Below are 60,948 nucleotides of genomic sequence, written 5' to 3' on the forward strand. Positions count from 1 at the left end.
ACGTCGAATTGTGATTAGAGACAGGAGCGGTCGCGAGAGAAGCGGGCTGCGAATCAACGGCAGAGTGGCTTTCTGCCCCCAATGATTGGCCCCTGGACAGAGGAGGGTGGACCGGCTGAGGGAGCGTTGGACTTGTGATTTCCGACGTCGCTCCAGCGGCTTTGTCCCGGGTCAGATTGAGCGGGCTCTGGCTGGGAGCTGGGGAACATAAAGCCGTGGACCCGAAAGAAAAGAGCGGGTTTGATTTTGAAGGCAGGGCTGCCGGCTGGGAGACGCTGGCCCCCGGCCCCTGCGCAAGAGACCTTTCGGGGGGAGGAACCTGTCCGTGATTAGCCTGAGCGGACGATTGAGGGGGAAGAGCGGGGGCAATCACGCTGTAATTGGACACAGGCGGGGCAATTAAAACGGGCTGATGAAGCGAGCCGGACACGAGCAGAGAGGCGTAGCCCAGGTTGCTTTGGGAGTCAGCCGGCTCGCCATCACTCACCTTCGGTGGGTTTTCTAGGTTCTCCGAGTGACAAGCGGTCTGGACTCTCTGCGAGGACTGCAGGTCCAGCGGACAGTCCTCCGGCGGCTGGATGACATCGGCACTGGGCTCTCTCAGCGGGGCCAACAATGCGGGGGCCGCGGGAGCGAGGAGGATGCTGGCACCCAGGCTGGCGGGGTCATTCTGAGCCCACAGAGTGGTGGCGGGACTCTCGGAGGGCTGGCTGGCGCCTAAAGCACGAGACGACGGTCGAGAATGAGGATGTACCGCCGGGTGCGTTTGATTTGGTAGTGCCTCTCCGGGAGCAGGCGCTGGAGCTTGCCCCGGCACGCAGATATTTTCCATGTTGTCCGGCGGCTGCTCCAAGTTGCCGGTCGTGGAGTCGGCGCCTCCTTCGGCGACCATTTTGGCCCTGTCAACTTCGACGGGACGCACTCCGACTCCATGCGAGCGCACAGGCTCGAACGAGCTGTTGGCGCTCGCTTGAAAGATACCGGTCGGTTTGGGAGGGCTAGGCGTGGGGTGCCACACGTGCTCCACTGAACCCTGCTGCGTGCCGGCGTCGCCCCCTGGAGACGTATCAATCTGCTCAAAGTAGCCTCTAGCCGCCGCCGCAGCAGCAGAGGAGTTGGGATTATCCCCGAGACGTGGGCTTTCCTGCTGGATAAAGGTGCCCTCGACTCCCTGGTACCGACGGGGGCCGGTCCCACTTCCATGGCTTAAGTTGCTGTAGTTCGACGACACGCTCGCAGACCTAATTGGTCGTGGAATTGAATCTGGAGTTTCGAGGTTGGGTCCTGCTTCAAACTGGTCTACCGGGTTGGGAGCTGCTGCAGCAGCCGCAGTGGCGGCGCTGCTGTTGGGTTCGTTGGGTAAAACTTCCTGGTTTGGAACACACTCCAAATTCTCCACATGGTCCAGGTCGTTATCCGGGGGCTTCTGGGTGTGTCCCTGCGGAGGATGACTGCTTTCGTTCATATAAGGAAGGTGCGAGTGATCCGGCACAGACGCTCCTTGGTAATCCACAGACGGCTCTGACTGCCCACTCTGGGCCGGCAGGTGGCTGTGGGGCTGAAACGATGCAGCGACGCCGTTCAGCGCCTTATTCCTCTCGTCGGCGAGCGTTTCCTCATTCTCCACATCGCCGCCTCTGAAGAACATGGAGACGGTACCGGACCCTGGAGCATACGCATCTGGGGCGGGGAGAGAACTGGGGCCGGGCTGGCTGGCGGGGCCACGGCCCACGCTGCCAGCGTGAGGAGATCCAGCAGAGTCTGCGGGGGGCTGAGGATGGCTTGACCCAGTTCCCATTTGGTGGTAGCCTGAATCCTGCGCGGGTTGGTTGAACCACCCGTCGTGGGGCGCAGAGCTCTGACTGAAATAACTCTGGGTCTGGAAATGGGAATTATGGTGCTGGGGTCCATTTGGGTCAGGCAGGAAAGAGCTAGCAGCTGCTGCGGGGTCCTGGAGAGGAACGGGAGCTTGGCTCTGGGGATGTCCAGGATGGGGTGCAGGGGCGGGGGCGTTGTGATGGGTTGACTGGCTGTGGGCGGGGTACATCTGGGCCTGCGGTGGCATGTTTGAGGGCCGCGCTGGTGGATCAATAGTTGGTTGGAAATAGTTCTGAACTGAGGGAGGGCGGCTGGAGTGATCAGGAGCCCACTGACCAGACGAAGACGTGAGAGGGAGGGGTTGGAAAGGCAGAGGCTGGCCAAGATGCTGTGCTTGAAAATCCTGGTTAAAAAGCGTGTTGCCAGGCGACGGCGCCGTGTGTGACGCCTCAGCGGACATGGCTGCTGCTGCTGCCGGACCTCTTGAGTTAAAATAGTCCTGTTCGCTATTAGCGGACGCGTATCTCGTGGGACTCGGAGATGGGAAAACACCAGGAGACGCTCTGCTGTGAGGGGTGAACAGATTCACCCCTGGCAAGGTGGGGGGCGGGGGACCAGCCGCGCCAGCTGGAACGTTTTCAAACAACTGCGGCTGCGAAGGGGGTCCCGAGCCAAGCTGAGAGTACATGGCGTTAGGTGGAGTTTGCATCTGTGGAGGGCTGCTGTTGGGTATCGTGGGAAGACCACCTGCAGCCATGGGCGGCTGAGCCCTTCCAAAAGCAAAAGGGTCTGTGATGGGCTGGGCAGGAGGGGGCATAGTAGCCGCCGCCGCCGCTGGATGCTTCTGAGGTCTCATCCTGCCTGGCATACCAGGCACAGAAGCCCCGGGCGGTCCAGCCCGAGGATTTGGCTGCATGGCGGCAGAGCAGGTCCAAGGACCAGGTCACCCTGGAAGATGTTACTGAAGAGACTGAAGTCAGGCGTAGCTGTAAGGAGAAAAGCAAAATGGGAGTGGTTAGTGAATGCTGCACGTGTGCCTTTTAAAAGGACTTCGCCACACCTTTATTTGTGTAAAAGGTACAACGTGGCAGCTTCTACATCTCAGTGTTTTAACACCTTATATGTCCCTTTAGCTTAGCTGCAAAATAACATGCCTGTTAAGCAAAAAAATGTATACTTAAAAATGCTGCTATGCATGAAAACTATTGTTTTGAAGGAAAGGGAGCCTTCACCTTATTTCCTTAATTGATAAAAAGTTGAAAAGACTCGTAGAAATAGTTACAAAGCAGACTAATAATATAAGCTATAGTATTGATTTTAAAAAAATCACCTAAGAAAAAATCTGTTAATTCTGCTTCAAGTATAAGTCAATGGCATCACAAGAGTCAAAACAATCAACGGGCATTAGCAAACGCAGCTTTTGACTGATTTAAAATAAAAACAATGGAACAAATGTCTGATGGGACGTCACAGTATATATGTTTTTAGATGAAATCTGAATCTAAACTGAGGATGATTGGTTTAATAGAAAAACCAAAAAGGTCTTGACTAATTAATGCACAGGGCTATTGTTGCAGTATTGTTTTTTTTTTATGTGACTCAATTGCATTTGAATTGAATTTGTAAACACCGGGTATACAAACCGAAAGCGGTCACTTTAACCTCCTGCTTTGCTGAAAAACAAAGTGCCCTCAGATTCCTAACGCTGTACGATCCCATCCATGAAGTCTAAAACTAAAATTTACGCACTTTAAACAACTTCAGCATTGCTCAAAGCCCCATTATTGTGACTGTCGGACAGAAGCTCCGCGTGAATTTGCCACGGATCGACCAGAGCCACGGCTCGGCCGGTCAGGAGGGCGACCCGAGATCTTTAAAGTCATCAGGTTACGCGTTTACCACGAACGACTCTGCAGGCTAGCGACAGCCATGTTGACATGCCCAAGTTCGAGCAAGTCCCCAAAAAAGTTAGCCGACAAACTTGCAGCTTTGTCGTCCATTTCTCGGACGAGCTGTTGCACAACCGAGGCCGGCTCTGTTCGGTCGGACGCGACACGAAAGTTACCATTAGGGCTTTAAGCTGCCTTAAAGGGGAAATGGTCCAGAGAAGGCTTAGGCTAACCGGGACGCTAACTGTAAACTAACACCGTAAAAGCAGCTAATATCGCGCCGAACCCAGCTAGAAGTTGGACGCGAAGTTTCGTCAGGGCGAACCCGTCCGTAACAGGAAGACAATCGGCTACGAGCCCCCTGGACGATCTCTGAGGAGGGGGTGATTTAACAGGTTCACTGCCCGGTCAGCTAGCTTTAGCATCCCCGCTTAGTTAGCACCGCTAGCTAGCTAGCCTGTGCTAACCGTAGGCTAACAGTGCAACTCCTCCTCGGGACGCCCGCGTTATAAAACCTTGATATTGCAGCTTTGTCAGCCGTGTGTACGTGTGTGGCTAACCTCACGCAGTGTCAAATAAAAACACACACAGATCAAAATCCATCCTTACAAGTATGCAGGACTGTGAGTGTCACACAACGCCACCATCTTCCATGAACACATTCTACTAGGCTACGTGTACAAGCTCCGTCACGGCCCAAACAACAGCGACGTCCGGGCGGGGCGGGGCTTGTCAGACTCCTGTGTGGGCAACACATAAAAAAAAATAATAATAAAAAAAACATAAAAAACATAAAAGTGTTACCCATATAGGCTGCAAATTAATCACACAAGGTGATATTTATGACATGCCTTACGGCAGATTCACGTTTTTTCAGAGACGTCTATGATTTCAGTACAGTCGTGGTGTATTAAGAGTTAAAGCCTATAAGATAATGAGGAAGAAGAGACTGCTAACTGGACATTTGTCAAGCAGAGAGTCTGTGACGCACACACACACACAGAAGCAAGGTAAAGCCACACAATAAACAGACTATTCGAGTGGTGTTCAAGTGTATTACTGGAAAGTTGAGTGGAGGGAAGAAGTGTGGTAGAAAAAGGATGCACAAGCAACTGAGATTTAGAAGTTTGTGAACCGTAGCCGGAGTCAGAGCTTAGGGGTCAACACACACATAACCAAGACATGGGCTACACCGGTCATGTTCCTTGTGCTGAACCTATCCTGAAATAGCAAGAATGTCAAACGTGTCTTGCTGAGGCAAAGGAGAAACCTGCTTCTAAGTCATCTTTTCAGGCGAAGGTAAGTTTTGCATTTCATTTTGAAGTCGAAGGCTTAGTGTCTTGAGGAGGAGTGCAGATATACAGCCAGATGTCCAGTGTGAAGTTTCTCCACAGTCAACGGGGATTTTGGGAGCCGTGTCATGAACCATGTTGGTCCACTGTGTTTTTTCTAGACCGCAATTGGTGCAGCCATCTACCATGAAAATTTGGAGCACTTCATCCTTCCCTCTGCTGACAGGCTTAATAGAGATTCGTTTGTGCCTTGGCAGCCTCCCCCGCGGTGAAAAGTGCCAATACCTGCTTTAATGACTGGTATCATTGTTCCTGACTGATAAACAGACTCACCTGACCTAAACCCCAGAGTGAATCTATGAGGAATAGGAAGATTATGGACACAGTTTATGGACACATTTTATGCAGACAAGCTAAAGACCACCATTTAGAACCTTGGATCCTGGATACCTCAGCATTACAACACTCAGATCATATATATATATATATATATATATATATATATATATATATATATATATATATATATATATATATATATATATATATATATATATATATATATATATATATATGCTAAGTCATCAAGAAAAATTAGTAACATATATCACTCTATCGATAATATTTTTTCTATAATTTAATTTTACCTTTTTGAATTGAATTACTAAATTAAATCAACTTTTAAATTACATTCTATATTAGTCTGGTGACCTAGAATGCACGTACGTTCCACCACAATGGAAGCGTGACGTTGTTGTAGACATCCCGTTTGTCCACTAGAGGGCGTAAAAGGGCCGTGTAAGAAACCTGAACAACCCTGAAACTTAAGGCAATAGGCCTATTTACTTTTCTTTTGTATAAGTTATAACCGGTAGACCGGTTGTAAATTACAAGTAATATATATTATGCAATTCACAAAAAAATAAAACGATTAAAAACATCACTGAAGGATTGGAAAGCAAGAGAATTTAAATAATTTTGAGATGAGATTTAAACACTTTGGTAGCTGGAATGCAAAGCCTTGATCTCCTTTGTGTGCCATATTAATTCACGGCAATGTGAATTGTTAGATCACATTGATTTATAGGAACTGGATTGTCTGAAATAAAATATTCATTCATTCATTCATTCAGTCATTTATTCATTCATTCATTCATTCATTCAACAATCACAGGAAGTCAGACAGATACATTGGAGTTTGCTCATTAGGGTCTTGGTCAACCATGAAACAAGCTGGGAGCCAATAAAGAGAAAAAAGTTTAGAGGATGTTTGAAGATTATCAACAGAACAAAAAATGTGGCTAAAAGTAGGCAAATGACATCAATAGAGTCAAAGATGAAGAATGTGATAGTGCCTCTATAGTGATAGAGAAAGAAAGCAAAGAAAAAAATCTAATTATAGGAAATAGTGTTATTTAAAAGTACTCAAATCCTTTAGATTGATGAATATACCAAATTACATAATTTGCGACTGCGGCTCAATGGGTAAAGTCTTGCAATCGGAAAGTTGTGGGTTCCATTCCAGCTTCCCCTTGTCACACATTGACATGCCCCTGGACAAGGCACTTAATCCCAAATTGCATATCTATCTGCGTATTGGTGCATGAATGTGTGTGTGTTACTGAGTGTGATTGGGTGAATAGGGCTGTCGTACAAATTGCTTTGAGTGGTCAGTATCACTGGAAAAATGCTATAGAGGTTCAGTCCATTTACCATAATTCTGGTCCACATTTGTGCAATGTTTTATAAATGAAACATGTCTATTGTAAAAATTTAATCCTCAAAAAAGCAAGCAACACCTCTATCTGTTCTACAGGGTTTCTGAAATTCTCGGTATATAAATTTAACCACAAGTCTTCAAAACCACGCACAGGTGATTTCACAACATCATTTATTAAACATAGGGAAAGCTAATATACATTTACATTACATTTATAAAATAAAAACTAAATTACACATGATACATAAAAAAATCTAATAACCCTAGAATCCTACTTAATATGGACATTGTTTTGATATTAATCAAAAAGTTGTTATATTAATACAATTGTTGATCTTCCACTGATAAGTATTAAAGTTAGTGCAACCACCAGATCATCAGAGCGATGTGCCGTTAAATGGCATACTGAAACTCTAAAAGTCTGTGTGTGTAAACCTTCAGTTTCTAAGAAACTGGAACATGGAGCAAGCAAAATGAATGAGCCAGATCCAATGTTGTCAGTGCAGAACTCAAACCCTCATGGCACAAACACAACTTTGTCTTGTTCACACAACTACTTTCGCTCAGACTTGTTAACCGAAACCTCCCCTCCCACCTGACTGGGTCGGGGAGACTGTAAGCCATGGGGCAGGTTGGGACAGACCTGCCCGTTTACATCTGAACCCCTCTGGCTTGTCCAAATGGTGCTAGAAGAGAGCGTTGAGTAATCAGGAGCTCCACTAGTGTGCCATTTCTGCTGAAACAGTAAAACCTTGTTAAAATAAAGCAGACTGATTTAAAAAATACTGATTCTTGATTCTTACTGTCTAGATGAGACTGCAATATTGAAGATAAATAATTAATGGGAAAAAAAATCTAAGTATGAATCATCATGTTTAGAATTGTGCCATATTACTGAATAAGGTCAGTTAAATTTTACTTTATTGTCCCTTCAATTAGAAATAATCTGAATAACCTTTAAGTGCCCGTGATTGTGTGCCCAATCTAGGAATTTGACTCTGGTTACAGTGATTGCGTGGTACGGACATCAGGTATAAACAGCAGCATGTGCATTAGCACTCCTGCCCTGCAGCAAGGTTGAGTGCCAACCTGGGCTCTTTCTGCAAGCAATTTGCAGAAAGAGTTATCTTTGGGTACTTCAGTTTCGTCCAAGAGTCCAAACAGAGGATTGTTAGAAAGGTAGTCAATGGGTATGAATACTTTTGCAAGCCACAGACTGAATACAATAGCATATTTTCAAAACACTACTGGATTTTTATTTTCCATTCACGAGCAAGCGCAAAAGACCCTGCAAATTTCAAAATGCAATAGCAGCGGAAAATGCTCCGCATGCAATTGATCATGCACAAACATAATCGATGAGATATAAACGAACACCCTGCTCAAAACCATATTTTATTATGCACCGAGAGCTCATGCTGCGCCAAATCTGCAAAGTCTGACCACATAACTCAGGATACAGTGCTGAGTTGCCCATTAGGTTTCACATTACAGCATGTTCTCACTCTGCTTCTCATACACAGCCACCACAGTAAGCAGCATGCGCAGCGCCACTAAAAGCTGCACACCACAACAACCTTGTTTCTCATTTCATGTTTCGTCTTCCCTTTGCTCAACAGCGAACGCGCCACCGACGGCTTCGTTTAGTTTTTCAATCCGATTCCGTTGGTTTTTGTAGCGCCAACTCACACCTCGTGTCATCGCAAGGCACTTTACAGAGTCAGTTCTATCAAATCATGCAGACCGATTGGTTAAACACTTGTCTTTCTAAGGAAACACTGCAGATTGCATCAAGTCATTCACCTCCTGGATGAGCATGGTATAACAGTGGACAGTTGCTGGCATTGTGCCACTGACTTTGCAGCAATCCCTCATAACGAGCATGAATGTACATCACAGGAATAGCTAAAACCCTCAGAAAGTGCTAATTCCTATACAAATGTTGATGGAAATTCAAATGTTAACATTTTGCATGACTACTATTAGGATGGAAACTTATGGAACTATTATCAGCCTTGTGTTATATTTAAAAGGACCATTTGGGTGTTGTTTGAAGACCTCTTCTCTTTATTGCCACAAGCTGAGCAGCATCATATGCAGCCTGCGGGTGCACAGTGATAGTGACAGTTTTTGTCCCCTCAGACTACCCCATCATTAAGGCCATTCCTGCAAGGAAGCACGGCGCCTGGTTATTGTTTGGTTAACCACTCTCTAAACTCCTGAGATGAGCCCAAGCCACGTGGTTTGCTAATGGCACAGAGTCTTGAGATAATGGCACAATAGATAGAGTTTATCCTTGCAGAGGCCCGCATGTTTGTTTTGTGAGATCTCCTGCTTGGCAGGTGTGTGATGGCTGTGATAGAAACCAAGAGGATAAAATAGTTTTGAATAGTCAAAAAAGAGATATATACAAATATGCTGCTCGGTAGACAACGTGAAGTCTGGACCAGGTTCCATCTGAAACGGCTCCAACTTAGGATAACGATTTAAATAAACACAGACATGCATTCTCACAAGTTGTAAGTAATGGGGTGATAGAAAGATTGCTTAGACAGCAGTGGGCCTGGTTTCACAACACAGGATGTGAAGATTGGGATCATAGCGGAAGATTTACTATCAGGCAGTATCTCACATGCCCTCATAATAAACCGTGACGAGCAGCTTAAGAGACCCATGGCGTTGCTTTTAAACTCTCTTTGTTTGCATGCTACCCAAACATTGGCAACCCTTGTAAATATTGTGAAAAGCCTTAAAATAATTACATCATTTATGACAGTCGCCTCAATATTTACCATATATCCCACCCAGTTTATTATGTGGGGTAAAATTCTTTATAAAAATACTTATTTTTAACCCTAATCTAAATGCACCATTGATACAATTATCAAGACTCTATAATCCAGTTGAATACTTTATACTTCATTCTTTCAGGCGGTCAGAATATCTTGCAACTTTTAATTGTGAATCCAGGACTTCCCGTTTCCCTCAGGTGTATAAAACAGGATGTGATACAACCGCCCATTTCTTACCCACTCTTCGAAATAGGAAATTCAATTCAATTTAGTTTCAGTTCTGTTTATTTTTGTGGTGCTGATTCACAACGAATGTCGTCTCAAGGCATTTTGCAAAAGAAAAAAAGGAAATTCTCTCCAATCGTACAGATAGATTGCAAGTCAGTTACATACATTCCAAATTGATCAAGGTTGTCAAAGAAACTAAGACATGAAAACGTGCAATTCAAGTAAGTTATATGTGCTGATTTCCCTATGACAGTAAATGGTTACAGTTGCTCATATGTATAGCGTACCTACTCTCTGCCTGTCCCAATCCAAGAGGTAAATATGAATAAGCAGAATTTGATTTAAGAGTCAAAAGTGATTTTTTTATGCAAAATTTTATTTTTTTCCACCAAATATCACCTGCCATTGCTACATTAATTGATCTAGTTAACCTAGATCAAAAGCCAGCTTTTAACTCTTTGGAGTGCAGATACTTACAGTGCCGCTTGTTCTGATTAGTTTAAAACTACAAAGGCAGCCCAAACAGCAATGTCTCTTAATGTGGCATTATCAAAAACACTATATTTACTTGTAAACTGTTACTAAAAAAGTGGAAACTATGACAAGATGGGAATGCTTTCAAGAAAGAAAGCCTCAAGACCCACAGTTCTGATGTTTGCATATTTGCATACGCGCTTTATTACAGTGCCAGCATACATGTCACAGCTTGAGGTAGATTCTTCCATCATACAAGCTTAAGAAAAAAAACTTCTTGATTTCCTTTAGCTAAACAAAACAAACATTAATATTAAAAACCCAAATATTTCGGCATATTTAGTGGCATATTCCGCAAGCATTATTAGTGTTAAAATGAGGTTCTCTAACTGTAGTGCAAGTACCAGTGGTGGTATGTAGGCTGCCTTAGATGTTACTTTGTGTTGAGAAAGTTTGGTATCAATCAGCTTTGAGGTTAATGAGATCAGACCAGGTGTAGAGCTCACTGTCAAATAGAAGCCACTAGTGCCAAAAAACATAAAATCAGATATACTGTGATGTAGAGCTATAATTGGACTAGATATGACTTGTTGGATTAAAGAAACCACAGGGACAACTGAACAACCATCTGTATTGTCTCAGTAATACTATCCTCTCAATCGCCAGACACTCCATTTAGATCTGCAGAAATGATCAACTTTACAAGAGCAAATCCCTGGATCTTTAGAGTTCTTTTCCACTTTAAAGATCATTGCAAGACAATTCAAAATATCAATAAACAAGTTTTCCAGAACATTTTCAGACCTCTTAAGAGCTGTAAATCTTTTGAAAATCTGATTTTCTAAAATGTAATTTATCAGAGCCTTTTTATGAGTTTATAAATAAGATTTGGATTTGTTTTTTGAATGGGAAACATTTTTGTTAACTTAAGGTTTTCACATAGCCTATGTTGAAATGAGTTTCTTTCATTCACATAGCCTATGTTGAAATGAGTTTCTTTCATTGTAAGTAGGATGACTTTGTTTTGATGTTGTTTTTTGCACTGTATATACCTAGTTGCACATGTTTAAAAAATAATTATTTTCACAATAAAAAAAGGAAAAAACTAATAAAACACATTGGACTTTTCCTCATCAGAAGACAAATGCCACGGAGGAAGATCTGAGAACCCATAGTAGCAAGAAGTGATGTAGGCAACATATGTCTGAACTTTTTGTTCCACAGACCAAATGCGTGAAGTTGAGAGTACAAAAAAAGTTTTTTAGAACCAAACAATATGATTTTTGTAGAAAACTGATCTATAAATCATTGTAGATAAGATGTAACATATGATATATGTGTTGTACAGTTAAAAGAAACGTATGTGGTTTTCCAACATAAAAATGTATTAATTATTTTTTTTGTCTTAAATAGTCGTTTTATTTCACCATGTAACCTTTAGCCACTAGGGGCGCTAGACCTGTAACGTTCAGGTTTAGCGCCTCTGAAAGTGCAAAATTAAACAGTCTCTCTCAGTATATTGGAATCTGATAGCAGACCATTTTGGACAAGCAGATTGAGAAGTCATGAAGTTACTTGGAAAGTACTTCAACTGTAATATGAAATTACCTTCCACTGCACTTTAATTTAAATAGCTTCTGTCCAAACTTTATTTATACATTTTATAGTAATAGCTACCTGTATATCATGCTCACAATTCTGCCTATAGTAATAGCCATCTGTACATATATTCATAGTACATGCAAACTCTGTTATAATAACAATCATCTGTATATTATGCTATTGTACATATCTGTAAAACTCTATTTCATAGTAATATCCACCTGTATATTATATTCGGTGCATATCCAGCTGTAAATTTAGTTCACAATACTAGTTATTATCTATATATTATACTCATAGGACAAATCTATCAGTAAAACTCTGTTTATAATAGTATCCATTTCTATATTTATTCAGCAAAAACCCATGTCCTGTACATATGGACTTGCTGCTATTGCACTTCTGGTTAGACCTAAGCTGCATTTCGTTGCCTTGTACCTGTACCTGTGTAATGACACTAAAGTTTAATCTAATCTAATCTAAAAACAAGCCACATTCACCACTCTAGGTTAAATCCTACATCAGAGAACCAAAAATATGTCTGATCAGTTAAGAGTCATTTTCATTTTGTTTTGTGGGTCATGTGGGCTTACATGACACTGAGCATCCATATGTGCCACGCTGTATATTGACATGAAAACTACTTGATCAAAACTCACACGGTGCTGCTTTATTTAACCGGTCTTAATGAACGTTTGTACCCAAGTCTCCTTTTGACTAAAAGTTATGGTTGATAAAAGACAAATACTTTGTGTTGTACCTAGCACATTTCATTTTAAGAAGCCTTAATTTGTCAGCGAAAAACTCACTCTAAAAACGTTTAAATCAAAACACCTGTGCTGGCAGGCCAATTTTGTACCCTTCTTGAGAGTTGCAGTCAAGGTCTGCACCACATCATTTCAGGGGCTACTAATGGCCCACGTTTTTGGCAAATATACTGTGTTTGAATTTTCCTCTTGATTTGTAATTTGGGTCTGGGAAGAACTTCAAACCAAATTCAGTTCCAATTTCAAAAGGCTTTCAGATCAATGGACAGTCTTCCTACCATGACCAATACAAGTTAAGGACAATTTTCTACATTTTGCATGATCAAAACTGTATCAACATGTTCATTAAAGCACTTTGTATAGTACGGTGAGTATGACTGATTTTATACAAATTGCCAGAAATGAAGGTGCTTTTAACTGCAACTATAAGGCAGATTGGATTTTAAGGTCATGCATGGTCAGTGAGCAATCTGCCTACCTTGAATTTGAATTCACAGGCCATTTCTATAAAGTTTCTGTAATTGTTTTTTTCTAAACATAAAACAAGCTGAAAAGTCCAACTCTGGGTGTGCTATTGCATCTGGTGGTTGTATTTATCAATGTGGTATTTGTTATAAATTGAGAACCACTGGTTTGAAGTGGGTGAGAAGGATTAATGCAGCAGCAAAAACATTTTAGTGTAGGCCACCTTGAAAACACCAGCAGATGGGGACATTTTTGCTCTAGTTGCTGAGCATGTAGGCGAAGAAGGCAGAATCCTCAAGAACAAAGTTGGAAAATTCATAGAGAATAAAAAAAAAACGGGTTGATTTTGGCCAAACCAGATTTAAAATTTTCAGAGAATAAAATCTGACTCTGCAGAAACTGTATCTGAAATGACCTCTATGTGTGCATTTTTGACTGACCGCTGTTGAGTAAAAAAAGAAATGACAGCTTGTGGAGCACTTATTTGATTACAGTAACGGTCCTGTATCAAGTTTAACAAGCAGCCAAGAGCAGATGTAATTTTCGCAGCTCACAATTTGGGATAATCTTGTTTTAGTGCTCATTAAAGGGAGAGTGATTTCAAAGAAACAATTGCAGGGCAGAGCGATGTTTTTACAAGTGGAAGACGGATTGTTTTACAAGCAACAGAGGGAGAGTCTGAAGGTGGGACAGAGCAGAGCAGTGCAGACGTCACATCTGTTCCTGACAATCCCTAGAGGGTTTGGGAGCATGGGAACCTGCACCAGCTCCAAAGGTTGTAACAAGCTTTAAAATGAATCTCTTCATTTGTCAGTTTAAAAAGTAAATAAACCTAGATTGGTGTCTGACTGTAGGAGTGGAAAAAACTAACCCCGATAGATTTACTGAGGAGCTAGCTATGACATAAAAGAAATGCAACGTGGTAATTCTGGATATGACAGGGAGAATAAAAGCATCTCTCATCGGTATTTCATGCATGTGCTGTGGTCAGTGTCTGTCACACATTCGGTAGAAATATCTTCCCAATCTGGGCTTCCTGTCTGTGGCTTGTGGCCTACACCGTGCTCAGTTTGCATAAAAAGGTTTTGAGTTTCCCTTACTGCCATGTCCTGCACCGGCACCCCCCCAGAATGTTGACCACCACACTTAATAATAATCCATTTCGCAGGGGTCAATTCCCCTTTCTCCACGGCGTCAGCTGGGTCGCTCCATTTACCCTCTTCTCCCCTTCCTCAACCAGGCACCCCCGTTGGCATGTGTGCGGCCCAGCGTTGTTTACTGGACGGATAATTTAGCGGGGGTTAGCGTTTCACCGCTGCAGCTGTTGGCACCATGTGCCTGCCTCTCGAGCGGCTGGCCGACGGCACGCACGCCACCGCTTCACACACCCTCTGGCATCCCCCAGAGGACGCTGCCCTCTCTCCTGCTTGGCCTTGGTTGAAACCAGTAGCCTTGACCGGGTATCAAATGCCAGTTTAATGGGGAGACCCGGTTTTAGCTTAAATTGATTGCTCCCTGTTGGTACTCAAAGTTTACAGATGAAGTATCATAAACTTGGAATTGTAAAATCTATAAACAGCCTTTAAACATACTGTATCGGGCGTGTACAGACTACGGTGTGTCCAAAAGCTGGTGTTATGTTTTCATTGGGAGGATTAAGGCCTCCTGTGTTACTGATTTGCCAGGACAACTGTGATCATCGAAATCATATTGTATCAGCTTCTGTTTCTTATTTTCCCTTACAATAGAATGATATTATCTATAGAAATACATTATCTCCTACAAGTACAGACAAGCTCAATGTGACATTCAATCTCTCTGGCTCCAGGTCAATTTGTTCCTTTGCCAATTTTATAATTCTATTTTTGTCCCTACCTACATCCGTTGCATATATATTTACCATTGGACATGTTCATGTTTTAGAAGTTAGATGAGAAACATGTTTCTATCAACAATAATTAAAATGCTAAAATCCAATGCATGAATTGATTTGATCAATCTGAAATAACTCAGAGGGACCTCCCATTGGTAGGAATTAAAAAGCATGTTAATTCCATTTTTTGCACAAAATCACTCTCAGACAATGAGATTTCACCTCCTCAGTTTGACCTATTTGAGTTCCTTTCAGAGTAAGCTGTTTTTAGGGATCTGTCAATTTGATGCAAATAACTTATGGCTGGCCCTTCCCTCCAAACACAATGTTTAGACTCATACTTTACACACCAGAAAATAAACTGATGAACAATTGTGCAACAGTACATCTTTGACCCTGTGTCATACGCAGAAGCTGAAGAATTCGAGCCTCCTGCAAAACCAGCAAAGAGTTTAACAACAATATCTGAATGGTAAGTAGCCTCTTCCTACAGGGCTACCTTAGAGAGAGTTGAAAGTTGAAAGCCACGTTTCAGCTGCCTTTAAACATCTGTTTGTGTTATGTTTTTATAAAGTGTTTTTTTTTTTTGTGTGTAAGATACTTCTAGGAGGTATTTTGGTTGTTTTAGGTCAGAAGAATCTGAGAAAAAGTAAGATGCTAATAGCGCTAGCACCCTATGGGATTTTCAATATAAATTAGTATCATGCTATCTATGTCGTATCAGCTGTAGTTAAGTATATGGGAATTATATGCTTTTTGTTGGTATGTATTAATGCCAATGTTAAGTTGTGTGTGGGATTTATTCCAATAATAATTAGAACTTCAGTGTAGGATGTGAAATAAAAGTCATGTGTTGCCATGTGTCATGTTACAGTTTTACTACACTTATTTTGCTAGGTGAGGGGTAATGCTCACCGATTAAGACATAATAATTGTAGGGCTTGATAAAAATCCACAAAAATCATGTTGGCAACGAATTTCATCAAAGATTTGTTGTGTAGAGTGATTTATGCGTCACTCGCCATGTCATGGAGCTGCTTATCTCACCTGCAGAGCGTCGTCAGGGCTGACTGGCAGCAGCGCAAGTTGAACGAAGCGAAGCAGAGGAAATGCGGCATTTTCAAATTCTACTTTTTTGTAGTAAATTCTGCAAATGACGACACAGAGAACATGGCTAGAACTAAGTCCTCGAAAGATAGGAGCACATTGCGCTTCACAAAACAAAAAAATAAGTAACATGCGAGATTTGACATGGCACGAGACATGGGACCTGAAATGACATGCCGTCACTGATGAGGGTGAAGAGAGCTCAACGGCATTGGAGCTAAAATAGTGACAGCTTGCAGTGATATAAAAGAGATTTGGCATTGTAAAATCAAACATTAAAAAATTAAACATTGAAAAATCACTTGCAACGGCATCGAACAAGAGATTTGGCATTGAAAAATTGGACATTGAAAAGCCAAACATTGAAAAATCAAACATTGAAAAATCAAACATTGAAAAGTCAAACATTGTTAGAAAGTAAAAACTTATGGTATTCTCATTTTATGCTGCAGATACTTTCAGTGTCACTGCAGAGTTCCTTTAGCTACAATGTCACTACAAGCTGGCAGTTTTGCCGTCGGGAGCGGGGCTAAATCGAAGGCCTCTTCACGGGCCTTCGATTTTTTCTGTTACTCCTCGTCAACTACCTGCTGTCACTGGTTTAGCTCCATGTCACTACAATCATTAGCTGTATAAGCTAATATTAATGAAAATAATGCCCTTTCTTGTGGTTGAGCAGCGGTGCTTGAACTGGAGCTTTCCATAAGTTCACTGATGATACAAATATTTCAAAAATAATGAATAGAAAAAATATCTTTGCATAAAATGGGAGCAATTCAACTATCATTTAAACTCATAATCAATGAAAAAGCTTCACTTCAAAGAAAAATCAATAGTTTAGCTATGTTGGTTTAATTATGGGTACAAAATGTAAGATATAAAGTGACTAAATTGGGGTGAATTGACCCAGAGCCAATAAAAGCACAAGTTGACGTCACAACAACAGAAATTCTGGTGTTTTGATATTTTGTGGCAGGAGTTCTCATGATTTCAAAATACAATATTGTGCTATATGCATTATGTAAAAGAATGTTTAGCGCTGAAGTACAGTAAACAATTTAGTCAAAAGACCTAATATTATTTGGGAATAAGATAAAGCCCCTTTTACTAAAAGAAGGCAACATTAATTAAGAGAACAAGTCGTACCATAAGACATGAATTTACAAGGAATGGTACTTATCTCTCTGTCATTTAGTAACCAGTCAGATGTAGCAATCCAATAAGCTACGTAGTTAGTCAGAAAGAAATTTCATACTGACTATGCCCTTTCAGCTTTAATTCAAGGTGACGTGCAAAAGAGGCACCCTTGCCTATAAAAAATAAACACAGCACACTCAAAGAATCATCTTATACCGTATATAAACCTCTCATGTGGAGAATCCTAACCTATCAGTGCAGTCGGGCCATCATCTACCCCGTCATCTCTGCATATCTGCGCCTGGCAGATGGCCGGGTTTTTGGACAGACAGGAGAGATGGTGAATGTTGGTAATCTCTTCACACCCTGCTTTAAAGTCCGGGGAGTCTCTGAGAGCGGTGTAGAGAAGCAAGGTCATGGTGACAGTTGTTCGACCTACATCCATACCATTTGGATGGAAAGTGACACCGCAGACAGCTGAGGCTGCTTCTGACACTCTCAGGGTTAAATTGGAACGTCTTAACATTCACTTTGCAAAGACGGATTTGTAATGAACGTGGACCTGCTGGGGGGTAAGTGGAAATCCCGGCATCTGAGACCGCTTACGTCTCCCCCGTTTTGCTCACACACACACACACACACACACGCACGCTGACAACTATCTTAAGGCCACGGAACAAATTCCTGAGGTTGTCCCGTAACCACAGTCATGCAGTGGCCATAACTCTTTCAATCATAATCACAGAGGCATGCCCTGTCACTTTCCTGCGTGGATCCTACCCTGCCCACACGCCCCCCTGGGCATGGATCATAATTAGGCCCCCATGGTAAATATCTCCGTCTTTCACTACAGCCAGATGGTGTGTGAGGTGTAGTCCAAAAAAAAAGGGAACAGGTCACCTACAAATGGTTTTACACAATATAATTGTCACACTAACCACAGGGAGCATCATGCTAATTTGAAATCATTTGTCAAATTCAGCATACATTGAGACTGCAATGGCTGTTTGGGTCAGGTAAATGTTACCCGTGTGTTTCCAAGAGTTTGAATGGTTTTTCTTCAGTTACTCCCCCTTCCTTTCAGACTCTAAAACATGCATACTAGGTTAGTGGTTGTTTGCTGGCCCTGATAGGCATAATTAAGCAAGTAAATAAAAAAAGAGAGAGATGTTTTTTAAACAAACAAACAATATTATTGGCGGTCCGGTCTGGATATCTTTTTATTATTGTCTTGTTTTGCTTTTTTTTTTTTTTTTTTTTTTTTAGCAGTATTTAGGTAACCTGACAACAGCCAGCTGCATGTATCGCTCCGCCTAGCTCCACTCACATACATCTGGGACACGGCTCATTGAAAGTGATTTCCCCAACCAAATTTTTGGTCTGGCCAATCAGGACGCAGGGCGGGTGTTTCATGGATGTGACGTAGCGGAGAAGCCACCGTGAGATTCCAACAACAATGGCGGCTCGCATCGAGGAAGCAAGCGTTAGCATTGATGCTGCTATTTCCTCCGTGTTGTCCAATCTATCTGATATTGTTTCATTAAAAGAACATCAGAGAACGGCTCTGAAGGCTTTTGTTGGTGGAAACCATGTTTTCGCCCTTCTCCCGACCGGATTTGGCAAGTTTTGTTTTCCGGGGCGCGTCCGCGCCCCGGACCGGTTAGCGGTTACCGCGAACCATATAGGGAGGCCTTTAGTCCTCGATGCGGTCGGCCCGGGATCGACTCCGACCCGCGGCGCTTTGCCGCCTGTCTTCCCCCCTCTTCTTAGCTTCGGTGTGACCACTACAGTGTTTCCCGCAGGAATTTGCTTATGCAAGGCGGCCGCCTCGCGGAGCGGGGGGGTGGGGGGGGGTGGACGACACGTTTTCCGCGGCCCCCTCGCCAAGATAGCGCTGCGGGAAACCCTGCACTACAGCCGCAAACACATAAAAAAAAAAAAAAAAGTTTATTTTTTTCCTGCGTCGCTCTCATCAGCGTCACGGGTTAGCTTCGGTGTGACTGGTTGAAATAGCACGTCGATAAAGATGACAGACAAGTGGCTTATCCAATCATATGCAAGGAGTTTTGATAAGGCCCAGCCTTCAGTAAAGGCAATCCCTATGGAGAGGTCCCAGATGTATGTGAGTGGAGCTAGGCGGAGCGATACATGCAGCTGGCTGTTGTCAGGTTAGTATTCAGGGGCTTCAGTAATATTTTTCATAGGTGGGTGCAGTTCTCTGACTGTTACCGAAGCACATAAAAACTTTAGATGGACATTTTTCTTTTAATAAAATCCAATGACAGAGCGTGAGAGATGGAGAGTTAAGTGACAACTTGATAAATAGCAATAACTGTGTTGCAATGATGTGAATAAATATGAAAACGGTTCTAACCTTCAACAGCAACATGTACATTGTGGCTTAATAGTGCATACATTAAATCACTTATTGTATATCCTGTGATTGTATTGCTCTGACGGTAGCTATATCTAAGTTTGTGTAAGACTGAGAGTCTGCTTTATCAAAATCTTGATGGCGCGTTGTGTTGTCTTTCCCACTTTAAAGAGTAGGGTGACTGTAGCGCGGTGGATGGACTGATTGTCTCGTCATCAGAACGTTGTGGGCCCAATTCCAGCCTCTTCATTTGTTTTTGTACATGCTGAACACAAAACACTTAACCCCAGTTGCAAACTAATCCCAGTATCGTTGTATAAATGGGACCGGGGGAATTTTGGTAACCACAATTTCATATTAAAAGTCGTTTTAAAGTGACTTTTTGTTTTACCTCAAACTTACCAAACAAACTTAGCTTAAAGGTGTAATTTTTCTAGATTTTTGAATGGTATACAATGCTACTTCAAAAGATCATCTTATTTAAAGGCTTTATGCACACGTTTACTAGGGATGAGAGTAAGTGTAGATTGTACCGTAACCGCTGTAAAGACCAGAGGCAAGTTTAAGCTTGATTTGTTTCCTGCATATTAGAGGACTTTGGTTAGATCTTGCTGGCTGTGCTAGCTTTGTCTTTCTGATTATTCATGCATTGATGACATTCCGTATGCCTTCAAAGGTAATCTTATAAGAAAAACATAAGATTAGAGGTGCCTGCAGCTCCATGTGTGAGTGTCCACAACTTAGTATAATTGGTCCCTTCATAGCCTCTGTCCTCCTTTGATAATCTTTCTACCTTACTCCTCCCCATTTAAAAGGTGAGATCCGATGAGTTTCACTTTTTCTCACGTGACCTCTTATTTACATTCCACAGTCCTAAAGCTCTTAATTCCAACTCTAGCACTCCATCTCATCGGTAAACTTACCCACTGAACAAATATCTGATTGAAACTGGGCTTGCGAGTCATCCAGGTCTCTACAGCAGATCTCAGTTATTGATTGCTGGCTGGGAAAATGAGTTTTGGGGGGGATGTCTTTTGATCATTAACACTTGGCTCTCACAAGATGCGCTGTGACGTGCGGGTCACAGAGAGACGTTTGGCGTACAATTGGGAAATAGATATGAAAGGCTGGATATGCAGACAGATGAGTATAAATAGGAGATGCTCTGCCTTTTTGTGGGAACCCCTGAGCAGAGTTTAGACTTCAGGTCTCAGTCTGAACACAGCTATTAGGCTTTGGATCAGTGGGCCTGTAAAGACAAACCGCCTGGCCCGCAGCACTGCTACAGGCTTCTGTCAAGGCAACATCCCTTATTAACAGTTATGAATATGTGCTTAGAGGAACAGTAAAATCTAATTCATACTTAGCGTAGGGATTTGCTTATACAGGTGATTTCTTTACTTAGGCTTACGTGTGTTGGCTCAGGGCGAAGACCTGTTCTGGTTTAAGGCCTGAGGCTGGTGTGGATTCTTTCCCACTGCAGAAGAAATAGTTTTTTTAATCCTTAAAGCTTGATTTTGTTAATGGTTTAACTGATTTTAAGTGATGGTTAAGCCATCTTGTTGTCATTTTGGTCACTGGGCTGTGAAAGTGCCCATTTCCTGCACTGTTCTCACTTTGGGTCGTAAAGGCGGGGGAAGGACCTCACCAAAAAAAACACTTCTGTATGCATTTCTTATCCACATGCAGCCACCGTGCCGGCACCTTCCTGCCACCCATTTCCTTCAGGAGTCGTCGATATAGTATCTTGCTAAAGTGGGAACTTTTACCTCATTATATCACGCTTCAGCTGTAAACATTAGCATATTTCATTGTGGTTTCAAGCAATGCACAATTGGGAAGTGGAGAAAAAAGCTTTTTTACTAGTATAAATCGGGAAAAAAAAAAACATTTGTATTCTGTTTCACTGAGGAATGCAATCAAAGTTAAAGTTTTTCAAGTGATAACTCCTTAAAAACATGGCAGTGATGGATGTAAACAGTTACATGAGATATTCATATTTCAGCTACAGCACTAGCGCACATCATCAGCCATAAGAGGAGAAATCAACATCTTACTGAGGTGTTGGAGGCATTTTTGGGAAATTGTAGTCAGTGATTTTATAGAGGAGCTACGGCGGTGGTCCTTAATTCCAGTCCTCGAGGTCCAGTGTCCTGGAACTTTTAGATTTGTCCCTGGTCCCACACACCTAAATCAAATGGCTGAATTCCCTCCTTAGTATGTTGTCAAGTTCTCCAGAGTCCTGGTTATGACCTGATTATTTAAAAGTTTATTTAAGTATATTTAAAAGTGGGGGTGGGTACAAATTTGTAATTACAATTTGTGCAATTTGATAGTCAATGGAAACACAAATAATATTGTCTTTCTTTTTTCCATTTGCACATCAATGCTAGATTTGTGGAGTGCGTAAGACATTCAACGGATTCTCCCACCGGAGCTGTGGATAAAGGCAGATCCTCAAGAGTTACAATGGACAACATGTCTTTGTTGGTTGAGGTTTGTGAAACACTCTTTCCATTTTTGGATGGTGGATTGAACAGTTGTCTGCTATTCAGACGAACCTCTGAGGCTCTTGTGGAACAGCTGTATTTATACAGAAATTAAATCACACGCGATTCTCTATTTCTGGTGTGTCCCACATCAGTGCACAGCATGTCCAGTATACTTGATGTTTTGGATAATTTTTTTGGATCAGCACACTTAATTAAATCAAATGATGTTTACTACTGGCGTTTGGGGGAGGTAGTTCCACCCTTTCATTTAGCAGGAATGGAGCAGGGACACATCTGACAGCAGCTCTATAGGTGAAATCAGAAGTATCTGAGCTGTTTTTATTTATTAGGGGTATTAAAATCATGGGGCATGGATGCCAATACACCCCAAACTGTTGGGATTTTCTTTTTATTCTAAATAATTTTAAAAATATTGAACATTTAATAATCCAATTCACGTGCATTCAGCATTGTTACTCTGTCTTTAAAACCCATTACGACACTATAATGTTTGTGGGTTCTTTGTGACAAATGTGGACACAACCCAGAGGTCTGAATATTTATTTTTGGACCGGTAAATACAGAATGATGCTGCCAGACAGTTTCAGAAACTCACAACAACTCCCCATGGTGATTTTCAAAGTGCACAGTTGAACAGTATTCATGTGAATATTTCAGATCTGGTAATGATGTGAAGAATACATACTCAATTAAATATTGCATTTTGCGAGTTATAAGTGGGCTACAAATTTGTTGCCACACTGTGAATTGGACAGTTAGCTTGTGCGTTCTTCCCCCCTCACTAATCTGTCCCCGGGGGGGTCAGACATGTGCTTGATCTGTGCCACTCCTCTCCACAACAAGCGTCTGGACATGTTTTACATTAGCGTGGCTATCTACATGTGAGAGACTGGTCTGAAGAGAGACTGCAGAGAAGATCATCAGATGAAGGTGATAATTGGGACACCTGAGGACGCGGCAGAATTTGGGAAAACAAAGAAACAAGAAGAGGCTCCGTGCGATTGGAGGTTGAGGGTTGCTGTCACCTATAATCGTATCGCAAACAAAGGAGTTGTTTTCCCCAAAACAGCAGACCTTCTGTCTTCTGTAAATACTTCAATCAAACAGGGACAGATCAGAAAGGGTTGGGCTGCTTTCAGATGGTGCAGATGTTTTAAGAGCAGCAGTTTTAGGTAAGACATGTGATGTTAATACATATTACATTCAACCCCTAAATTAACTGTGTTTAAATGAGACAGCTCACATATGTGTCGCCTACACACCATTATAAGTTACATTAGATAATACAGTTATACATTATGCTGTGTATAATGTATTAACTTTTGTACTTAAGATCATAAGTAATCTATGTTAAAACTTTGCCAGCATGTTGATGTCTGACTTTTTTTTTATTTAAAACTGAAAGAACTAAATGTCTCAATAATTAATGACAAGGCAATATTTTATTTCAACAGAACAAATCACTTAAAACCTTCAATCCATAATGAATTTAGTATAAAACATTGAAATGCTATTCAAATAAATTTTTTTAAGAAGAATAAATGATTATCTTCTGTTATACCAACAGGGAACAATTCATCTGAAAGAAATTAGATCAGATCCAGATTTGGGGACTATTTTCAAGATTTTTGATTTCATTTTTAATTCTATACTGAGTAAAAAAACTATTTGGCATTGTAAATATCCAACAATTTAAATATTTTTAAATATATTTTTCCTTTGATTTTTTATGACGTCTAACTTATTGCTGATGACTTACAGACAAAAAAAAAGACATGGTGGCACTCTTTGTGTAAAAATGACTTAAGCTAGGGAATAATTATAAAATGCATTGAACTTTTAAGAGGTGCTTTAGATTTATATTGTAAGATCACCTGTAACACATGTAAAAACAGCTAGGACTTTCTTGATATAACTAATAGTTATTTGTATTGTATAAAACCGTACAATTTTGATTACTGTTTTGTTCGATTTTATAGGCTGGAAAGGGGGTCGTTTGTTAAAGTTTAACAAGAACACTGATTTTATCCCATTAATTCTGGGACACCCGTCAACTTTTGTAGCAATAGAACAAAATCCCCACAACATTTGTCTTTTTTTCCCCCATGTCCTTAACCAATTAGGTTTCAGCGCCCAATATTTGACACACCTGTTCTAAGAGATTGCTTAAACCAAGGTTGTGGGGGTGGAGGGTTGGTGCCTAATTCTAGTATTGCATGGGTGTGAGGCGGGTTCATACTGAAAGGGAAATACAAAGACGTACAACCATGCACGCAATGTCACACCTAAGGGCGTATTAACCCACAATGCAATTTTTCAGACAGTGGGAGGACTAGCTGGAAAAAAAAAAACATGCCTGCAGGGACAACATGCAACTTAGACTTAGACTTAGACAGCTTTATTTGTCATTTTGTATGCACAAAGTGCGTACAGAACGAAATTTCGTTTGCATACAGCTTTAAAAATCACACTAAATTGCACTAAATTTCAGGATAAAGATGCAGCGGCGATTTATGTAAACAATTGAAATGTAAACAATGTAAAACAATGTAAACAATGCAGGGGAAATAGACAGTGTGCGATTCACGGTATCCAGGAAAGTACTATTAAAACCGTGTTATATACGAATGTGGTACAGAGTCCATTTTATGGCTTCAGTAGTTCAACAGTCTGAAGCAACAATGTGCAAATGTGTAAATGTGCAGTTATGCGAGTGTGGTGCAACTTACCTGTATTAGAATCTAAAATGTTCTGGTCACACTGGAAACTACGCTGTCAACTGCGCCACTCTGAAGACTGTGACGGATGCACATCGTCATGTTCATACTGCTATACATTCATGGGCCGCGTTTTAGGGAAACCTGTTCAAATACTAAAATAACGAACAGGTCAATCACAAAGCAGCAACTCAATGCATTTAGGCTTGCAGATATGGTGAAGAATAAATGCTAAAGCAAATATAAAAACAAGCATCACAACAAGGAAGAAAGGGCATTTACATGAATCTGAACGTACCATCTCTGAACCCTCAACATGTTAAACCTTGCAGCAGCTGAGCTACAGCAGCAGAAGACCACGCCGGGTGCCACTCCTGTCAGGTAAGAGCAGGAAAGGCTATGATGGTCACAGGCTCTATAAAATTAGAGACTAACAGATTGAAAATAACTTTACTTGTTTTCAGCTACCAGATGGTTGGGGGTCTGAATTGAATCTCAAACTGGTTTCTTGTACACGACATTAACTTCCCTGTAATCCGAAGGCCTCCATAGTCAACACATCTCAGTCCAATAAAGCAGCTGTAGGTTGTGGCGGAACGGGAGATTTGCTTGAAGGATGTGAAGCTGCGTCATGACAACAGGGATCAAAATCACTGAGACATTTTACTGAATCCATGCCATGAAGAACCAAGGTGAGAGGTTGTCTAACTTGGTACCAAGGTATACCTAAAAAAAGTCTCTAGTCCCATTTTGAAGTTGACAACATTGATAATAGGATTGGAGACTGATAATGTTTTTTTTTAATTTATTTATCATTAAAGCCAAAAAAAACCCAACAACTAAATATACAGATTAGTTTTTGGGGGAACGTGATATTAGCCCAAACTAATAAAATGATTCAGAACCTTGATGCTTGAGGAAACTCTCACTGTGCTTTTTTTAGACGGTGTCAGAAATGCTTGGTGGGAAGCGGGAAATGTTATCGGCGTGGACCGATAGCAGGATGACATCATGTTAGGTTAGTCGAAGAAAGCAACTTTCTTATCGTAACCTCTGGCCTCGTGCGGTACCTGCTCCCACAGAAGGAAGGGAGGGATGCTGAGGTGAACCACAACATGCTCCAGGTCAGGAGCTACAGCCATGAGCAGCCAGAGGTCAGGCTGCAGAGGGCACTTTTCACAAAGCTCTAATGAATAACAGTTGTTTTTTTTTTTTGCACTCTGTATTGACCTCTCTCTGCTTGGTTTCTATATTAAGCCTTGATCGAGCCTGTTTTCATAGCTTCGGGTCTTCCCCTTTCCATCCCTGTGAATCAATTTTTATGTGTTTTCTCATGGACTTAAGCTTTACCCCATAAAAAAAAAAACAGAAGTCAATACGGGAGCAAAACGAAGCCCAAACAGAAGCTCAGATCTCATGGCAGATAGGAGAATGAGCTGAAAAATCTCCACTTTCTGACTCGGAGGACTGAACCACACCTTGAGATTTGGGGAGAGCGCGCAGAAGGGCAAGTGTTAACAGTTCGCCATGGGCTGAGCTGAGCGTGTGCCTGTTGGAGCTGACGTTTCCCACGGTGGGTCAGGTGCTTTTCCAGCATGCCTGTGCACATCTCCATTATTTCATCCCCTCCAACAAATTCCCTCAATGGTAGAATTTACTTTGCAGTTGTGCAACCGTTGTGCAGCTAATTACTCAAGTGCCTTCTCTCTCTTTATTTGGGTTCTTCCACTGTTTCCCACACCTCGTGCACCTCCAGAGGTTCGTCTGCCTTTGGCGCTGGTCCATTTTGGCAGGCCCGGCCACAGAGGGACCGTCATGTGCGTGGGCTTCATAATAAAATAATCTCTGCCCTGGGGTGATGAAACTCTGCAGTTACTCCGTGACAGTTTCGCTTGCCCTCAGGGAAGAGAAAAAAAAGGAATAATAGGGACCGGGCTCAGGCATGTACTCCTAACTGTCAAGGCCGTAATATATGTTGTGAGAACAGCGTTAGTGCATTGAAAGATACATGTGGCCTATAATAATAATAATAATACTACTAATAATAGTAATAATAATAATATGAATATGAGTAGTAATAAAATACATTATATTAATACATACAATACATTTTATTTAAAAGCAGCTTTCAGAGCACTCAAGGACACTTTACAGATCAAGCAGCATAATAACAATAATTCATGATAGTAACGACACACATTAAATGTAGAAGCACTACAAGTGGTCAAATTCTTAGTTTAAAAAGAACTAAATGATCTGCGCACTCAGCTATGATGTTGAAACTGAAGCTTCGCAGCTAAATGTGTCCTTATTTTTGGCAAGAACATTTGGTTTTTGACGTCAGACTATCACATGCCAAAGATACATGGATGAAATGCGAAAAACCTCACATCCTTCGTCTTTTCAGGAAGTCTGAGGCTGGAAATTCCCTGAAAGCAATTTAAAACCTTCATCTTTAAAAAAACAAAATCAAGGGATTAGCAGAACAGGAAGGAAGATGTCGGTATAATCTCATTGTAACGTTTCTGGCACTGGGGCTGCTAATTGCAATCAACGCACCTGCGCTGCCTCCACCTCTACCGGCTTATAAGCCCTGCGCCTCGCAGCCTCCAGTGCCAGAACGTCTCGAGCCAACTGGTGAGAACTTCCAGCAATTATTATCAAACTGCCTGCCTGTCTGTTGCCCGACCTGTCTTTGCCTTCATCTCTGAGCCAGCCTAGCCCTCTCCTGGATTCTGTCTGCCCGCCTGAGCCCTGCTGTGTCAGCCTCTGGACCCCGGATTGCCCTCCTGTGTATTTGACCCCGCTAGCCCGTGAGTACTGGAACCTGCCTGTCCCTTAATCAATCTGTGCTCTCTGGAAACTGGATCTTGGAACTGGACTCGGACCCGTCTTTGGATTTCCCCTTGGATTTGTCGCCTGGACGTATTGGCCTTCCCCGTGACCGAACTCAGACTGCCCCTGGACGACGCCCCCCGGATTTCCCTGTCGCTCGGCTTCCGACACGCTGTGGAGCAAGGACTCCTAAAGAAGTCATCTCCCCATCAGGTTAGTGACCAAACCTTCAGCTCATCCTCTCTATCGCCTCCACTGGTCACTAACCCGTCTCTATCCCCCCAGGAGTTGTCGGCCCGTAAGCACGAGCAGCACGTCCCGAAAGCCTCCGCTTCCCTGTTTTTTCAATAAAATCGGCTCAAGAGCCACTGACCTGTCTCGGGTTGTCTTTGGGTCCGCCCTTATTCGTCACACTCATTTATTACGGCAAAATCGGACCAATTTTTGAAAGGACATCTAAACTTCATAATAATTTGTGCACTTACATTAAAATGCGTTACAATGCCTTGCAAAAGTATCAGATTTTTCCACATGTTGTCATGGTATATCCAAAAACTTCCACCTATTTAATTTAGATTTTATGTGTTAAACCAATTCTACTTAATTGCCAAGTCAATTAATACAAGCTTTTTCTATATATATTTTTTTACAAATAAAAATCTGAATGGGGTGGTGTATAGTTGCATTACTCCTTAAATAGGGTAACATTGATGGAGCTAAAAACAGAGCATGCTGGAGGAAAACCTGTATTGGTTAAGATATTCTTGTGTTCGAATGGTCCAGTCAAAGTTCAGCCCTGATTCCACTTGATAATCTGCAGCAATACTGTAAAACTAATGTTTACCAGATGCTCTTCATCAAATCTGACTGAACTATAGCAGTTCAGCAGAGAACAATGGGCAAAGATTCCATTTGTATGCAATGCTGGCAATTGCAGCAAAAGGTGGGTCGGCAAAGTTGGTCTATCACATAAAGTCCAATACAAATAAATGTAGATTTGTGGTTAAAACACGACAAAATGTAAACATGTTTCATGAATACTTCACTTAATAAATTAAACGGGCAGGCTTTTCAAAATGCAATTTTAAATTCACTGGAAGTTTAAGGGTCCAAAATGCCTCCTTTATCCTACAGACTGTAAAATATGTTCATTTATGTTTCATTAAATTGTCACAATAACTTTTTCGTAATTACTCTAGCTCAGAATATCCCGATTTGACCCACATCTGACCCAACTTTTTTCTGCAATTCTTTCCTGCTTTAACTTGCAAGGGTTTAGATATAAAAGCACGACATAACGTACAAAAATGCACAGATTTAGGCTTTAAAGCGCAAATATCAGGGGACATCTAAAACCGATATGAACGCTACATTGATGGCAAGGACACGAGTGCGCAGACATATTCTTTATTATGATCTTTTAAAAGTTTATGCATGAAAGTATCTCAATGAAATTTACAATCCGCTGGATGTGTGAGGGCTGAGGCGTGTGATGATATGAGCAAACTGAATCCAGGGCTGGGTTTGTTGCCTCTTTGCTTGCTCATATTAGGCTGATGCAGAAATCAAACATGAAAGAATTCAAAAACCACAAACATACTGTTTTTAGGTCAGTCAGCTGCTGCCCTCTAAAGTAGATCTGCCTCTTATTTTGCCGCTAAAGCAGTCACACTGGGCTACAGTTCACTGACTACAAATGATGCAGAATGCTAGTAAAATTACTTAATTTCTTTCGGAATATATTTCTTATTGTTATATTTCTAATTTGGTGTTTTTTTTCTTTCTCTCATCATGAGTAACGGTGTGCTTCGATCATGAGGAGTATACATTTTTATGGCTTCAAATCAGAAACAGATATGGTGGGAAAAGCCACTTCCTGTTTTTATTCTTCTCACAATGAGGCAGAGAAATGAAACCGGTCGGAATCAGTGTGACAGTTCGAGAGCTTACGTAATGCATCTGATCCATGTTTGAACTCTGGCAGCGCTGATCTGAGTTACCTGAAGTTATTTTCTGGAAAAGGCAGAGACCAGTCACCTTTGCTGGAGACGAACGCATCCTAAAATACATTTAAGTTTGCCGTTGCAGCTCTTTTGTTGTGCATTACATAATATCTAACATTTCCTGCCTTGATGTGACTGCTGACAACACCTGAGTCTGAAATTCTGAGTCAGCTGTTTTAGTCACGACCTTGAACGCAGCTCTGCAGAAACCGTAATGGGAATATATGAATGATACTTGTAACTCTAACTAACTTTTGCTCTTTAAAGGGTTGGTCTGATAGAGTAACGTCTGGAGACGTGAGATACCGCATTGCAGTTTGAACCTGGAAAAGGCTGCATGTCTAAGTGGACAATGTTTTTAGTTTGCATTTTTAGACTGGTTAACAGAATAAAACTCTAATAAGTATTATCGTAAACCACTGACTTAAGATCACCAGCAAACAGCAAATTCACCGTTAGGATAATCTGTTACACTGCAAAAAGGGAACTAAAAGTAAGTAAAATTTTCTTGAAATCAGTGTATTCTTCCTCGATTTGAGCAGCTAAATAAGACTATTTGCCAATGGAATGAGTATTCTTAACCCTAAAATAAGGTTATTAGCTATTCTGCACTTGAAATAAGGTGGTGGAGATCAATTGTTATTATTTTAAGTGCAAAAATCTTATTACATTGGCAAATAGTCCTATTTAGCTGCTCAAATCAAGGAAAAATACTCGAATTTCAAGAAAATTTTACTTATTTTTAGTTCCTTTTTTGCAGTGTATCAGTCATCAACCGAAGCTATGTGTCATAGAAGGATACAGATAAATTCACTTTTTCATGATACACAGAAACTGTAAGCAAGGGCAAGGATCATTTAAGGTCTCATTTAGGTAGCTCATAAGTGGAAAAAAAATGTTTATTATGTAAAATGTACTATATTTACTTGACTTGACTTGACTTTAACATACAGTTAGCCTGCAGTTACACTTTTGTCGCATTACAACCACAAACCCACATGTTTTATTTTTTTTAATGAGTAAGACCGACACAAAGTAATCCATCATTGTGAGATGGAAGAGAAATGACATCGGTTTGAAAATTTCTCACAAACAAAATTCAGAGTGCTGTATTTGTCTTCAAAAAGCCTTGAGTCAATATTTTGTATGAAGTTTTGCTGCATTCACAGCCCCTAACCCTTTGCCGCATGTCTTTCATCAACTTTGCACATTCTCTTGCCGCACATTCTCAGCGGCGTCACTTTTAACACCTGCATATGCTTTAATTTATAACCATTCTAATGCGGCTCTGTTTGCACGTTTGGTGTTGTTGTCAAAGTCATCTTTATATTGTGAGAGGTTTATTTTCTTTATTTTCTTAACAATTTTGACAAGACACGTCACACAGACCCATATTTTCTTCCACTTCCACAAAATAGACATTTTATTAATAACAATCGCGTTGCAATGTAACAGGAAAGTGTAAAACTTTAGGGTGTAATAGTTTTGAAAGCAACCATATGCCCATTAAAAAAACATATTTTTTCTTTCTGAAATGCTCCAGATTAAAAATAAAGCCCTCCATAAATCCCTCTAAGGGCTTCACAGACAGTTATCATTTTACACAACTTTCTATTATTAACAGTTTGTGTACACTGAGGGGGATGTTTCCTGGAGCATGTGGAGGGGAGGGGGCAGCTCTGATTTGGCCACTGGAGGAGGAGGAGGAGGAGGAGGAGGAGAATGAACCAGGGGGGGAGGAGGAGGAGGAGTAAGATGAACTTGTGGAGTTGCTCGTAGATTTCATTGAGAACTCGAAGAGCAGCTGGTTAACATCTATGATCTGAGCTCTGGTGAAGACTTTTCCACTCTACCTCTGTTGGGATTAACCTATCCGCCACACACTAAGGATATTTATTTTGTCGCATCCCCTGGAGCCCCCAAAAACTGCGGATCTATGCGAACCCAACGCGGGACTCCAGCACGTCTGTGAAGCCGAAGAGGAGGAATGTATCGTTTCTTGGTGAAACTGACATTTCTGATTCCAGCAATCGTCCTCTCACAAGGTAAATTTGGAAAGTAAACGATCTAGCGTGTTTATTCTAGACTCGCGATTCAGATCTCAGCGCAGAGACTCTGAAGAAGTTATACAATGATATGTGTGCTGGATAAGACTTTTTTTGTTTTCTCATATCTAGGATGCAGGCTTTTAGATGTCGTTGGATAATTGCACATCAAACAGTGAGGGGAGGGAAAAAAAAACGTAACTTGTTAAAATAATATTATTGAGCGTGGGAACACTAACTAGAGGGCAAGCCGCTGCTGTCGCCGCTCACTTCCTCCGTGTTCTCCAATGAATCAGAGCACTTAACTCTGCATGCACCGCCAGAACCGGGATCCTTAGAGAGAAGCTGCTTTGTGATATTTCTCCAACGTCAGTTCAGTCCGGTAGCATCTTATTTCAATCTTTTATTTAAATAAAGACTGTCCAGTGCAACGTGAAACTAAAAAAAAACAAACAAAAAAAAAACTCTGTTTAACTGGGTCCAGGGGCTGGTTATAAACCACATGTCTTAGAGGATATAAGTTGGTGCGTGTGCTGGCGTTTAGGGGGGAACGCTAAAAAAAAAGGGGGGGGGCGGGGGGGCAGGAGGAGGGAAGGATGGAGGGATGGAGGGAGGGCACCTTTTGTCTGCAAGTGTGGGAGAGTGTAGTGAGTGCCGGGTGGGAGGGGTCCACTGTTGTCCCGTCTGCTGGTAAACAATGCCGGGGGAGAGTGTTTTATGGCTCGTGCTGGACTCTGATTTCTTTTGTTCCGCATCTGAGCCCCGCAGCTGCCGCGCGCTCTTCCCCCCTCCCGCAACAAAAAAAGAAGGAAAAAAAAAAAAAAAAAAGCGTGCGCTCCCCCAAAGCCACGCACCTCTCACCACGCGCTCCTCTGGCCTCACCGGTGTCCACCCGCAGGCTCCCTTAAAGTATCCTCCCCTCCCCGAGGATCCCTCTTGTGATAAATCAATTAGATAGACCAGGTGCGCGTTTTGAGCAAAAAAAAAGTGTGACTCGGAGATGTTTAGGAGGTGCCTATATACGTCACATATTATTCGATGAGTTTAGAGTTCACTTTGGGTCTCAGACTGAATATTTTTTTCCCCCCGTGCGCTTCTGCAGGTTTAAAATGCTCCCTGCCCACTGAGTCGTGCCTAAATGGAGGAAGATGTGAAGCCACCTCAAATGGAGATGGAGAGTGCAAGTAAGTCACAAAAAGCCTAAAAAAAAAAAAAGAGAGCGAAATGTGATAGTGCTGGATGCTACACTGCGTAACATACCTACGCATAGCTTTTTTTTTGTGTGTGTGAATTTTTTTTTTTTAAATCTGTGTGGTCCTTGAAGTGTGTTTCAGTTGGAAAGAAAAGGGGCTGCAGACCCCCCCCCCCCACCCCCTTCCCTCCTTTCCATTCCAGCATTTGAGGCCGTCCTGCACCCAGCAACCATAGAGGCCCTTCTCAGAAGTTGCCTCTAGGCCGGCCGCTGTGCTCCTGTATACCCCCCTCCAGTTTTTTATTTTTGTGCATTGCCCCTTCTACGCACACACACACGTTCCCCCCCAAAAAACTAGAAAAACTTTGGAAATGTGAAGAAACCAAAAGAGAGTATAGATCCAGAACTTTCAGTAGGAGAAAGACAAAAGCAGTCCCCCCCTGCGCAACACTGCTTCAACAGCAGCCCATTAATGAATGCAAGACCCCCCCCCCCCCCCATCCACCACCACCACCCCCAGCAGCGGAGCGAGAGGACGCGTCCAGCCCTAAATCTTGTTGTTCTGCTCTTTCACGGGCGACAGCTGGGGCTCGCCCGCCGCCCGTCACTCTATTGTCCCCGCAGTCAGAATAATGCTGTGTGACTAATCTGAGTGGGGCTTCCCATCATGCCACAGCCACCCCAGACACCTCAACACACACCAAACTCCTGCTGACCCCCCCACCCCACCCCACCCTTCAACCTTCCCAAAAGGCTCGTCTCCATCATTTTGAATCGAAAGCCCCCCCCCCCACCCCACCCCACCCCACCCAACTCAGTGCTTGTGATCTCCATTTGAAAGCCAGATGGCTGTGAAATGTAATTGGATTGGATGTCAAGAGAGCGAGATAAATTGGGATAAAGTTCTAGAAATCTGAGGGCAAACAAGTGGGAAGAGAAGCGTAGTGGCAGCTTGGTACATGTTTGTTTAACGTGGACTGATGTCATTAGTTTGCTGATGAGACACCTAACACGGTTACGTATACTTCTGTGTCACTCTAAGCCTATTGATTGACTCTTGGATATTTCATGTGACAGAAAATGGAATTAAAAAAAAAAAATGTGGACGTAGTTTGCAGCTTTGTTGCAGCAACAGGTGCATTCCAAAGGGGTAAAAAAAAAAAAAAAGATTATTACCAATGTGATTCCCAACAGCAGGCATAGTTTGAAAGAAGCTCAGAGGTGGCCCGCTTTACCCTCTGGGATTGTGGTCACGGCAGGCGCTTCTCCGCTCTGTGGGGACAACAGGGATCTATTGAGGAGGCTCCGCTCCTAGCCCGGGGCCACCAATTCACAACATCTAATCTGCACTTCGGACACACACACACACACACACACACATAGACCTCCGCACGTGTGCACTCTCTGGCACACCAGAAACTCTCCCCTCCGCCCTTACAAAGCTGTTACTGTGGTCCACATCTCTGCTCGGTCTAATTAAAAACAGGCAGGATGAGGGCATCCCTTCACCATCCAGCGCTCTCTCTTTCCTGGTTGCTTTCATTAATCATCCACCCCCCCCCCCCCCCCCCCCGGACAAAGCCGAGCAGCCATCCGTCCGGGGATGCGCTGAGAGAATCATGGGTGAGAGTGTAGAACATCGGAGGGGTTTCCAGCTGTCTTTTTCTTTCAGCTCACATTGGTGAGCTTTGATGCCACATCACCGTCAATGGAAAAAATTCACCCAGAAACGGCGTTTGGTGACCTGCTTGGAAAGTCCACCTGCGGTTAGAAAAGATAGACACTCCTTTGTAGATCAGAGCCAAAAGTTGCCGTCAAAAACGGGGGGGGGTAATTGGAAAACAAAAGTTCAAAAGTTTAAAAGCGACTTCACACCTCATGCCACCTATTCCACCAACACGCGCTTGCACGCAGATGCTACCCGTGAGTGACGCTGCACTCTGTGGTTTGCGCTGCCGTGTGTTAGCATTTGGTGACACAGATTTGAGTTCTGAGAAAGCTCTAAATCCTCCTCCAGCACAGTTCCCACGGTTGAAAGCTTTATAGCGAGTGATAGAAAGGAAACGGTCTTATCTGTATTTTGTCACATAATAGTGGTTATGTGATGGTGGTCTTTTTTTTTCTCTCACAAAATTCATATTTTATTGTAATTTAATATGATAATCCATCACAGGGTGTTTTATTTTACATTCATTTTTACCTATAATTGATCCAAATAAAATACCTCAAAGTTTGGGTTTGCTATGTGACAAAATCAGATTTTTTTTTTTTTTTTTTTTTGGAGAAAAACAGCCACATCCCCCAAACATCCCCCAAGCCACAAGGAAGGATGTTTTCTTCATGTCCAAGTTGTAAAAATAGCCTCCTGCTCGTTTTGCAGACACTTTTTTTGTGATTGATCCTTAAACAGGAAAAGGCCCGATGCCTGGTTGTTTATTTATCTGTCTGATTCAAATCACTTCGGGTTTTGTTTTCAAGTACTCTTGTTTCCTGTCACTGCACCACAAAGACACCGGAGTGTTTAACGTTTTTAAAGGCTTTTGGCAGAGACATAGTCACAGATACAAACCATAATGCTCTTTTGGCATGGCTGGATCATATGATGCAAACGAACATGTGACTCAACCACAACAAATCATGAATTCCTCCACTGTCAGACACTGCACTTTCTAACAGGGCTCGTTCCTCTTTTTTTTTTCCCGTAAACTGATTTAGGAGTTTTTCTCTCAACAAAAACAATTTCAGCTTTTGTTAAAGACCTAACACCGTCTCTACAGCTGAACCCAGCTTGTTGTTGTTTGACTGCGCTGAAACAGCTACAACACATGCCTATAGGGTGGAAGCACTAGGTTATGACTCTGAGAACCAAGAGGTTATGTGAAGGTCTGGGACTTCCTGTTTCTTGTGGTGCTGGGCAGCTACCTGCCTATGTGGGCTGGTTGAAAGCGCAGAACAAAAGGCTGTGAGTCAAATTTAGTTTCCATTGGTAGGGCAGTGATGAAGACGCCGAGAGGCTAAAAATGTGATGACCTCACAAACTCGCCCTTGTGTCACAGATGATGCTAAGGAAGACTAAACTGTATTTTGGTATTTTAAACACTTTGTGACTTCTGACTGTAATACGTTTGAATGTGACAAAACGTTACTGGACTGCGAGGGCTTCGTGTGATGAACGTATGCAACTTTGCCTGACTCTTTGCATTGTTGAGAACACGTCTCACTTAAGAAGGCCGCCTTGAGTGAGATGCAATGCTCAAGAGATGATACGCCCTTCCACCAGGAATGCTGCTCTTCATTTGTCCTCCTATAGGATTACCAGGCAGGTCTCTGTGAAGGCTCAGGCTCTGGAGCATGCAAGTGCACGACGAGGTTAAGTGTGCCGACTGATGTTGGGCTTTTATGGGGTTTAAGCTCTGACACTCCCTTGGTCAGTTCCATTCCCAGGATGCCAGGAACCCCCTCGGATAAGGACGGAACAAGGGTTTGAGGTACCCTATGGAGAAGCATTCGGTTTTCTCTGTTACCCTGAATTGGTTAACAAAGGCAGATATTTCCCATATTCCTTGTTGGTGTGGCTTTTAAGTGGACTGATCTGGATTTAATCAGAGCAAGGCGATCAATGCTTGGTTGCCAGAGGAAAGCGATAAGATAAGAGGCTATTTCACTCAAGTGGGCTCTGAAAGCTCGCATTCATCAAGTGAAGCTGTCAAAAGTAGAAGTGACACCTCCAAAATACCCACAACCTTGAGCAAGTCCTTGATCACCCCTTTTGTTTTCTTTATGTTTTGCTACACTGGAGTCAGAATTTCTTGCACTTGTTGATCAGTAGTCCTCTGAGCCTACTGGAGCATTTTTTTTTCATCATTCAGAGCTCGGCTAATAAGAGTTTTAATAAAACATTATTAAGTAGTACCTTTTGGAATAGGTTCATCAGATGAAGAATTTATTTTGAATAACCCTAACTAATGTTAAATTTTGGACAAAACATGCATTTATTAACTCGTCTTCAAGTGCTCAAGGGGGCCCTCTGCTGGCCTGGTGGTCCTCAGCTGCCGCTTATTTTGTCTATGGCTGAGGCTGACTCTGCCTTACATCACTCACATGCTTGAAGTTTCAGCTAAGAGATGCAAAAAAGGACTATAAAAAGATGTTAAAATTGTTCTGCAACGAGGATGTGGAGCTGACCTGTGATATGCCCGCATGATTGCTCCTAATCAGGACGATGTTCTGTGGGTCAAAAAGCCCTCTAATAACCATCATGAGGGTCAGTTATAGGCAGGTGTTTCCACTGCTTTGACTGTGGGATTGGAGGTAAGTGGTAGGGTACAGCGACGTCAATAACCTGCTAGCCGGAAAACGCTGTTCATTGAGCTTAAACACAGTTAGGTAAGTGACCGTACTGTGTGCTCTTTTTAATTTGCAGGGAAGATATATATTTTAGATAAAAATCTGTTTGTCGTTTAACCTTTCAGCAAACAGTTTACAGCAACATAACATAATGCTTCTCTGGGATAAATCAACTGATTATTTAAAAATAATAACAAATAAATACAACAAGAAAATCATTGTTGAAAAGAAGCCATAAGAAATACTATTTGCAGTTTACTGCTATCCCTGCAGCAGCTCTGAAACTGAGTAGGAACACACAGATGTAGTAGCTGGGATATGCTCCCCAGGGTCAGATCTTGGCTAATGATTAGTTATGTTTTTTTTAAAAAAAGCCTAACGTTACTGAATAAAATGAATGAAGGGTCATGGCAGAAAAATACAACTGCCGGGAGGAGGAGCGAATATATATCTCATAAGCAGCAGGAAAGGAAGTACAAAGAGTTCACACATGCCTGCTCACTGTATGTTCCTCTAAACCTCCTCATTTTTTCCACAGCAGTGGCATTTTACATTGCGCAGTTGGGCCGGTTTTTGTGTTGTAGGATAAAGTCACCCCCAGAGGTGACAGATGGCAGATCGGGCCCTATGGGGAAAGAGCAGAGAGGGGAGTGAAGGCAAAGAGGCCGTCCCACACTCACAAAAGTGCTTAGGGTCAGAGGTCAGGGAAGCATCTGCTCCGGCCTGAGGGGACATTGCATCGCCGGGAGAGACCTGTTGCCGTGGTGTGTGCTGCTGGTCTGATCAGCCGGTGGGTGGGTGGATACCTCTGAATGGGGTGACTTCACGACAAAGAGGATCTGTTACAGCTATTTAGCGTACGCTGATGCGCACGCTCATGTGCAAACATTTAGCATTAAAGAGGGCCTGCTGCAATCTGCTGAGTGAGAATCTTTACACCACAGCATTCAACTCCTCTTCTGAGTATCCAGGATGTGTTTTTTTTTTTTTTAACAAACCATGAAAAGGGAAGCAGGAAACTTCAAAGCAGCCTCAAATACCTTTTATAGCCGTCTGCCAATTGCAACTGCCTGGACTCCCTGTTGGTGCGCGAGGGACTGTTAAACCCCCTCGACCAGTCTCACCTAGCTAAGTCAACAATCACCGTTTCAGCAGTCTTATGCGACATAAGGGAAGGGCCGTAAAAGCGAACTGCTGTGACCTGTAAAGAAATCCCCGCAGGAAAGATGTTGACATGTAAGTTGATGCTGAAATAGCGCCTAAGCTAGAGAGAAAGAGGATGTCGGGTGAAATGAAAGGAGAACAGGTAGGCAAGAGAGGAATTAGGAGTGGATCACATGGTTTAAGAGAGTTGAGGCGACAGAAGTTGCAACAGCTGACTTCACATGGGTTCTTTATGTCCCTGGAGGCAAGGTTGGCTTTTCAGTACCCCCATCTGAGAAGAGGACAGGAGGAGGAGGGGGGGTAAGGGGACAGGAGGACGAGGAGGAGGAGAAAGGAAAATGGGAGGAGGAGGAGCCCTGTCCAACAGCTGCCTTCATTAACATGCGCACCTGCTCTCTGCGGAGATACTCGGAGGCCAACAGATGCCCTCTCTTACACATAAACACTCGCGCTCATGTGCACAACTGCACATCGTTGCACAAGCTCCAATTCAAACATAAACACTTTTTTTTCTTTTCTCTTTTGGCTGACTTTAAATCTCCCTTTACGTGACAGATGGGGCTTTACGTATACGCAAGCAGCATATCAAATATCCAAGCTTTTAGCGAGTGTGAAATAAACGGTATTAAATTCTTTGGGACGCACTTATATTTATCTCCAGCACTCTGCTGAGAGGTGTGACTATTTTTCCGTTACTGTCGGGACCTGAGTGTCTTTCTTTTAATAATCTTTTAGAGAGGGCCATGAGACTGAGGCACTAATTGTTCGTGACTAGATAGGATGGAAACATTAGAGGGCTTAGGGCCTGAATGCAGCGCTTCATGGGGACATGCATGGGCGGCACAGTCGCCTTGATCTCCATAGTCATTCGGGATGAATTTGGACAGCGTGGGGGCAAAAGGTAGATGGGAATAAGCTGTTACGGCTGGACTATTTAATGGTGTCTGGTGTCCCAGTAGAATGTGTTTTCAAGTTTTGGAGGGGACCTAATCCAGAGAGACACACTAGAACAACATGTTGTCCCTGTCCGGTTTCAGCGGAGGGGGGGGGGGGTTTATACCCCTTCTTCAATCTTCCTGAAAACCACCTTTTTAGATGGATGTTTGTTCCCGTAATCTTGTGAAATGATGCACTGGTTTTGTAATCATCGCCGCCTCCTACCTGCCTTTTCACAGGTGTCCCAGTGACTACGTAGGGGATCGATGCCAATACCCAAGCCCGTGCAGCCCTTCGCCGTGCCGCAACGGTGGCGAATGCCACGCCGTCTCCCATGGCAACACCTTCGATTTCCGTTGTGTGTGCCGCCTGGGTTTCACCGACAGACTGTGCCTGACTCCCATGAACCATGCTTGCATGAGCTCCCCCTGTCGCAATGGAGGAACATGTGACCTCACCAGTCTCAGCAGCTTCCACTGCCGCTGCCCGCCAGGATGGTCAGGTATGTAGCTAACTGCGTCCGACTCTATTGTATTTCACCTTAAAGCGCCACTATTTACTCACCTCTTTTGCTTGTTTGTCCAGGCAAAACCTGCCAGACTCCCAACCCATGTGCATCCAACCCATGTGCGAACGGTGGCCAGTGCTTGGCTTTAGAGTCCACCTACAAGTGCACCTGCCCTTCCAACTTCCAAGGTCAAACCTGCAAGCAGGACGTGAACGAGTGTGCCCAGAGTCCATCTCTGTGTCTCAACGGAGGCCAGTGTGTCAACGAAGTCGGCTCCTACCACTGCCGCTGTCCTCAAGAGTTTACTGGCCAACACTGTGAGACCCTGTACTCCCCATGCAGCCCCTCACCATGCCAGAATGGAGGCACGTGTGTCCAGAAGGGAGAAACCAGCTACGACTGTAGCTGCCTTGCAGGTAAAACGCAAACATCGGGGGTGAAATGAGATCTCATTACACAAGGTCATTCAATATTAAAATGCACAACATTTCATGTCAGTGTAAAGTTTGTCCCACATAGCATTATCCAGTTAATACTGGGCTAGTACTTTATTTGGTGAAGTAAGTTTAGTCTGTTTATATGGGTCATTTTATGGGTCATTTTGAAGTAAGACAGGACATAGTTCTTAGTTTGACTAATAATCGGGCAGGCCAACTATTCTCAGTCAGAAAAGGCATTATAGAAGCCCCTACTACTTTTTAAATCATTTATCTTGCAGCATTTGAGGCACTCAGTTGAAGAAATGATGATGGACAAGATCAAAATGATTTAGAAACACTGTGAGAATACTGCGGCAAACCATTAGTTGCTAATGAAAGAAGATCCTCAGACCCTGTGATTTTAAGGCCTCACTTCTCTCAGCCCTTTTTGTGATTCATACACCTTTTGCTTTCATGCCCTAAAGCTTAAACCTAACCCTGACACCCCACCCCAGACTTAAACACAAACTACTTTGTTGTTATATCATATGCAGCTTAGTACTTTTTGTGCTGTTAGAAAGGTTTAACCAACCTTTCTAGGGGAAGGCACTGTCCAAAGCGTCTTTAAAACCCAATTAGAGATTGTGGAATATTCTACAGAGATTATGACAGCAATAAAACAGAGTTCATATTTTGTGAAATAATTTCTTTATTTGTGAAAAATACAGGATTCTCAGTTTTCTCCTAATGCTACCTAAATCTCATGTCTTGCATGGTTTTGTCTCGTGAACTGTATGCGTTGTTGCAACGTAAGAAGGCTTGTGTTTACCATTAGCTTTGTTTCGTCTTTTCAGAACACGTTGGGGTTGGCCTTTAGTTGCCGTAATTGTTTTCCTTTAAAAAAATGTTTAACCTGGAAAGCAGTGTGTTGTGATAAGATCTGGTTGGGAGGGTGCGAGGACACCCCACTCTTTGCCAGCCTACACTGGCAGGATGTAGTCATGCAGAAGTTTCCTGTGATAATGAGCGCTGAACCCACAAAGCGGCACACCGCACTGCTTGTGGAGGCACACACCCCATTGATTAGGTCACACACTCTAAAGGATATCTTGTTTTTTCCCACCCACTTGTAGCTAATCTGTCTGCCATCTTTAGTGTCTGGATACCCAAAGCTGTTACAACATCGGGGTTACGGTCGCTAGCTGTGTCCCTCAACACTGAAATCGCCTCTTTCTGAATTTCTGGAATATTCATTTAACCAAATGTGATCCATTTACATGAAACGTTCAGCTTTTTTTTTTTTTTTATCTGGTTGTCCGCTGATAGTCGGGGGAAAGGACATGTTATTTAGATAAGCGGATATTGAGGGTTTGTTTTGTGTTAAAGTTTAATCCGTGCTGTGTGTCTCCCGTTGGGGGCCTGCGCTGGAATGCGTTTAGATAGTGAAGCTGCACGGGCACCTGCGGAGCCGCGGGTTGATTGTTAATCAGACTGTAAAACTCCTACTCTGGGCTTTGATGTTTGAGGAGGACACAGGCAAGCGCTGTCATCTAGAAGGCTTTAAAACAGTCTGCCACGAGGATATGGAGAGCTTATCTTTTTATGTTTGCTGTGATAAGGATAGGAAGGAAATGTGATTTATTAACCACATGTAAGTGGGCAGGTCTGTGTCCACTGCACTGCACAGCTTTTGAGCCCCGTTTTGGTCTTTGTCTCTGTCTTTTCAGGCTTCACAGGCCAGCACTGTGAGCACAACATCGACGACTGTCCAGGTCACAGCTGTCAGAACGGTGCCGTGTGTGTGGACGGAGTCAACACCTACAACTGCCAGTGCCCACCTCATTACACAGGTTATCTCTAACCCTATACTATATTTGTACACCAACTTCAACAGCTGAACCATTCTGACACTAAAATGGCTTTTGCTCTGCTTCATCGACCCTTTCAGGTCAGTACTGCACCGACAATGTGGACGAGTGCGAGCTGATGCCCAACGCATGCCAGAATGGGGGGACGTGCCACGACACGCACGGCAGCTACCACTGCGTGTGCGTCAACGGCTGGATGGGGGACGACTGCAGCGAGAACATCGACGACTGCGCCAGCGCGGCCTGCTACAACGGCGCCACCTGCCACGACCGCGTGGCCTCGTTCTTCTGCGAGTGTCCCCACGGACGCACTGGTAAGACTGTCACCGGAGCTCTTTAGGAAACGCACTCTTGAGGACAGACCTCAATAAGGAGTGATTAAAATGGGGCGTTTGGTCATACAGGTTTGTTGTGCCACCTCGACGATGCCTGCATCAGCAATCCTTGTCAGAAGGGCTCTAACTGTGACACCAACCCAGTAAATGGCAAGGCAATATGCACCTGTCCTCCGGGTTACGCAGGACCAGCTTGCAACCAGGACATTGACGAGTGCTCCCTGGGTACGTCACAAAGTTAGCCCCCTATAGTTTCACAAACTTTTGTTGATTTGTATTGTTGCATGAAAGTTAGGCGAGGGTATGTGACTTCTTGCGTGTTGCACGCTGTAGGTGCCAACCCTTGCGAGCACGGTGGTCGCTGCCTCAACACCCAAGGCTCCTTCCAGTGCAAGTGTCTTCAAGGATACGAGGGACCTCGGTGCGAGATGGATATTAATGAATGCATATCTAATCCCTGCCAAAATGATGCCACCTGTCTAGACCAGATTGGAGGATTCCACTGCATCTGTATGCCAGGTAAGGCAACTTTAAACATTTAGTTGCGTGCATCGCTATTCTTTCAATGGGGTTCACAACCAAAATGCATGAAAAAGGAGCATTACGAAGATTTTAGAAAATAATATACAATCAAATTCATATATGCACAGGGTTTGAACACTGTTATAGCTCTGTACACATCTATAGTTAACACTTAACTACAAAGAAAAATAAGTGATGGGTTACAGCTGAAGCACATGTGTATGTTTATGGGTGTCAAATGGAAGTAGGAGAGTACAAAATGGTGATGTGTAGGTACGTAATTGGGGTTGGCAAAAGCAGCCAATTTATACTCTCCTGAAAAAAACCCACACACGTTGAACCCAATTGACCAAAATAGTTCATTACCAGTAGCAGCTAACTTTTCAAAAAGTATGTGGCAGATGTTGTACAAACAATTTAGGCTGTACTTGCTCTGAGGTGGCTGTTAATGCATGGACCTCACAGCGGTAGAAATGCAAACAGAGATATGCTTCCATCATTGAAAAAGCAAAGGGGGTTGTCTGGGGCAGCGTCCTGTCAGCAGGGCACAGGAAGCAGTTCTCAACGCAGAAAAGATTTACTTGGAGATGAATTTTCCCTTGGAGCTAAATGGTAAATCTGCAGCAGCAGATTCTAAGAAAGCAACGTTTGTTTAAGATCTTCTAAACATGTCAGTTTGCAGGCATCATTGACATTTTTGACAAAGTGACATCAGAAAAATCAGGAAGCACAACTCGAACAACAAACAACTCATTTCAGTCAGATGTTGTCGTCTGTTGCCGTCGTAACTTCGTTAATTAACAGTTTTATACAGGATAGGGAAGGCAGAAATCCAAACTACGATTGTTCTCTTTACGTTTTTTAGATTCAGTACATGCAAAGGAAGCAAGTTTGACTGCTTATTCCTATCATTTCAGGATATGAGGGTGTGTTCTGCCACATTAACACAAATGAATGTGCCAGCCAGCCTTGTCTTAACAATGGAAGATGCGTAGACAAGATAAACTCGTTCCACTGCGAGTGTCCCAAAGGTGAGACAACATATGGAAATTTGTGAAACATTGTCTGAAATTTTGTTGTGAAATAATGCTAAATGAAACTGAAGCAATTTAAACGCTTTAGAGGAAAATAAGTGATAAAAGAGGGTATCATTAACCAATCTGTCAATGAGTGTAGCACACATGGCTCATAGACTGGACGTTAATGATTTACTTCTTCTAATGGTGCCTCTGGACCCACTCTGGGGAGATTGGACAAAGTGGACCAAGCTGCACCAGCATTAGCATATTTGGCGGGCAACGCTAAGGCGCCAAAATTGGGGGGCAGGGATTGGTTTAGAGCTGCTGAGCTGGGGGCCATTGTGCTGTGATTTAAACTAAAGATTTCACTGCCTGCGAAAAGCTGGGAGAGGGAGGGGGTAGAGTGGAGCCACCATTGTAGAAAGGTTTGTAAGGACTTTCAGCCTCCTGCAGAAACCATTTCAAATGCAAATCAACTGGTCTGTGAAGTTCTCTACATTTATGCACACTGTACTGTTAGGTGATAACATTGCAAGCTTTGTTTATTTTTAAATTGACATGTTATACTTAACTTTGGAAATAAAATGTTGTAACTCTGTTTTTTTTTTTAAAATAAAATTACAGGATTTTCAGGAAATCTTTGTCAGGTGGATATCGATGAGTGTGCCAGCACGCCCTGCAAGAATGGAGCCAAATGTACTGATGGACCCAATAAGTACACATGTGAATGTGCTGAAGGTACAGTCTTCATTTGCAACATTGCATAATCTTTGTGTCCTATTGAGGTACATGAAAAGCTTAAGAATGACTTAAACCAATCACATAAACAAATAAATTAGCAACTATTTCTGCAAACCTTTGCCTATTTTTGTGTTCTGTTCAGATTAATGCAACGTATCTGAGATTAGTCAGATTTTTATACCATTTTATAACAAAAAATCTATAAAAAGTAAACAGAAAACAAAGAAATTAGCATTATTTTTGGGGAAATTGCAATACTGGATTGAGTATTTATTTGAGTACTGAGATAAATGCATTCATATTCTGATTTAGAGGTGGTAAACCAGAAGGAAGGAGGGCTTTGTGTTTTAGCTCAGAAGCAGCACTTGTTAAATAATTTATTAAATAAGCTTTTTCAATTATGTTGGTATATAATTAAAATAAATTTAATGCTAAAAATACGATAAAAGTATACATAAATACAAATAAAATATTCTTTCAGTATAATTTATAACTGTTATTCTGTTATCGAACCATTTTCTCCTCTCCTTCAGGTTACACGGGGCAGCACTGTGAGATCGACATCAACGAGTGCTACTCCGATCCTTGCCACTACGGCACGTGCAAAGATGGCCTGGCCTCTTTCACCTGCTACTGCCACCCCGGCTACACCGGCCGCCTGTGCGAAACCAACATCAACGAGTGTCTCAGCCAGCCATGCAGGAACGGAGGCACTTGCCAGGACAGGGAGAACTCATACATCTGTTCCTGCCCCAAAGGCACTGCGGGTGAGAAGACCAGATAGGCTTTAATTGCTCACGCGCTCCATGAGGAGAATGTCTGCAGCTTCCTCCTACCTTTTCTAACTCATCTAAAACACACACCAGGCTTCAACTGTGAGGTGAACCTGGACGACTGCAAGAGCCAGCCCTGCGACTATGGGAGATGCATCGACAAGATCAATGGCTACGAGTGTGCATGTGAGCCAGGTTATACAGGTGAGTGGCTGGCCGGAGTTTACAGGTGCAGGGGGCAGGGTCCTCTGAGCTTTGGGAGGGGCAGCTTTGACAGGTGGCTACCGGGTGCGCTGCCGTGGAACAATGGTGTCGGGTTGCTTGTGTGGGATAGACAGCTAGAGAGAAAGGGAAGACTACCCCACGAACCTGATCCACACACACACACACAACACACACACAAAGCTCTAACTTTGTTTGCCTTCTGAAAAGACTGTGATGTTAAGCCTGGAAAGATTCTATAGGGTGATCCTCAAAAGACAAGAGAGACTGGCTTTTAATCACATATCCAATGTTTTTTTTTGTGTGTGTGTGTGTGTGTGCGTAAAACGGCGTGGCCGGCCGCTTATCTACAAAGTTTTATCACAGCAAGCAGGCGACTTGTCTTCATTCCTTTCGTTGCCCAAAAGAGCTCGTTCTGGCTGGTAGCTGCTTTGTGATTATTTCACAAAAGAAGTGACGAGGAGGTAACAAGTGTGTGTGTGTGTGTGTGTGTGTGTGTAGGCTGCTGTGTATGCCTCCTCCCCGTCCTCTCCACCATCTTTTTGTACTCATGGGGTGAGTGTGGAGGGAACAGCAGGACCGATACACAGAGGGACAGAGGTCTATTGTGCCCAAATATCAGGCAGTTGGTCCCTCCTCTCCTGATTGATGAAGAGCAAAGGAGGTGGGGGTTGGGGGGGGGGCATGGGTAGGAGATCAGAGGTGGTAGTAGTGGTAGTGGTGGTGGTGGGGAGGGGGGGGGTTAATTGTTACTTGGCCGTGTTTTAAATAGGTCTGGCCTTCTGTCCTCGTAAACAGCCCTGGTTGAGGTTATTTCTTCATGGAACGGGGAGGTGGTGTGGGTGAGAATAGGGAGAGTGGCCTTACCCCCACCACATACACACCACATGCACAGTCCCTCTCTCTTGGCAGCACCTCCCTCTCACAGATCCAGCTTCCTCCTATTCAGCATGGCCCCATTTAATCAATGGGTAGAAGTAAAAAAGGCCTCCAGGGGCCACGAGGTTGGGTACACACTGGAGCTGCTGTGGCTTCTGCTTATTGAACTTAAAAAAAAAGGGAGACTTTATTTCGCCGTTAGCCAAAAGCTGCACTGACCACAGATCATCCTAGCCTGCATATTATGCAGGTTTAAGGGATGCCGCGCTAGACATCAGCTGCACTCCGTGATGATCCCAGTAGAAAGAGTGCTTTGCTTGAGCATATTTTATTGGAATTGTATGTGATGGACCAGAACAAATTAGTGTATAAATAAATCAAACTAAAAATCGTGGTGTTTTTACTTCACCTTTTACAATAATGCCACTAAATAACATTGAGTGCAACTAATTCCCTTCAGAAGTCACGTAATTAGTAAACAGAGTCCATCTGTGTCTAATCCAATCGCAGCGTTGGTGGAAAAAGCACCAAACACATCAGAGATGACGTTGTGGAGTGGTTTAAAGCAAGTCGGTTTGTAAAGCAATATCCAAAGCTTTACATTATGTCATCTATTATCTAATAATAGAAATATGCAAATCTACCAACACACGGTTGTCCACCTTAAGTGAGTCATAAGAGTTCCTGTTTAAAGTTTGCCGAAAACAACCAACGCCGCACTTCATCTAGAACGCGCCATCCTCACAGTGAAACATGGTGGTGCTTGTATAACGCTGTGAAGATGTTGTTCTTTATTTCTTTGGCAGGGACAGGGAAGCTAAACGAGGTTTAAGGGACGATGCATTGAGGTAAATACAGGGTAGGCCTGAAAGAAAACCTAGAAGCTTTTAAAACACAGGAGACTGGGGTAGAGGTGCACCTTCCTGCAGAACAACAACTTTAAACATGCAGCACGCAGGTCAATGGGTTGGTGTAAAAATGGTCGATTCAATTTCAAAGTCGAGATTTGAATACAATTGATAATCTGTGACAAACCCTGAAAATTGATGTTTAGTTGATCTCTGTCCAATCTGACCACGCTTGAGGTTATTTTGAAAATATGACAATAATATGCAATAATAACAGACAAAAATATGCTTTTCTTGAAATACAAAATATCCCCAAAAAAATTGGGCTTGTAATTGCAAGCAAAGCAAAAGGTGCCACATCCCATAAAAGCCAGACTTGCCACGCAATCTTTAAACCCTGCTCTATTATTTTATTTACATTTTTTTTTCAGGCACAATGTGCAACATCAACATAGACGACTGTGTCATCAACCCCTGCCACAACGGTGGTACATGCATTGATGGCGTCAACAGCTTCACGTGCCTCTGCCCTGACGGCTACCACGATCCCACCTGTTTGTCAGAGGTGAACGAGTGCGCCAGCAACCCCTGCATCCACGGCCGGTGCCAGGACTTCATTAATGGGTGAGTACACGTAAAGGTTTTAAGAAGAGAGATAAAGAGAGGGAAACAAAATCCAAAACAAAAGTCTTTTACTTACTCATTTTATGTCTTGTGAAGCTATAAATGTACCTGTGACTCGGGCTGGAGCGGCAACAACTGCAACATCAACAACAACGAGTGCGACTCCAACCCCTGCATGAACGGAGGAACGTGCAAGGACATGACCAGCGGCTACCACTGCACGTGCAGAGTTGGCTTCACCGGTCAGTCTTAAACCTTTCTTTCCACTTGCTTTTCTGCTGGTGCTAAGGGATTGCTTATCTGGTGGGGGAAAACAAAAATCTAACCCCGGTGTGTTTTTTATTTTTTTTTATTTTTTTTTAATCCTTGCCGCTGTAGGACCTAACTGCCAAACTAACATCAATGAGTGTGCCTCCAATCCCTGCCTCAACCAGGGAACCTGCATTGATGATGTGGCTGGATACAAGTGCAACTGTTTGCTGCCTTATACTGGTACGCCATAGAGGGGCTTATCTTTCACTCGGGGGGGGGGGGGGTCACTCTGTTTGCTGGATTCTCGAGATCATGTATTCGCTGTCTCAGCTCTGCATGCACGCCTGAAAGCATAGAGATAGTCTCGCAGCTTCCGCGCAAAGGTTTTATCCCACCGCATCCTGTGTTGTCTAAGAAAACACCAGCTAAGAACAGGGATGTCTGTTTTTGGCTTCTGTGCGTGGAAAGATCGGCTCGTCTGTTTGGCCGGGATAAAGCAGCGTATGTGCGCTGGAATAACAAAGCGGGTCGTTTCAGCTGCAGAAGTGCACTCTAAGCACATGTCTTCTCTACTGCCACGTCCTGTTTCCTGTCTAAGATCAAACAATAGCAGGAAGTAGAAGGACATTTCCTGTTTGGCTAAGTTGTCATGGAAACGGATAAGGAAGTGGAATGGAAACTGGGATTTGGAAGCTGATGTTTTTAACTCAACACGTCAGGGAAGATATGTAGAGAGCGTGATCATTTGTGCCAATTAAAGCCTATAGTTGAGGAAATTGCTGCCCGTTGTCATCCAATGCTAACAGTGACGTTTGTTTCTTCGGCAGGTGAAAACTGCGAGACCCTACTGGCCCCTTGCAGCCCCCGACCATGTAAACATGGAGGGATATGCAAGGAGGCAGAGGACTATCAGAGCTTCTCGTGCATCTGCCCTGAAGGATGGCAAGGTTTGCATCTATTAGCGGTGGTGTGCGTGTGGCTTTCAGTTTTATCTCGCAGGTCATTGTTTTTCTTAAACGAATGTGTTTTTTTTCAACCAAAGGCCAGACGTGTGAATTCGACATCAATGAGTGCGTGAAGAGCCCGTGTCGCAACGGCGCCACGTGCCTCAACACCGTGGGTGGGTTTCAGTGCCAGTGCCAGCCGGGTTACGCCGGCCAACGATGTGAGACAGACGTCGACGACTGCAAACCAAGTGAGCCGCTGACCTCAGCTGTGACGGCTTCCCTCCCACGATTTAAAAACTCCATGAGGAAAAAAAAAACCAAAACAATCCATCTGCTTTGTTTCAGATCCATGCAGCAATGGAGGCCTGTGCCGCGACGGTGTCAACAGGTTCACATGTACCTGCCTGCCCGGGTTTCGCGGCAGCAGGTGTGAGCACGACATAAACGAGTGTGAGAGCAACCCCTGTAAAAACGGGGCTAATTGCACCGACTGCGTCAACAGCTACACCTGCACCTGCCCACCGGGGTTCAGCGGCATCAACTGTGAGATCAACACCAATGACTGCACCGACAGGTAGTTTACCTCATTTAGTCTACCCAATTCACCCAGTAATCTACTGAAATGCAATTTTACAACTAATCTCATTGCGTTTTCCTTATTTGTTGTGCAGCTCTTGCTTCAATGGCGGCACTTGTGTGGATGGGATTAACACCTTCACCTGCCTGTGTCTAACCGGATTCACTGGAAGCTACTGCCAGTACGACATCAATGAGTGTGACTCCAAACCATGCCTCAACGGAGGCACCTGTCTCGATGGTTATGGCACTTACAAGTGCACCTGTCCTCACGGCTACACAGGAGTCAACTGTCAGGTATGCTTACAGGGCACCGAGACACTGATGCACACCTGAAATAGCGAACTGAGTCTCAGATTTGGATTTAAGTTGCATGTCTAAAAAGCAATGGGTGCAAACTTGAATTGACTCGAGGTCTGGTACCTGAGCCTCATGAACAATCTTCCTCTCATGTAATCAGGGGTAAGAGTAAGCCTGTAAGTATGCAACAGACCACAGCTCCGCCTGCTGAGGCACACATTCTGCAAAAACACAAATTGCCTTGGGTGTATTACTCATAGACGTTTGCAGATCGTGGACTACTACTGGTTTATAACAATCTGTTCTTGTGAGCTGTAGCATCATAATAATGACCGATTAAGCTGAAACCTGTGTTTGAATAACTTTTGAGAATTTTATAACAAAATAATAGTATCATACCCCAGACAACATGTACTCTTGCTAATAAACTAGTGTCAATACAAACAAATGCTTTTTAGCCTCTTCAAAATAAATGCATCTTCTGTTCTGTTTATTATTAGTTTGTAATTTGTATTTATTCAGTACACGGTTTGCTAAGAATCCCACTAAACCTCTCAAAGTGGGAAGTAGAGAAACTTCCAAACCCAATGCATTGTAATATAGAGTAAAGGAGAGAACAGTTTTTACATGATGATTAACAAAATTAAAATACTTGTGGTTCTTCAAAATTAAAATGCTTCCTGTTTAGTTCCTCCATAATTTTTGTATCTATTATATCGGCGCTAAGGCAAATATGACACCCTATCGTTTCTAAATATAATTTACAGGAGCTCAAAAGTTCTTTGCTTGTTGAAATAAATGTTCTGATGATGACAATTGACAAATTTTCAAGTATCAAATTAGGCTCAAGTATAAAACAATACTCGATTAATAAACCTAAAGCAATGCAGTGTCGTAGAAAAATTACTTCTTAATATTTCTGATACAGCATCTATAAAGTGTTCCACTCATGTTTCACTTTTTAGAGTCTCGTGCGCTGGTGCGACTCCTCCCCTTGTAAAAACGGAGGTTCTTGCTGGCAGCAGGGAGCCTCCTACACCTGCCAGTGTCAGACTGGATGGACCGGCCTCTACTGTGACATCCCAAGTGTGTCCTGCGAAGTCGCAGCCAAACGGCAAGGTATAATAGTTCACATCATGCACCACTGCTTTAATCTTTGACAAAGCCGTATGGGTGGGGGGCAAGATCCTTAACTCCTTTCTACTGTTCTTGACTGCAGGTGTTGAGGTGTCTCAGCTGTGCAGGAACTCGGGCCAGTGTCTGGATGCTGGAAACACGCATTACTGCCGCTGCCAGGCTGGCTACACTGGGAGCTACTGCCAGGAACAGGTGGACGAATGTTCCCCTAATCCTTGCCAGAACGGAGCGACCTGCAATGATTATCTTGGAGGTTACAGTTGTGAGGTAAAGGGACAAACATTAAGTAAAAAGTCAAAGGAAGCAAACCCTTGACTGGAATTTTCATATAGTTTAAAAGAAACCTTCCAGAGTAATTTTTAGGAAATAAATGTTTTTATTGTCCTGTCGTTGATCATTTAAATATACTTCTGCTGTTTGTTTTTTTTGTCAGTGTGTCCCTGGTTACCACGGTGTGAATTGCTCAAAAGAGATCAACGAATGTCAGTCTCAACCCTGCCAGAATGGAGGCACCTGCATCGACCTCATAAACACCTACAAATGCTCCTGCCCTAGAGGGACACAAGGTGCACATCTGCGTACCAAAGTCAAATGTTCAAATGGGCCAGTGTGTTAGATGTGTTTGCTAATGCCGTGCATCTCCCTGTAGGCGTGCACTGTGAGATCAATTTGGACGACTGCAACCCCCCCAGCGACCCGCTCACAAATGAGCCCAAGTGCTTCAACAATGGAAAGTGCGTGGATCGCATTGGAGGCTACCAGTGTCTGTGCCCGCCAGGTTACGTAGGCGAACGCTGTGAGGGAGACGTCAATGAATGTCTGTCCAACCCGTGTGACCCCAGAGGGTCTTACAACTGCATCCAGCTCCCCAACAGCTACCGCTGTGAATGCCGCACCGGCTATACAGGTACATATAAGCATACCTCTGCCCATCCTTGGAAACTGATTGGGTAGATGTCTGAAAGAGCGACTGACTCGGTTTCTAATGTTTCTGTTTGACAGGACAACGCTGTGACAAGGTGTTCGATGGCTGCAAGGGAAGGCCCTGCAGGAACGGAGGAACATGTGCTGTGGCCAGTAACACACCTCATGGTTTTATCTGCAAATGTCCACCTGTGAGTGCGGCTAGACCCTCCGCTTCCAGTTGCTTCGTTTGGTAAATCCTAATCGGTGATAATGATTCAAACAATAAACTCTTTCTTTTGTTCTAGGGCTTCACTGGCTCTTCTTGCGAGTATGATTCCCGCTCCTGCGGCAGCCTGAATTGCAGGAACGGTGGTACATGTGTGTCCGGCCACCTGGGCCCACGCTGCATGTGTCCCTCAACCTTCACCGGGCCCGAGTGTCTGACCCCCACGGACAGCCTCTGCATTTCAAACCCCTGCTACAACGGCGGCACCTGCCAGATCACCCCCGATGCTCCGTTTTTCCAGTGCAGCTGTCCCAGCAACTTCAACGGCCTACTTTGCCACATCCTGGACTACTCCTTCGTCGGGGGGTTTGGCCGGGACATCACACCGCCTCCAGAAGTGGAGGTGAGCTGTGAGATTCCTCAGTGTGACGAGTGGGCCGGCAACCACATCTGCGACTCGCTGTGTAACAACCATGCCTGTGGCTGGGACGGAGGCGACTGCTCCCTCAACTTTGATGACCCCTGGCAAAACTGCTCGGCTGCTCTGCAGTGCTGGCGCTACTTCAACAACGGGAAGTGCGATGGCCAGTGTAACAGCCCCGGGTGTCTCTATGATGGCTTTGATTGTCAAGGACAGGAAGGGCAGTGCAAGTAAGTCCGGAAACATTAGGATGAGTCATAGAATGTGGTATTGACCAAATGTGACAAATTCTTCTTTCTTTCTTTCTTTCTTTCTTTTTAGCCCCCTTTATGATCAGTATTGTAAAGACCACTATGCCGACGGTCACTGCGACCAGGGCTGCAACAATGCAGAATGCGAATGGGATGGCCTGGACTGCGCCAACAACATGCCAGAGAAGCTCGCAGACGGCCATTTAGTTCTTGTGGTCCACATTCCCCCGGATCAACTGAAGAACCGCTCCTCGTCCTTCCTCAGAGAGCTGAGCAGCGTCCTCCACACTAATGTGGTGTTCCGCCGCGACGCAAAGGGAGAGCCGATGGTCTTCCCTTACTATGGCAATGAGCAAGACCTGGTGAAACACAACGTGCTGAAGCGCTCTGCGGAGGAGGGCTGGCCCGAGTGGGCTTCAGTGCCGGCCGACGTGTTCGGTCAGGTGAAGGAGAGCGTGTCCTCCGTGGTCAGCCGACGCAGACGTAGATCGTTGGATACCGTGCAAGTCAAAGGGTGCGAAGACATCAGTTTTAACAAAAATCGGAATGCGATTTCACTGGTTGCGATTTTGAAAAAGCATAGCAGTATTACACTAATTCGCTGACACTTCTGCCCATTTCTGTTCATAGATCGATTGTATATCTGGAGATTGACAATCGTCAGTGTTACCAGCAGTCTACTGAATGCTTCCAGAGCGCTACCGATGTGGCTGCCTTTCTCGGAGCACTGGCCACCAGTGGGAACCTCAACGTTCCCTATATTGAAGCTGTAACAAGTAAGTCTTAATATTTACAGATTCAGATTCTTTTTTTTTTTTTTTTTGCAATTATATGTGTAAATAAATACAAAAATACAATTAAAGCTATGTTAAACCCAACACGATGAATTCTTTCTCTCTCTCTCTAGGTGTGAGACCTACTCCCCCCACCACAGAGCTGTACCCCATGTATGTAGCATTTCTGGGCTTGGCTGTTTTGGGCTTCATATGCCTGGGGGTCATAGTGTCCCGTAAGCGGCGTCGAGAGCACGGCCAGCTCTGGTTTCCGGAAGGATTTAAAGTATCGGAGCCCAGCAACAAAAAGCGCAGGGAGCCACTGGGAGAGGATTCGGTTGGACTGAAGTAATTGGAGTTTTTCTTTTGCTACACCTAAAAACAAGTGTTAATCTCACCCCAGTATTTAGCTTACAGGTGATCTAACTTCTTTTCGTACTTTTTAAAGACCAATGAAGAACTCAGACAGCAACCTTATGGACGACAATCAAACCGAATGGGGAGACGATGATCCAGACTGTAGGCACTTCAGGGTAAGGCGAACGTTTAGTTTGCGCTTGCTGTTTTGCACGTATTAAACAAACTTTCTCCATCATTTGTAGCGCTGATATTATTATTGATATTACAATAATGTTTCTATGCCTCAGTTTGAGGAGCAGGCGATGTTAGATCTGAGTGATCATACAGACCAGAGGAAATGGACCCAGCAACACCTGGATGCAGCTGACCTGAGGATAACATCCATTGCTCCCACACCTCCTCAAGGAGAGATTGAGAATGACTGCATGGACGTCAATGTCAGAGGACCAGGTACGCATGCAAAGATGAAAAGACTCATCGCCGAACTTTAGGCATTGGCTGGTGTTGGATCTCTACAGTATGGCCATCTTGACTGGAATTTCATTGCAGTCAAGATTATTGCACAAATAGGTTAACCAAAAGCAAAATACCCCTACTTCTATTCACAGATGGTTTCACGCCCCTGATGATCGCCTCCTGCAGTGGCGGAGGGCTGGACAACGGCAACAGTGAAGAGGAGGAGGATCCGTCAGCAGAAATAATCACCGACTTCATTTACCACGGAGCCAACCTGCACAACCAGACTGACCGCACGGGCGAGACAGCCCTCCACCTCGCTGCCCGCTATGCCCGCTCAGATGCAGCCAAGCGCCTCCTGGAGTCCAGCGCAGACGCCAATGTTCAGGACAACATGGGCCGCACGCCGCTGCACGCAGCCGTGGCCGCGGATGCACAGGGAGTGTTTCAGGTAGCCTTACTCATTCACCCCCCCAGAGCCCCACATGGCTTTGCTGTTTTTGTTGAATTTAGCCTGGCAGCTCAAATTCTTTTACTGAAGAAGGTTGTCTCGTCACAGATTTTAATCCGAAATCGAGCCACCGATCTTGACGCCCGCATGCATGATGGAACAACGCCCCTGATTCTGGCCGCGCGATTGGCTGTCGACGGCATGGTGGAAGAGCTGATCAACTGCCACGCTAACGCTAATGCCACTGACGATTCTGGTAGCTAAAGTTTTATCGCCCTGTCGTCTTCATACACCTTTACACATTGATGATGATAAACCGTTTTTAATGTAAAAAAAATCTTTGCAGGGAAATCTGCTTTGCACTGGGCTGCCGCTGTAAATAATGTAGAGGCTGCTGTGGTGCTGCTGAAAAATGGCGCCAACAAAGACATGCAGGACAACAAGGTATGGGCAAACTAAGAAAACTATTTACACTCAATTTGTTTTCTTTTTTGCACTTTGTCACATATACAATAATCTTATAATGCATTTCATTGGCATTACATATGGAGAGGTGCAAACTTTATCATTGGGGAATTATTATTATTATTATTTTATTTTTTTTTACAAATTACTATCTAAAAAGTGTAACATGCATTTGCATTCACCCTGCCCCCCTTTGCTGTTTTACATTTACTTTTTAAAATCTAGTGTAACCAATTGCCTTCCAAAGTCACTGAATCTGATTCTACTTGTGCATAAGAGTGGCAAGAAGAAAATCAATTAAAAAGAGCTGGAGAAAAAATTTAATATTTGGTCTGCACGTGGAATGCCATGTGTTGCAGAACTAGAACTACATGTCTGCCTTTGCACACCACTCCTTTGGGGAAACATAGTGATGGCAGCATCATGCTGTGGTAACGGTTTGTTCACCATGGACAGGAAAGCTGGTCATAGCTGATAGGAAAGAGGGCTAGAACTAAATATCAGTGTAGATGTTCTCCTTCCAGAAGAACAACCCTACTTCCCTCCATTCTACAATTAAGTGCTACTTAACATTGATCCATTTCCATAGAATACTAATAAAATACAGTGAATTTAGTAAATGCAGTATTACAGCGTGTGAACAGTTTCACTTCTGTGAAAACACTTCTGTGAAACAATGTAGTGTCCGTTTCTGCTTCTAACCGTGGTTTCTGGTGTTTTTGTCGTTGTTAGGAGGAGACCCCGCTGTTTCTTGCTGCACGTGAAGGCAGCTATGAGACGGCAAAGGTTCTTCTGGAGCACTTTGCCAACCGGGAAATCACTGACCATCTCGACCAGCTGCCCCGCGACATCGCCCAAGAACGCATGCATCACGATATAGTCCGCCTCCTAGACGAATATAACGTGGTTCGGAGTCCTGGGCTGCACAGCGGGCCCTTGAGCACCTCCACCCTCTCTCCACCTCTCTGCTCCCCCAATGACTATCTCAGCAACCTCAAGCCGACGCCCTCTGGGAAGAAGGTTCGAAAGCCGAGCTCTGGTGGGAAGGGAGGGAAGGATGGGGGAAAGGATATTAGGGTGAAGAAGAAGAAGCCAGTGGATGGAAAGAGTAACTTGCTAGACACAACTTCTGTTCTGTCCCCCGTTGAGTCACTAGAGTCACCTCATGGCTACCTTTCCGATGTGGCTTCTCCTCCTATGCCATCACCTTTCCAGCAGTCGCCTATGTCCTTGAATCACCTACAGGGCAATGGGGACTCCCATACAGGCCAGATTAACATGGGTAAGGATTTGAGTTGCATGTCCTTTGATCCCCCCCGCCTCACCCACCTGCCGGTGTCCAGCCCCGGCAGCCAGGGCACCACATCTGTAGGTGGCAGCAGAGGAGGCCAGTGCGACTGGCTGACCAGGATGCATCCGGGCGTGAGCCAGCCGGGAAGCTTCACCCAGGGACTGCCGATGACACACAGCATGATGGGGGCCCTGCACGGCGTCAGCACCGCCACTCTGTCCCAGATGGTGGGCTACCAGAATCTGCCGACCAGCCACCTGGGCTCATCCCAGCACATGATGCAGCAGCAGCCTCGCTCCCGGCAGCTGCAGCACCAGAACTCCAGCTCCAGCGCGGCCGGTCAACCGCTGAGCCAGGGCTTCCCGAACGTTGAGCTGAACGGCGCTGACATGCAGCCAAGCGGCAGCTCGGGCCGCTCGGTTCCCATCCGCACCGTTTTGTCCCAGGAGACGCAGATGCTCGGCACCCAGTTTCCCACTCCCCCCTCCCAGCATAGCTATACAGGACCTATGGACAACACGCCTAACCACCAGCTACAGGTGCCTGACCACCCGTTTCTAACCCCTTCCCCCGGTTCTCCTGACCAGTGGTCCACCTCGTCTCCACATTCCAACTTGTCCGACTGGTCAGAGGGCATCTCCAGCCCACCAACAAGTATTCACTCACAGATGAATCTAATTCCAGACCAGTTTAAATAAAGACTTTATCGCACCTCTAACACGCAGCACAAATAGGAAAGCAGACTCTGACAGAAAGACAGTGAGAAGCTTTTCTCAAGGCTGAAAACTCTTCCTTTTCATCAGTTTTTAAACTAATATGATCAGTTTTGGTTATTTTTATATTTATTTATGTGTTGTTTTTTTTTACCTAAAAGAAAAGATTTTATATTTATGCTTTTTTTTTTTAAGTATGAGAACATTAAAAACTGTCAAAAAGGTGTGTATATTAGCGAGAAAGCCTCCTGTATGTATACACTGGTTATTTATTTGTTTCATGTAGATATGTTCACTGGATTCATTTGAATCTTTTTTTCATAGGTTTTACACAAACAAATTTTATTTGTGGGTTATGGTTTGTTTTATGTTTTGTACAGATTTTTTTTCTCCCCAACCTACATAGAATATTTTAAATGTTCAGTGTTAATTAAATATATTTTAACCTCTTTTTGTCCTTTTTTAGGTGACTTGTTTTGTTACTGAACTACATTTCACTGAGTCTTATCACTGTATTAGACATTGATTTAATATATTTATATAAAATTTCACCTTTCCTTAAAAGCTTGTTACACTGTCTTATGTGAACTAAATAACAAAAGAAGCAAGAGGCAGGAGAAAAGACATGAGAGGATTTGGAATTTTTTTTGGACCTTTAAAAGCAAATAATGTTTCTTAGTGGATGAGAGACTCTGAGCCTATTTTTTTTTTGTTTGATATTGGTCTGGGCTGGTGCTGAGTTACTGATTTGTGACCATTTATGATGCAAGGATCGCTCCTTTGTCTCATAGTGCTGTACGAATCATTGATTATGGTTACCGTGTTTAACCTGACAAGTGTTAAAGTTGCAGACCTGATGTGGAATGTTGAAATGTTACATTTGCCACTGTTTTTAGTGCCAGTGTCATTTTCTTTAAATTCGTTTTTCTTACGAAAAGCAATGTACGTTTTGAGATTTCTTGTAAAAATGTCTTTAAGGAGGAAAAATTGTTTGTAAAAGAAGTGGGGACCTTTGTGCGTTTAATGACATCGCCCTCTCTTTTTGGTAAGGAGTGGGGTTTAGGGTGTCTACGTGTCATGTTTTATAAACTAATCCAGAGGTAAAGATGTTTTTAAGATAAATAACTGTAACTGACTCTTCATGCACAGTTGTAGTTTGATAAGAAATATTTCCAGATTAAAAATGTTCTGTAAAGTTTTCATGATTGAATAAAAAAAGATACAATTAAAGCTAAAGAAATGTACTGTTCTATTTTATTTTTCTTTTCAGGCAGTGGGACCATTTTAATGTATTTATAGTAAACAGAATATTTTTTTCTCTAATGTAAAGTTAGCATAATTGTTTTTGACATTTTTCTCAATTACCATTTAGGGTTACAACACATTTGGGGTTGGGGATTCATCAGAGGAGGAGAAAATGCTTGGGAGTTGAGAGACCAGGGCCCTGCATTAACTTCTTTCTGCGTGAAGATTCAAATCAGTCAACTTAACTACAACAAGCGGAGTCAAAACATAGTTTGCAATGTATTTGTACTCAAGTCACAGACGAGGTATTGTCATACACAGAGATTAAATCATCAGAGAATCCAGCCCAGAAGGATGGTCGGGCACAAGCTAAACGTGAAATGGGCCATGGCTGCCAGCAAGAAACTTTGGGTATCGATTAACACAGATTTGTTCTTGATGTTGGAGCAGCTCAAAGGCGCAGTGGAAAAAAAAACTTGGAAGAATGAGACATCCTCTACCAGTATGGTGCAAAACATTTTGGTGTTCAGGACAGGAAGTCTGGCAGACAGGTCCCAGCAGCACCATCTTCAAGGAGACAACAGAGCCTCTGCCAGCAGAGGAGACAACTTTGGAAACAGTGGAAAATAGCCTCTTAGTTGGCTCCTCCTCGGCTAGCGGCTCGCCACAGGAGGAAGAGGGAGAAAACAAAAATACAGTTCTAAAAAGTTGCTTTCAAATTCTTTAGAAAACTTCTTTGCTGGGGAGAAAAGTGGAACGTTTGTAACAGCTTGGAAAGATCTCGAAGATTATCTAAAGACGCATTCTGATAATAGGCAGCATGAAATGACCATTCAATGATGACCTTAAAGTCATCATTGGAACTCATCCCAAACCCAGAGTGTGTGAACAACCAGTGAAAAGCTTTGGGAGGCGGTATGATGCAAGACAAAGACCAGGTTCAACAGGTGCAGATAGAGATCAGCGCTGGGCTTCGGACATAGATAAGACTTAGTTGTCTGGAAGACTGAAGGCCTCATGTCAGCAATTTTGCCTGCTTCCTCAGGTAATGTGGCCCCCTTACACTCACCGAGGTTCCCATCACAACACTTGATAAAACAAGGCTTAGTCAAGAAACGGCTTGGAGTTCCATGCTGCCGGTCCAGCACGGGTATTTATAGCGATGGCATTATCAAACTGCCTCTCGCCGGTCTCACAGTGGAGTTTAAGTGGGCTAAGGCAAAACTGCATGTGATACTGAACGAGTCTCCAGAAGTGGTGGGGAACAACAATGCATCAACCATGGTGGCAGGTAGCAAATGGAAACCAGCCAATGCCTTTGAGGAGGCAACATCTGCAAAAAAAGAGCAGACTTTGGACGAACAACCAGGCAGCCATCAAGAAACGAAGATACAGTGAAAGATTGCAGGAAGACGGTGGTGGAGGCAACAGGGCGGGCCAAGACAGTCTTATGTGGGAAGCAGGGCCAGTGGACACCGTAGGACGGTGTGGAGGGCAGGAAGATCAGGTGGAAGGAGGTGTAGGTCCTGGAAGCAAAATGTCTGAGCACCAATAAATCTTCTTGACTCTCTTGGTGAAGATTCAGGATGTGCATTATGTTTTTGGCCAGGATCCTTCAAACACATCAAGACGTGCAAGGTTGGCCTCACCCAGGTCCTCAAAAGTCTTGCCACCACTCTGGAAGAGAAGTGAGCAGACATCAACTCTCTGATACCAACAGAGCAGAAGCTGGTGTGTAACACTTAGCAGCCTGTGACTGGGAAATACTCGAGGTCCAGGAGACGTTTAGACCGAACATTAAGACTGAACATAGGGCTATGGCCTCTTCTCTGCGGGAATGTCTTTCTCATTGAACTCTCTATCCCCTCGGAGGACTCTTAGGTTGAGCCTATGAACATAAACACCTGTACTATACCAAACGTACAGCCGAGGCTCCACATACTACTGCTGGAGATGCTCTCATAAATTAACTTTTCTGAAGAGGTGGTCATCCTTCGCCAATTCAAATGTGTCCGTAGGTATGTGCCTGCACACAGAGGATGTCTGTTACAGTTTCTACGCATACATTTTTCAGATTTTCTTTAATGGATGCAAAATCAATTACTCAAAAGCAGTGATTGAATGAAAACA

The 60,948-nt window shown here is 43.5% G+C and overlaps 2 protein-coding genes and 1 long non-coding RNA gene across 5 annotated transcripts in view; 2 read left to right on the plus strand and 1 right to left on the minus strand.

The window, feature by feature from the left end:
• The window catches only part of sec16a (SEC16 homolog A, endoplasmic reticulum export factor), a 22,791-nt gene extending 18,373 nt beyond the window's left edge, over positions 1–4,418 (minus strand). For both annotated transcript variants that reach the window (XM_021319223.2, XM_012867964.3), the window contains exons 1-2: positions 4,317–4,418; positions 1–2,804 (exon numbers count right to left, since the gene is read on the minus strand). The exon at positions 1–2,804 is cut by the window's left edge and continues 626 nt beyond it. In XM_021319223.2, the coding sequence (XP_021174898.2) occupies positions 1–2,734 (2,734 nt within the window). In that variant the 5' untranslated portion in view covers positions 2,735–2,804; positions 4,317–4,418. The remainder of the gene's footprint in view (positions 2,805–4,316) is intronic.
• A 23,247-nt stretch (positions 4,419–27,665) lies between these two features.
• Positions 27,666–27,971, plus strand: LOC118563859. Its single transcript, XR_004931465.1, has 2 exons — positions 27,666–27,816; positions 27,889–27,971. It is a non-coding gene; the product is annotated as an uncharacterized LOC118563859 (long non-coding RNA).
• Positions 27,972–31,382: 3,411 nt separating this feature from the next.
• On the plus strand, positions 31,383–58,817 carry notch1a (notch receptor 1a). 2 transcript variants are annotated; one of them, XM_012867977.3, is made up of 34 exons: positions 31,383–31,651; positions 32,754–32,835; positions 39,530–39,792; positions 39,876–40,214; positions 41,945–42,067; positions 42,166–42,399; positions 42,490–42,645; positions 42,754–42,939; positions 43,860–43,973; positions 44,586–44,699; positions 45,236–45,469; positions 45,569–45,679; positions 47,856–48,048; positions 48,145–48,290; positions 48,427–48,540; positions 49,128–49,247; positions 49,343–49,495; positions 49,593–49,821; positions 49,919–50,120; positions 51,089–51,242; positions 51,343–51,527; positions 51,694–51,826; positions 51,910–52,167; positions 52,263–52,375; positions 52,472–53,043; positions 53,135–53,578; positions 53,695–53,840; positions 53,972–54,185; positions 54,286–54,370; positions 54,485–54,647; positions 54,806–55,104; positions 55,213–55,360; positions 55,451–55,548; positions 56,302–58,817. In XM_012867977.3, exons 1-34 carry the CDS (start codon positions 31,594–31,596, stop codon positions 57,556–57,558), a joined length of 7,440 nt encoding a protein of 2,479 aa, XP_012723431.2. In that variant the 5' UTR covers positions 31,383–31,593; the 3' UTR covers positions 57,559–58,817. The 2 variants fall into 2 exon arrangements, with proteins under 2 accessions (XP_012723431.2, XP_012723432.2); XM_012867978.3 differs by lacking the exon at positions 48,427–48,540.
• Positions 58,818–60,948: the final 2,131 nt, after the last annotated feature.

Source organism: Fundulus heteroclitus, chromosome 8 (assembly GCF_011125445.2).
Source record: "Fundulus heteroclitus isolate FHET01 chromosome 8, MU-UCD_Fhet_4.1, whole genome shotgun sequence".
Taxonomy (NCBI): domain Eukaryota; kingdom Metazoa; phylum Chordata; class Actinopteri; order Cyprinodontiformes; family Fundulidae; genus Fundulus; species Fundulus heteroclitus.

Coding starts and splice junctions, on each gene's coding strand:
- notch1a (XM_012867977.3), top strand. CDS start 31,594: ATGTATCGTTTCTTGGTGAAACTGACATTTCTGATTCCAGCAATCGTC. Junction 49,496..49,592: donor CGTCGACGACTGCAAACCAA/GTGAGCCGCTGA, acceptor GCTTTGTTTCAG/ATCCATGCAGCAATGGAGGC. Junction 54,371..54,484: donor CAGACTGTAGGCACTTCAGG/GTAAGGCGAACG, acceptor TCTATGCCTCAG/TTTGAGGAGCAGGCGATGTT.